Here is a 72,089-nt window from a genome sequence, read left to right on the forward strand (position 1 = left end):
GAGATGACATTGCTGCAGCTTCATATTTCCCAAGGAACATGCCCCCAAAAAAGGTATTAGAATTCAACATTGAGGGAAAAAAAGCTACAGGTGGCATTTTTCTTGAAGTCATTAATGCAACCAGCAGTGTCCACAGTGAAAATGGAGCTAGGAATGCTTCTGTGGGCTACCGAGGTCACCCTGATGACACAGACTGCTGTGGTGAAAATTGTAATACTGGAAGCAAATCTACAGAGAAATAAAAGGAAATTTCAGTCTCTACTGTTGTCTCACAGTCTCTTATTGCCATGATGATTCTTTAATACTATTGAAATTTATAGAGAAGGTGTGGGAGGGGAGGGAGGGGATGAGGAAGGATGGGCCTAAGTCACTTAACCACAGCTCCAGGAATAGGAGGTTTTGCTGTGCAGACGTGATGGATGAATGTTTTGTTTCTGAGGAAAATAGGGAATGTTCAAAACTTTACACAGCCCAGAGCTCAAAGAAGAATTATAACTCAGGCCCTGAATTATCATTTTTTAAGATTGAAAAATATGCAGAGTCAATAATTATGCAGTCAAGTTAATTTTTCCTTGCAGTGTAAGAGGTTGATAATGTTGCCCCTTTTGCTCTTATCATCTATGAAATGGCTGATGGATTTCAACTAAAGCTGCTTAAACAGCACAAAATGTAGAGCATTAACTCTTTATCATGTGAAATTAAATTTATTTAGGCACTAGAATATTGGGGCCTGTACCCACATGCTTGATTGATTTTATTTCCACTGGGATAATTTTTTTTAGCTTGGCAGCAAGGCTATGGCACAGCTATGTGCCCACACAGTGCTTCAGCTCATCTTCCCTCTCCCATTTCAACTTCTTTTGGGCTGCTCCCTCCCTGCCACAACTATTCGTGGGCATTGGAGGGAACTGGAGCAGGGAGCTGAACCAAACTAGAAATACACATTTTTTTTCCCCCCGAAGAATCAGTTCCTCAGGGCACCTAGTAAATGCTGGCAGTGGAAGACAGAAGGCAGCCCCTGGTATGGGAGTGGGGCCAGTTTTAGGAGAGGGCAGGTGCCCATCAGGTGATGTTTCCAGACAGACTTTGCCATTTGAGTGCTGCATTTAACATTTCTCCTAACGGGGAAAAAAAACCCAGAAGTTTTTGGATGCTGAAATATTGGAAGGTGATTATTGTGTGGTCCAAAATATCTCTCTCTCTTGCTCCTCTTTTAATTGGTTACTCATTAGGACTCTGCAAGTTCTAAAAATGGTCCTTAAATGCATAATTCTTCATTATCTGCTGGTCATACTCAACCAGTGCCTTACATCAGAGGAGGAAAGTAATTAACTTTCTACATTAATAATTTCAGGATAAAATACAACAGAAACAGGTGCAAAAATCAACAGGCCTCCAAGAAAGCATTTAAGGGTTGAGCTGGCTACACAAAGTGAGTAAATGATGTCAGTGATGTGACAATACCAGAGAAAGGGTAAAATTCTTGGGTGTATAAATGAGGGAATCACTTATTTCCTGCATAAAGCAATACTTACGGTGGTAAGCAGTCAAACTGCCAGAGCAACTTGGCCAGTCTAAGATAAAGCCTTTTTAGGAAGTATTTTTCAAGAAAGCTTTGGATCTGCAGGAAATAATCCAGAGGCAAGCAGAGAGTTTGAGGAGAGGCCAGGAAAATGCAGAGTAAGGGGAAAGGTCGGTAGGAAAGCAATGGTTTTGCCAAAAGAGAAGATGAAGTGGACACATCACAGAACCACAGGGTCATGGAATGGTTTGGGTTGGAAGAGACATTAAAGATAATCCAGTTCCAACCCCCTGCTGTGGGGAGGGACACCTTCCACCACACCACAGTGACATGACACATCTCGTATTTTAAAAGACCTTTGGAAAGGAAACAGGAATCATTTTGCTGTGTCAGATCGGGCAAAAAGACATTGGCTAAAGGTGCAAGAGGAAAATGATGCATGGGATGTCTGGAAAAATCTTCATGTCAGTAAGAATTGTTAAAATCTTTAATAAATGAAGAGAAGAAAATGCAGAATCTCCATCATTGGATGGGTTTTGAAAAAGATCAGACAATCACCATGGGAATGATGTCTTAGACTGCCTTGGGGCTGGACAATGGCTTAGGTGATGTCTTGAAGTCTTTTCAAGCTGTTTTCCTGTATTTTGTTGGAATTCTACCAGTCACAGATCAGTCCTTGAAGTGCTCTGCCAACAGAGATGTCTTTAGGGGTGGGCTAAGTGAGTAGAATTTGAGAGGAGAAAACAATTTATAATAGTGTTTATAATAGGAAGTGTCATACTTCCTCTTCCCCACCAGGAATTCATCTCCTAGTCAAACTGGCAGAAAAAAAAGCACAATTATTCTACATTTTTTTTTTTAAGTTCAAAAACTTATGAGAGAAAAGACAATTTTTCTGCCCTTTTTTTTTTCCTAGACTACAGATTGAAACTGTCACTACCACTCATGTCTCTGAGATGAACTTCAGTATGAGCTCCTTTGTGCAAATGTTCCAAACATTGTAAAATCACAAAATATTTCTACAGAAGGAATGAGTTGGAATAAGATATAAAAGGGATATTATTTTTATAAATTAATGGAACAATTCCTGGCAAAAAAAAAGGTCTTAGTCAGTGGAAATAGGAATGTTTGCCATGCTCTCAGTAAGGAGCAAACTCATTTGTTCTTGATACACCATAAAGAAAATCACAGATAGTGCTAGAATATTAATAATAAACTAAAGAGACCCACTGAAGCAGTCATTATGTGACTTTATCTTTTCACTGAATAGACTAGGTCTGAGTTTTTTGGTTTTTTTTTTCTAACTGTTCTTTAATAAACTATTGCTATCCTGGCCAGAGACACAAAACTCACTCAGGAAGGAACATTTGTATTTAATTAAGCAGGTGGATAGCAATTTCATTACTTAAATTACAACCCTGTTCTTTTACAAAATCACGTTTATTTCTTTCGAGCCATTGCACTGCCAAATTTTACTTTGGGAAGGGCACTGGTTGTTCTTTTGATTGTATCATTGGCCAAAGGTTAAGATAATCAGTAAATCCCTGAACATTATAATCATGGGAGAGGCTGAGAAAAAATGAGCTGATGACAGACACCACTGAGGCTTTTTTGGTCTTTTTTTCCCCCTGACTAATGACAATACGAGAGTACGATGCATTCAAAAATGGAATTTATTAACCATGGATGCTGGAAATGTCAGGACTCCATGGTTCTGCTTCACACTCATTAACAAATCCAACTCTTTAATGCAAGAACACAGAGTGCAGCTATCTCATGACCTGGAGTAAGCAGCAGTGTGATGAGACCTATAAAGGATGGCTGAATATCTTTCATTTGGCAGTGACTTTTTTTACCTTCCTAAAGGAAAATTGCCTCCTGACACATTGAAGAGGTCCTTGTGGAATTCAATGTGCACCCAGACATCTGGAACAGGATTTAGTTACTTGACCATATGTGGTTATTGATATTTGAGCTGTTCTGGTTCATCCTGCTCGGCTTCCAGCCGGGCAGGAATAGCACAGGTGTTCCCTGAATCCATCAACATGGATATGTTCAATAGCCTGGCATTTCTCAAATGTCTACAGACATCATGTTAGGACAAGGACATTGAGTGCTAGGTCAGAAATTTCTCCCTCTGCACACATAGGTTTAGGTGCTGAAAAAAAAAGGTGTCCAGACCAGTCTGGACCTAGTCCCTGGCTCTGCTGGGCCTGGCTGAGGTGGAATTAATTTTCCACAGAGCAGCTGAGCTCTGTGTTGGTGGCTAGAAGGGGACACAGGAACATTTAGGCTACTGCTGAGCATCAACCTGTTGGAGTGAGACCAGAGGAGGCACCAGGATGATGAGGGATAGAGCAGCTCTGCTGGGAGAATTGGGGTTGTTCAGCCTGAAAAAGAGGAGGATTTGGGTCACCTTGTTGTGGCCTTTCAGTACCTGGAGGGATCCTGCAAGAAGGATGGAGAGAGATGGTTTACAAGAGCTTGGAGTGACAGGACGAGGGGAAATGGCTTCAAACTAAAGAGGGGAGCTTGGTTTAGATTTTAGGAAGAAATTGTTCCCTGTGAGGGTGGGAGGGCCCTGCCATAGGGTGCCCAGAGAAGCTGTGGCTGCCCCTGGATCCCTGGAAGTGTCCAAGGCCAGGCTGGTCAGGGCTTGGAGCACCCTGGGATAGTGGAAGTTGTCCCCGCCTGTGGCAGGGGAGTTGGAATGAGATTAGCTTTAAGCTCTCCTTAACCCAAATCAATCAATCAATCAATCAATCAATCAATCAATCAATTATATGATTTTCCCCAAAATTTTTCTCTCACTACTAGGCAGGGTTTGGGCAGAATCTTGGGAAAGAACACAGTCAGGACAACTGATCCAAACCTCACTTTCAGGATATTCTGAGTTGTAAAGGACCCACAAGAATCATCAAGTCCCACTTTGAAATGAATGGCCCATACAGGGACTGAACTCACAACCTAGCACCTGACCAGAGGGATGCTCCACACCATATCACATGTGCTCAGCAACAAAAGTTAAGAGAAGGGGCTGGGAGGGACATTTGTTGTCACATCATTTGTCTTCCAGAGCACCACCAAGTGTACCAAAGCCCTACTTCCCAGGAAGTGGCTGGACAGCCTCTTCTGACACCAAGTAGAGAATAAATCTTTAGTTTTTCTTTGCTTCTGCATGAGGCCTTTGCTTTATTGAGTGGGCTTTTATTGACCTGTGACATATATCCATTTTATTTCCTTCCCTCCCTTCCCATCCTGCTGAGGAGGGGAGTGATAAAGTGGCTTGGTAGGAACATCACATCCAGACAGGACTGACAAATCACACTAATTTAAAAGTTCTTATGCTGCTTCTAGAATAAATGGACAGAAGAAGGGTCACAATTTGGGTGAGGTCAGAGACCAATCTCTTGCTCAGAGATCTTAATTTCCAGAGACTCAGTAATTATCAGATATCTTCACACAGCACCCATCAGAGTGGGGACTCAGACTGGAAGGAAAAAAAAAAGCCCAATAACAAAGTCAGTGGCACTCAAGTGATGATGGTGCTGTTAATTACGAGTGGCATAAGATGAGTTAAGTCAACTCTTCTCTCTTGGTGGCACATGGGCCACAGATAAGCCTATGCCTGTGGTTATTCTGCAGATGGTTTCACACTCTCACATTCTGGGCCAAAAAGTAAGGGTTCTGGTTGAACTGGTTACAATAGTGATGAGAAAAGTAAGAAACATATTATTATTTTGATTGCACAGTAGTAGCTGAGTAATTACACAATGTGGTGATTCAGGACTGACTAAAGAGAAAAGAGAACCATAATTAACTCCTCTATCTTGCAACACAGACCCTTATTTGAGGAAATGACATAATAACATGGAAGTGCTCTCTCTTTACAAACTTAAGGGCCATGGAAGTAGTTCTCGTCTCAGAAAAATTTTTCATCATCGGGAAAAACTGGAATAAAAGCTTTTGAAGGAAAACGGCAAGGAATATGCACAAAGTATAGATGAGTATAGAAATAGTTCAACTGTGATGATTATGTTGTCAAGTTTGGGTGAAGAATAAATTCTGACTCTTTTCCAACAAGCCACCAAATTCAGTGTCTATTCATACACAGATTTGAACTGCTTTTCTAGAAAGTTCAGGCAATATATTAATTTTGAAGACTACATATTTGAAATCCTGAATCCAACTTCAGGGCTCAGTAGAAAGACAAAAGATGAAAATAATCCAATAATCCAAGCCTCTGTTTCAGCCTTTTCAGCCTCTACAGACAGATCAGGATATCTATGATCTGATTGCCATATTTTATCTAACCCTTAAGTACCTGCATAATTTAGCAGGAGTTTACAAAAACTCAAGGTCTTTCTCTATGAGAAATTGGGTTTTTTCCACAGATTTTCTGTTCTCCCACTTTTAAATGCTATCTTTAAAAATCAGAATTGATCACTGTTCCTGTTGCTTATTCATTAAAGCCCCTGGTTCCCTCCAGGAGTTTGTACCTTCCTGAACTAAAGCCCCATGTAAGGAGAAAAAAAAGAGAGAAGGGAGAGAAGGACAGCTCACCATGATTTTTTCTCATTACCATTTAAACTAAGGCATATCTGTACCTTTTATCCTGATAAGAAATTCCTTATTCAGCTTCCTGGGGTGCAAACAGATTTTGGAAGTTTACTGGACGAACCATGAGATATATTCCCCACGTATTCCACTATATTTGCCATATTTTGGTGGTTTCTTGTAATGGATAAATAGAAGGAAAAGCAAAATGCAGCAGTTGTTTTATTACACAATCCTTCATAAAAACAGGGCAGAACAAAAGGGAAAGACAAAAAAAAAGAAAACAAAAGGGAAAAAAAAGAAAACAAAACTTGAAACAAAAACCAAAAAAGCAGGTTTCTTTTGGATTATCCGTAATTATGAACACCAGTTATACAAGACTCACTCTAACTGCAATAACATCAATAACTAAGTATTTCAGTTAATCTAACACTACAATGGAGATTTAATTCTGCAACAGATGGCTGTTCAGCTACAGAGATCTTCAGTGACAGTGATTCAGATCTTCCCCTTGGCAACCAACTCCACTGCCTGGTTTTCCTTCCAGTTATGAAGATCTTTTTGTAGTTGTGATGTTTTTCCTAATATTTGGTCTAATTCCTCCCTGCTGCCTTGTAAACCCATTTCTCCTGCCCATAATGATGAGAAGGAATAACTGATGCTTGTCTCTTATGTAACATCTATTTTAGCCATCCTCAGTTAATCACAAATCTTCCTTTCCCTCTGGAATCACACACGCCCAGTTCTTTATAGTTTCTTCTGGATCTTGCTTCCCAGCTTCTCCATTCTTACAGCTTTGTCCGAGCTCACTCTGGTCCCTCTGCTTTATTTAGTAGCAGAGTTCCAGTGTTTATATATATATTGTAGCCAAAAAAAAAAAAAAAAAAAAAAAAAAAAAAAAAAAAAAAAAAAAATATATATATATATATATATATATATATATATATATATATATGTATATATATATATAACAAATTTTTAAAAATTCTTTTGAATGCTTCCATGTAAAAGCCAATGTGTCAAAGGTTTTGCTCCCATCCTAAATATGACCAAAAGACCCATGACAATTCTGCCAAAGATTGGCTATAGAGAGTAAGAAACAATTGGAAGAATTTTCCACCTTCTCTGCAGCTCTCCAGTCCCTCCTGCTCACAGAGCTGGACAGTTCTTGTAGAACTATGGGATTTCCATATCAATGAGTTGTCTGAAGGGTTTGACATTTTCATTGTAAAGAAGGTGGCTCTACCCTTATTTTCTCCCAGCTGATCACAAGCCTGCAGGAATTTTTTCATGGAAAGAGTGATAAAGTTCTGGAATGGCTGCCCAGGGAGGTGCCCTGGGTGTGTTTAAAACAAGCCTGGATGTGGCACTGGGTGCCAGGGTTGAGTTGAGTGGTTGGGGCTGGGTTGGACTCGATGATCTTGAAGATATCTTCCAACGTCATGATTCTGTGAATTCTGTGAAGTTAAACTGCAGGGAGCATCTCGGTTTTGTGGTTTTCTGAGCTTTTTTCTTCATAAAGACAAAAGGAGAGGGCTGAGAATAACTGAGCCATATCACTAGAAATGGACAGTGTGACCCACTGACCTCTGAAACAGCAAAAGTCATCGAACTTCCCGTTTGTTCTCTGCTCAGAGCAGGGAAAATGTAGTAATTTCCCTCTCTCATTCCCCTCTTGCTGTGTCAGGACAGCCACTCAACTATGAAATCACCACATCCATGCCAGGGTGGGGAGAGGCTTGTTACAGGAAGAAATCAAACTACTGCAAACAAAGCTGAGTTGTAAACTCAGCCAAGAGTCTTTGTCAGAAGCAGGAAAGCATTTATAAATCTGCTTCACTTCTGGGAAGCTGGTGGTATAGGATGTAGGGAGGGCAGAACTTGTGCAACAGCAATTCTCATCTGGTAGGTTCCTAGAGGATGAGTAAGGAGGCTCAAAAATTTCCTTATTTATCAGATGTTAGAAATGAAGTGCAGAGATCCGTGTGAGTGTGCATTCCTTGTGTAAGAACAATACCAATAAGCAGTGAAATGTATTGTCTTACCCTGATGAGTGCAAAGAAACACCCATTTCCCCCCCATGAACAGTAAGAAAAAAGCAGAAATCTGCTTTCCAAACTGATTCACCATTTCAGCCAATGACCCCATGTTGATCTCACTTCCTGGGAAGTTCCAAGCAGTGAAATCATTCCTGACACCTTGGCCCTGTCCAAGAACTATGTGTGATTTTCACACAAAAGTGACTGCACAATGGGAAGTTTGGATGAGGATAAGAGAGCAAAGTGTCAGGAACATCTTGATTTGTGTGACACTGGACACAAGAATGTCCCAGCTGGAATTTCTGTCTCCAGAACTGCAGCCTTTGATGTTGACAGCAGGCATCTCACCACGGTTATTAGATCACGGCTTGCCTCTGATCACACCCATTAATGTGGGGTTGAAACTCTGAATATCAGCCCAGAAAGAAGTGGTGTCCTGTGGATAAAACATGTAATAGAAATTTCTGTCCAGGTTTAACCCAAGTTAGCAACAGAGCAAAACACAGGCCCTCTCTCTCTTTCCCTTCTTTGGTTGGCTGGGGAGGCCAATTGGAAAAGAAAATAGAAGTCATGGTTCTGATAAGAACAGTTTAATAATGTAAACAAATAAAAAATAATAGTAATGATAATGATAAATATTTAAAATATTAATGATAATTATTATTATAAGAAGCAGACAAAGACAGACACTTAAAACTTTGGGTTTTAAGTGCCATAAAACCCAAAAAAGGCAAGTGATGCACAATGAATTTTCTCACCATCAGTGATTGATGCCAAACCCATGCCCTGGCTGTGATTAGCCCCAGCTTCCCCCAGTTTATGCACTGGGCACGATGTCCCACGGGATGGAACATCTTTGGCCAGCTCAGGTTGGTGTCCTGGCCATGCTCCCCTCCAGATTCTTGTGTAGCTTCTCACTGGCAGAGCATGAGGCACTGAAAAGTCCTTGATTTAGGGTGAGAACAACTGAGCAACAACCAAAACATCCGTGTGGTGTCAACACCATCCCCCTGCTGAATCCAAACCACAGCACTGAACCAGTGACTAAAACAAAAATTAACTCTCCCTGAGCCAAACCCAGGAGATTTTTGAAAATATTTTAGATGAAGGGTTTAATCTTTGATTTTGCTGTTGGATCATTTCTCCCTTTTCAGTACACATAAAATCATATCCACTTAGGTCATGAGGGCTGACTTTTGATTATTTTATTTTTCTTTTTCAGGAAATGTTTTATTTTCTCTGAGTGTTACTATTGTGTGCATTGTCTGTAATCCTATATAAACCTTTTTCCAAAGATTGTGTGACTAATAGGGGTTGGGTTTTTTTCCAAGTTAGTTTTATTCTTGCCATAGAACAAACAGCTTATTCCATTTTCATTTTCAGTGATTTTTTTGTTTTGTTTGGGGGTATTTTTATTGGGGTTTTCAGTTGGTTGGTTGGTTGGTTTGGGGGGTTTTTTGTTAGTTTTTTTTGGGATTTTTATTTTGTTTTGGTTTTGTTGGGTTTTTTGGTTTTTTTTTGTTGGGTTGGGCTGGGTTGGGTTGGGTTAGGTTTTTTTGGAGGGTTTTTTTGTTAGTTTTGGTTTCGTTTTGGTTTTTGTTTGTTTTTGCTGTTATTGTTTTTGGGGGGGATTTTTGTGGGGGTTTTGGTGCTTTTTTTGGTGTGTGGGGGGGTTGGGGTTTTTTGGTGTGGTTTTTTTTGTGTGTTTTTTTTTGTTTGCTTTGTTGTTGTTGTTTTTGGTTGGGTTTGGTTTTGTTTGGGTTTTTTTTTTGTTTGTTTGTTTGGGTTTTTTTTTCCTTTTCTCTTCTGGAATCTCATTTGAGCAGACAGACCCAGCTGTGAGTGCAAGGTAACTCACCCCTCCGTAAGACTCTCACCCACACAGACAGAGCAGGTACAGGCCATCACCACTGCTTGGGTGACAAATTCTGCAGCCTGGAAGTTTCATAAGAACTGTGTCTGAATCTCTCTTCTGTGAATTTGAAAAAGTCACGAGGTCATCCCACTTGACCCGGGCAAAAACACAGATTTCTGGCTAAAGATGAGAGTTTGAGCAGTAATTCTCCAGAAGGTGAAGAGGAACAGTTATGAAGGAAGAGAGGGAGCTATTTATAAAACAATTTTAATTGTGAACCATCAGTGACATCAAAGAAGTATCTGCTAAAGTGAACAAGTGAGTTGAAAACTGTATAAAAAAAACAGCAAAACTACATCAGCAGCATCTTCATCTCCTCTGAAGTACCTCTAAAATTGTGAAGGGGAGACAGTTATTTAAAAAATCCTCAAAAGGTTCCAGGAAGGCAGAAGTACCAGATGACAGTGTTATCAGAGACAGTCAGGCAGTTAAATACTCAAATATGTAGTGGGTTTTTTTGGTTTTGTTTTTTGGGTTTTTGTTTGTTTGTTTGTTTGTTTTGTTTTGTTTGGGTTTTTTTTCCTTTCTATGCTTCCAGCTTGGACAAGAAAATTGGAATGACTCAGGTCAAAGCAAGATTTTATTGTTTCTCCTTTTTATTTCCTTAATAGCTCTCCAGAGAAGAGCTGGTACAACATTCATAGAGTATCATGTTGTGGTTTGTTTATAGTCACCACATCGAACATTTTCTGAGTAATGAAAAGGAAAAAAGGAAAGGATATCTAAGTTAAAAAAAAATAATCATTTTGCACAATGTGGAGAAGAAATAAAAAAATACCAAATCGAGTGGGACACTAGAGGATTCTTTTAACTAATTACACATTAAATTGTTTCATGTAGGCCTTACTAGGTCATTGTCCTGCCTTTTTAAAATATTAAAAATGCACACAGGACTACAATACAGCAAGGACCAGGTTTAAACCCTCAAACTGAAAGAAATAGAAATTAAGCTAGGAATATTGGCCATAACTTCATCTTGTATCATTATATCCATAAAAATAGCAATAAATACTATATGAAGACTGTAACTCAGAGTATTTGCAGTTCACAGGAACTTTGTATGGTAATAAAATGTTGCTTTTGCAGTTTTAATATTAGAATATTGAGACAGAGCTTGCTGCTGGTGATATAGTTGATGTAAAAATACAATTACTTTTCACACACAACCCCTGTTTCATAACAGAGATAGGAAAACACAGGCAATGACATATCACAAGCATTCAGAAATGTGAGAGAATTAGGAGCAGGAGTCCCCAGAAATAATGTTGAGATCTGAGTTCCTAATTCAGTCCAATATCTTCAAAAATCTCACCTTAGAAGAAGAAAAGTAGCGCTTGTGTGTTTGTTTTGTACATCCATATTTAGGTGCATGTTACCATGTGACACCAGAATACTCTGAAGTTCTTCAAATATTCCAGCTTTGGGTCTTGGGGTTTTTTGGTTGTTTGGGTAGGTTTTTTTTGGTTTTTTGGGGTTTTTTTTGGGGTTTTGTTGTTTGGGGTTTTTTTGGGGGTTTTTTGGTGGGTTTTTTTTTGTTTGTTTTTGTTTTGTTTTTTTTTTTTTTTTTTTGGTTGGTTGGGGTTTTTTTTCATTGTTTTGGTTGGTTGGGGTTTTGTTTTCATTGTTTTTCTCTTTTTTGGTTTTGTTTTGGGTTTTTTTTGTTTTGTTTTTTTTTACCAGATTTTTTTGTATACTGCTTCTTTTTTCTTCAGGATAGCAAATATTGCCTAACATGATTTGTCTGAGACATGAATGGATTTGGTGGCTGGACCAGGAGCAAAACCCTTCCTTCACTCTCACCTCCTAGACATTAGCTCATGTTTTTCGAAAGCTGCATGCTGCAACTTCACTGCTATCACGGCCTGCATTATGCTGTAAATTGGGATTACTTGGCTACTGCTGTGCTTAACTGGACCCCTTATCACAGCCCAAAAAATCTCTCGTTGTGCGTTTTCCCAGAACACAACAATATTGGCACAGCCCCAGGCTGGCACGCTGCACCCTGGGCCCTGGCTGGGAAATTAAATCCATAAATACACCCTCATGCACCCTCCAGAAGCACTGCAAATTTATTTGCTATGTAAAAAAAATCCCCACCTTGATGCAGTGTGAAAACATCTGTTCCCACTCTTACTGGTTGTGAGGTCATTGAAGCCTTTCAGACACCAGCATTTTGCAAGTCCCTGTACAAGAGTTGCTTCAAATTTTTAAATAATGTTTAAGAAATCACTATTTTTTTTTTTTCCTTTAGCTGGAGCACATCCCTGGTGTTACCCCTTCTTTTCCCAGTTCCTTTCATTGCTGGCTGTATTTATGGAAGGCAGGCACCCAAGTCCTTGTGAGTAGGGATGGAGAAAACACATTTGGCATCCCAGCCGTGTGAACTTCCTGGCAAATTACTGGGGTCTCACTGTCTCTTCATTCTGCTGGTCTGAAGGATCTATTTTTATTTTTCTTTTAAGAGCAGAGACCTTCAGACTGGTTAGTAACAAGCCCCGTCTCTGGCTGCCAAAGGGACAACACAGAGCCACTTTGTGAAGAAGAGAGAGGGGCCTAACCAAGATTTTCAACACTTGGATGGTGCTGAAAAACATTTTGTCAAGCTGTCAAAGGGTCTGTGCACCCGTTGGAGCCAGCCTTGGGAGACAGAGCAGGGAAATCTCCATCCCCCAAAGTGTCTCTGTCACACTGGGAGGTTGAGAATTGGCTTTTGTCCTTGGTAAGAGCTGGGCAGGGGAGAGACGACTCCTGGGAGGAACCTCTGAGTCCAACACACAGGCCAAAATCGTGGAGGTTTCCCTTGGCAAGCTGCACTGGTCTTATCCCCTCCCAGTATCTCAGGCTGTGTTTTGATTGTCTTCAAAGGGCCTTTCTCTCACTAAATCACAGTGTGTTCTGCTCATCCCTCATTCCCAGCCAGTAAAAAGGACACTAGGCAAGAAGCACCCAAAGGAACTCAATGTATTAACTCCCCGTGGTGCAGGAGGGCTCTGACACAGCTGAGAACCCTGAAGACAATGTGCTTTCCACTGCAGCAGGCCTTGGCTTGGCAAAGCTTTTCCATCAAATCACTTATCTGCGTGGGCAGGAGCATTTCCCTCTCCCACCTCAGCCATTGTCAACCTTTCAGTCACAGCTGTACCCCAGTCTAGCAGCCGTCATTCTTTTGGCCACCCTTCAGATTGTTTTAAGCTGTCTGACAAAGCCTTGAAATGACTTAATCCATGGAGAAAACTCTTGGAGATTACATTTACTGGAATAAATGCTGCTTTTAGATTTCCTGTCTCTCCCTTAGCTCAGAGGAGGAGGTTCCTCAGTGACATAATGCCAGCAAACACAGGCTGGATACTGTACCCACCATATGATTTCTGCCTTTCTGCTGCTCAGATTGCACTGATATCTCTCTGCCAAAGGCTCAGAGGCCTGATCTGACAGATCAGAGGTGTGCTTTTCTTGTTCAACACAAATATTCTTCAGAACTCCATCACTGAAGGATGACACATGTCCTTCACCACAGGAAGAAATGGGATCTTTGCCTTCAGGTAGTTCAGCTTGTGCTATGTCCCTGTTTGTTTATTGGCCTAATATTTATTGCCATTTCAAATTTCAATGAGGTGGCCGGATAAAGGCAAGAAATCAAGCAGAACATCCAGATATTTTCAGCCAGCTGTGAGACAGTAACTTCTACCATAACTTCTAGTATTTTATGGAAATGCCCTTGACACAAATTAAGAAGGAAATCCAGGTCTCTAAAATGCTTTAGGGCATCTTTTTTTAACCTGATATATTTAAGAAAAGTGTCTTTCTTTTGTGGAAAAAAATGTAAAGAAATTCAAGACAAAGAGCGTAATAAAATAAATGGTTCATCATTCACAGTCCAAGTCAAAGCTGTTCATTGGGAATTCTACTGGATATTTTAGCAGAGAAAATGAAAAATTTCACCTCCTCCAAAAAATGGGTACATGGATATGTCAGAAGCCCTGTGAAAAGGGTGGGAGCTGAGCAGCCCAGCACTGTTTGCCTGGTGTGCTGATGGATGAAGAACATCTGCTCTGAAAGCCAATGAGGGAAGATGCTGCAGAACTGAGAGAACAAATTCCTTTTAAGGCAGTGACAAAGGTGTGAAACACATCATCATCATCATCATCATCATCTCTGAAGCCTTGTGCAGGCTGACCTAGAACAGAGACCAGACAGAGCTAAAGTAGGAATTTGTTAGAAGGCCTCCATGGATCCACCTTGGGCAGCACCACAGCCCAGCCTGGGCTGCACCCAAGATGAACCAAAATGGTCCCAAAATGCACGAGCGCTCCCGGGGGCTCTCCCTGGGATCAGTTCTGCTCCATTGGCACCTTGGAGTTCATTGTCCCATTCCAGCTCCAGCCCAGGCAGTCCCATCCTGCTTGTTTTTCTCTCTCCAGCCCACGCTGTTTGTGCTCCTGGGCTGAGGTTTGGATCAATTGTCCTTGGTGCCCAGCTGGAGCAGGAATTGTTTTGTCTCCCTGCTCTGTGCAGAGAGCTCACCATGCCCTGGTATGAAGCCCAGACCCACACACTAAAGCAGCACAGAATCTGAAAAATATAAAAGCTGAAACTTGAGGCATCATCATCATCATCATCATCATCATCATCAGGAACAGGTGCTAAGCAAAGAAAGCTACCAAGACCAGAGAGTTTGCAGATGCCTCATCCCTGAAACTGTTCAAGGCCAGGTGGAATTGGCATCAGAGTAATCTGGTTCAGCAAAACCTTTAAGCTCCTTTTTAACCCAAACCTTCTATGATTCTAAAATTGGGGTTGGCCCAATGACATATTCCAGTGTGAAGCAGAGGAGAAGCAAATGATGTCAGGTCAAGTGTTAATGAAGAATATCTGAAATAAAAGATGGAACCATTATGAGGTGTGTGAAGAAAGGGAGAGATGCAAAACCAATGCAGCATTCTGACAAGGGATGTTCTCTGTAGCACAGCCAGCCCCGTCTCATCTCCAGTCTGCCTGGCTGAAGGAACAAAGCAGGAGAACCTTCCTGAAAGAGTCTGAAAAGAATCAGAGAGCAGCTCCTGCTGCGGCTCATTTTTCAGTCTCCAGTTCGAACACAACAGGGGCTGTTTGTTCCCACAGTGCGGGCCTGACCTTAAAATCGTTCGCGAGCTTTTACAAACTGCAGCCCAGCTGGTTGCACAGCTCCAGCCATCTGCTGCTATTTTTACAACTCCAGGTTGCAGACGGTTTCCTTTAGTTACCACTCCCCTGGGATTGCCTTAAACAGAAGTGCACGGAGCAGCAAGGGCCCTGCTCACATCCCAGGGATCCTGAGGGATTGAAGTGCAGCAGGAAAGGCAGCAGGGATGACCTTGTGCAAATGAGGGTGTTTAAGGGAGCATCCATTCCTATAAAATCTCAGCTCCAGAGGGGTTGGGAGGCTTCAGGCTTCCACAGGTAACTATCAGGAAGAAGCTGGGCTAGCTGAGTGAACTACCAGCTGGATTTTGAGAAAGAAAAATTGAACTTTTATGTCACTGTCACAGATTTTCTTGGCTTTAGGTGGCTGTTGGAGGCCACAGACATGGACAGAGAAAGTTCTATACACACCTTCCCTGCCATTAGCAACTTTTTTTTATATATCCAAATTCAAGGTTTCTTCTAAAGCCTGGGACCCCATAGCCTGTTCTTCCTACTTCCATCTCCATTAGAGCAGATTTTGGCTCCAAGTATCCCACGGAATGTCCCCAGTTCTGTCCCAGTTCTCATGGAAGACAGATTCTGAAAGACTCTGCAGAGCAGCCAAACTGCTTCCACCAGCCTGAAGCAGGGATTAATTAGACAACTGTGCACTAAAATTTTAGTGTTCTGCTGGATTTCTATTTCAGGACTGGCAAATAATTTCTGACTATATCTAGATGTGATTGAGAGGCAGATGAATATAAAATTCTTCTTTCTCACCAGACAAGACTACATTTAAAATCTTCTCCAGTGCTTGTCATTCTGTCAAGGAAATACATTTTATTTTTGATCATTTATATATTTGCCTTTTAGTTGTCAAACTCGGCTGTAAGTTAAAAACCAGAGTGTAAGGATCCATGTCAAGTAGAGCAAATGCTTTTATTTTTGTTGGGTCTTTTATGGTTTTAAAAAAAATATTATCTTCAAAACTACAGATCCTGTCTTGGTGTCCTGGTTGTATAAATCTGTACAGGCATATACAAGGGAGACAGATTTCTAATAGAGTTTATCAGGATCCCATCAATATTGTCAGAGAAGTTTTCAGTTATCCGGTTAAACCTAATTTTATCATCTGAAGAATTTTTATGTGTCACTAAGTGAATTCAGTAGACTTGCACTGACTTTATTGGGCCTTTAGAAAATCATCTCACAAGTGAAGTCCTGCCTTGCCAGCATCTAATTTTGTAAGTCTTGGCTTGCAAGTCAAAATACATCTTCCTGAAATAACAGAATTATGCAGTGTCCTAACATTATTTTAAAAAATAATCTGCTTCAAAACATTAATAGAATGCTGTATGAAGAGATAATGTTTCCCTCTCACATAAAAAACCCTATAATTAAAAAAAAATAATTCCAGAACCCTCGAAGAAATAATAAAAACAGCTGTCAAAATCATGTCTATGAACTTAATATCAGCTGCCACCTGCATCTCCATCAAAACTCATCCAAGAATTGTTTTATATCTTCACTGGGCTAACAAGAGCTGGAGATGTGTGCTGCACACAGACCCATCAGTAACTTTACATAACTCTGGTCCACATCTGTGCTTTCCCGCATGTAAGACTCCATGCACAGTTTTAAACACCTACACCCACTTTTTGTTGAGTCACATGGAAGTCAGATGCCCGTCTGAGGATCCAGCCTGGCACAGTGTGGGATCCCACTGGTTTCCATACCTCAGCTACCACTAAATCTCATACATTGCCAATTAATTAAATCTGCAGACTTTACAGCTCTTCCGTTTCTATTCCATTTCCTTTATTCATGCAAATCATCCAAGTGACTTTACTAAGCAAAGCTCATAAGTCTGGGCACAATTCAGATAATTTATGCTGGTTTATATTTGGAATAAATGCATGGTGGTGAAACACTACAGTTTTTCTGAGGCCATTATTAAAATTTAACAATGAATTCAAAGTTTGAATGGGTTCAGGAAAGAGCTATTATGTATCAAGGAGCCAAAGTCAAGGCTTTTTAACAATATCAGACAAAAGCAGTTAATTGGACAAACAATCCTTTAAGGAAAGAAAGAGGCTATTGTTCATGCAGTGGAAACCACAGCATAATAATTAACCACTCTGGATGTTTTGACAAAAGGTCAGATGCAATAGAAGCATGAAGTGCTTGAACATCCATGTGAGAAGTCCTCATGTGACAAGCCAAGGCACTTGAATAAGGGCAGAAACAGAACTCAAACATGTGAATCTCAAGTGCCCAAATCACTAAAGTGTTCACACAGGGACTGGGTTGTCTTTAAGATCCATCAAAGCCAAAAGTTCAAGTTCTGAGCAGATTCACGACTTCACTCCTGCCAAAGCTTGAGCAGGAGACAGAAATCAGTCATTTCTCCAAGTCCTTAAAAAATAGCCACTCCCAGACTGTACATCACAGGAGGACCCTCTTGTTGGAGCTCAGTTTTGGAAAAGCTCATTTCTGTGCACAGAGACAGGTGACAACTGAGAGTGACACCCTCCTAAAATGTCACCAAGATATATTATTTCAGGATATGTTTATATTACTAAATAAAATTATCAAGTTCTTGTCTGCTAGAGCCAAGGGCAAGCTGGATGATGCAACTTCTAATAAAACAACTAAAATCTACCTCCCCCCCATTCCAACGTGGCTTCATCCAAGCTGAATATGGCAAATCTTGAACATTCTTGAGCATTCTTGAGGTGTTTTCTTTTTTCTTTTCTTTTGGTAGTGAACTACAACTCTCCCATTACTTCCAGTGTTTTCCCTACAAGCCACGGAAATTGAAATGTGAACCTAGAGTCATAAAGCATTTTCTGTGCATTCTCTAGGAAAAGGTTAATTAAAAATGTTGTGAATTTGGCAGCCTCAGAAATGACACAAACAGAAAAAAAAAAAGAGTTCTAGAGACAAAATACCCACCCGTGGCAAATAAATCACAGTCTGTCTGATCAGGTATTCTTAATCAATAATGTTTGTGAGAAAGGCTTATTGAGGCACACTTTGAAGGTGAACAGAAATGGAATTACATGGATTAGCAGGGAATACGTGTAAAATTGGCATATCACAGGTCTTTCGACTTTCAGAGTTTGTAATAGGTGTTTGAGATTCACTCCCTTGCGTGGCATGAGTCTTGACAAAACAGAGCTGAGGGCAGGTCTGTTACAGCCCACATGAAAGCATGAACTGCCTCTCCCTAGTATCACAAAAAAACCATTTCACATTGCCATGGCAACACAAACCACTGTAAAGCCAGATAGGAATATAATTTAGTTCCTCTTTCACTCCTTGAACAATGTTAAATAATATTGAGTAAATCAGATCTGGCTCCAAAACAGAAAACACAGTAACGCTCTTCCCACACAGCACTGATAGGATATAGCATCAGGCAGGCCCATCATTTCTCTCTCTCCCCTTTATTTCATGCCAGGTTCTTCTTAATTCAGTAATAATATGAAATGGTGTAACAAGAAAAAGTTGGAGATCCCCAGAGGAAATCGAGTGTGTGCTGCAGTTTGTTGTTTTTACAGTCACATCTACCTTTTGGACAGCTTGATACCTGCAAGTGTTCCATTTACTTTTCAGGGGAAATAAAATAAATAAAGAAAGAAAAACGATAACTGTTTCCAGCAATTGCACTTAGCAGCCACTTTTAGTCAAGAGTTTCTGTTTGGCTCCCATGCTTCCAGGAAACATTGTTGTGTTTGCTTTCAATGGCCAAGAAAAAATGAATTAATACATGGTCCCCCCAGGGTTTTTTCTAGGAGTAAGGATACACCCTTTAGAGCAAGGAACTGAAGACAAGCTAAAGGGAGAAGAGATTAAATGGGGGGATCAGCTTTAACAGATAATGGTCCCTCTCATGACCTTGAAAATAAAGTGTAAAGGAAAAGATGAGAAAGAGGTAAAAATTTTCTAGAAATGCTACCAAAAATGGGCCAATGTTATACTACACATTTTCCACCAGCTTCTCAATTCCTGCTCTAAGACAAGAATAGAAACAAAACAGAGGAAAAGGCACAATGAGGGCAGTTCATGGCAAACTTTAGGGCATGACAGATCAGGAAGTTCAGGAAATCATGAGCAAGGGAGTGCATTGAGTTTCTGGAGTTCTTTTATTATCCAAACCTATAAACCTGATAACAAAATGATTGAAAAAGGTGAAATCCTCTTGTTCAAACAGGTATGGCTCTGGGACAGCAGGGCACAGAGTTCAGCCAAGGTGAAAGGAGAACAAATCCTTCTGAGTGCTATTAAAATCCACAAACCAGTCACCCCGTGTGCCCTGTGTCACTTCCCCCCATCCATTCTCTGTTCCTGTGTTTATTTTGTGCTCTGCCCTTACCAAATTCTGGACTGTAGAGTAATTTATCACAGAATTACAGGCAGCAGACCTGTAGAGGAACAGGAATGGCCAAGGGCAGGCATCCATGGCTACATGGGAGTGGTCAGGAGTGCAGGTCCCTGGGAAGTTTTACTTTCCAGTAGCAAAGGGGAGCCTTGAAGTCAGCAGGGATTGTACCTTCTCAGGAACAACATTCATAGCCCTGCCTGGCAAATTAATTTCAAAAACCTAAAGTGAAGTGATATCATAGGTGGTTAATGTCTAATGGCTAAATAGCAATTAAGCTGTTTAAGCAGAGTTTCTATTTCATGGTTCAGCTTTGGAAAGTCTATAAAATAATGCTATTTCCCCCAGAAAGAATTCTGGGCTAGTTTAGATAGTATCAGATAACTTATACACAAAAAATGTGGTACTTTCAAGGGCATCAAATTTAAAGGAAACTCAGAACCATTCTTGACACAAATGTTTGCACACAGATGTTGACACAAGCCCAGGCTCTAACAGAACCATAACATCCATATTCCTAAATAATTTATTGTGTGATACTTGGCCCATCCAAACTTCAGCTAGATAAAAGCAGCAAAAATCATTGAAATATGATGAGAAACTCTATATTTGTAATTTTTAAAAACATTAAGTTGTGAATTGTGACTGGTGCAGCTGGTGGATATGGAAGGACAATGGAAGCTTCCTGGAGTGCTGGCTGTCATTATGTTAGGTTTCAATTGCCTTTCTTTCCTTGCACGTGTTAAAAGTCTATGTAGAGTAGAGCAAAATGAAATCTAAAATTAAATTTACAGCGGTTACAATGGGGAGGCAGAACACGCATTTAGTTCTAAAGATAGGTGGGTAAAGTTAGGGCCCAAACCTCCCTAGATTGTCTATAGACTCAGTGGAGCAACAGAGGTTTCTCAGGGACAAATCCAAAGCACCTCAGGCTTTTTGTAAATTGTCTTGTGTTGGAATAAGCAGAGGATGCTTTGTCACCTGTGCAAACCACAGAGTGGGAACACCTGCATGCTCCTGGGATGGCAACCTGCACTCAGAAAAAGCAAATTGGAACAGCTTTGCTTTGCTCAGCTTTGCCCAGGAAAAATTTGGGATATTTGGGCTGGCCCATAGAGGAACTGACACCCATGTTCTGGAACTGGGAATGTTTCCTTGTGCTTTTTGCTTTACAGAGAGTGTGTTTGGGATGCTGTGGGGTACCTGAGGGTGGGACTGAGACTATGGTAGGGGGTTCCTGGATAATCTAGGGAAGCATCCACCCTTTATCATCTTCACTCAGAGGGTGGGGAGGCCCTGGCACAGGTGGCCCTGAGAAGCTGTGGCTGCCCCATCCCTGGAAGTGTCCAAGGCCAATCTGGATGGGGATTGGAGCAACCTGAGGTAGTGGAAGGTGTCCCTAGGTGTTCCTAGGGTTTGGAACTGGGTGACATTTAAGTTCCCTTCCAATCCAAACCATTCCTCTGGCTCTGGTCCAAGGAGTTTTTCCAGATGCCTTCTGTCCTGATGCAGTCACCAGAAACTGATGTCTTGTGAAGGCTGACTTAGAACAGAGGCTGGAAAGAGCTAAAGAATAAATTTGGGATTTATTAAAAGGCCTCAATAGATCTACCTTGGGCAGCACAAGAGCCCAGCCAGGGCTACACCCAAGATGAACCAAAATTGTCACAAAAATGGACAACCAGTCATAAGGTCTCGCTTCTATAGTTCTGCTCCATTTGCACCTTGGAGTTCATTGCCCAATTCCAGCTTTAGCCCAGGCAGTCCCATCCTGCTTGTTTTTCTCTCTTCAGCCTATGTTGTTTCTGTTCTTGAGCCTGAGATTTGTATCATTTGTCCTTGGTGCCCAGCTGGTGCAGGAATTGTTTTGTCTCCCTGCTCTGTGCAGAGAGCTCACCATGCCCTCATATGAAGCTCAGAATTATGCACTAAAGCAGCACAGAATCTGAAAATATAAAAGCTGAAACCTGAGGCATCGCTAGGACTCTATGGCTTTTTCCTGTTAGAATGTGTGAGAAATACAAGGTTTGTGCCCAGGGAATCACCAGGGCCCAGACAGCCCCTGTTAATCCGTGGATCAGGAGCTCTCAGTGCAGACATCCCAGGAGCTCTTTGAACACTCATGTCCCAGGCTTGCTTTGTCAGGGACATTTTGTTGAGTTTCTGGGTGATCACATTTGCCCATTTGACACTTGTTAGCAGTTTCGATATTTGCTGCTTCATGCCTTTAATTCCTTTGCTGGGTATGTTTCAACTATTTTAATGAGATGATGATAAGTTTGAAGGGTGCTTGTCCAGCACAAAGCAAAACCATTTGTGCCAGGAGTGGGAGCACCATTAGCAGCCATGGCCTGAATCCCTGCTCTCAGTTCAGGGTCTAAGTGCTACAAAAGCACTTTAAAATACACTATTAAGCTTCTCCTTCTTTAAGAAGAATGGAGGGGTTTAAGTCTGGAATTCACCTTAAATACTTTTTTTTTCTTAAGAGCCTTACTGTAAATTGTTTAAACATTGTCACTATGAATACAGGGTCTAGTGGAAATAATCCTTGCCCACAGTAGTGGATTGAAATGAGATGATTTTTAAAGTCTCTTCCAACACAAAACTTTCAATGGCTCTGTGATTCTACAAAATACACAAACAAATCACACTTCATTTATTTTGATTTGGGTTTTTTTTTCTGTGTTTTCACTAGTGAAACAATTATTGCATGCCTTTAACCTATTTTATTAATTATTTTAATGATCATAAACTCGAGCAGCTAATATGGTGCAGTCCTATCACAATCCAAATGGAAATAAAGTGGGTTCTGTGAGCAGTTTTTCACAGTTTTGGACTTTGAAGCATAAAAAAATACCCGAGTTCTTTGCAAGGTGTAGACTAAAGAACAAATTGTGAATCCCACATTTTCTGCACCATTAACTCTTAAGTTAACTGAAATTTGTCAAAATAACCTATTTACTGCAGGTGAGTTCTGCAAATGTTCTGGCTCTCTCTCTGGCTCAGAGATTCTGTAAGGCAAAAAAGGGTTAATTTGGAGTCAGTGGAGGTACTGGGATAGCAGCAGATAAAATTGGAAAGATATTCTAGAAAGTGGGTTGATCCTGGTTCTCTGCTTCATTTCTAAGTATAATTTGGAAGAGTTCACTTCCAGTTGAGGGTCTGCTTTGCCTGCCATAAAAACAAAGAACATTCCTTTCCCTAAAGGGAAGCATCAAGTGAAGAATGGAAAAGTAGAAATTGGCACAGTCTTACAAGTGGGCACTTGAAAAAATGGTGCAGAAAATTAAATTGCATTACACAACAAATTAAAAATGAAGAATCGTGAACAGTTCATATGTTAGCACAACTGATTTTGTTTATTTTTAACCCACCCCAAAATCCAATCATGCTCTATGTACATAGGCAATACATGGGATAGCACACCAAATGTAGACAAGAAAGATACAATATATTCTGTTTATTATTGCTGGTGATTTTCATTTTTATTCTTTTTTCATTGTCCATCTGCTCAAACTGATGAAAAGGTCCAACCCATACAGATTCCTATGCCAATCCTATCTCACCTCCCAGTCCCACACTATCTCTCAGAGAGGAGAATCCATCCCATTACCTCTGGGAGGTTTTGCTGAATTCTGGAGTGTGCTGATTTTCCATCAGTTCCTCTGGGCCTCATTTCTTATGGAAAATTGCTTAGTGCAGAACAAGTATATCAGCACGTGTCTGCTTTAACTATATTCTATAGTTAGTAGGTAAGACCAGCTAATGTTTTGAGTTACTCAAGAAATCATAAGTAGCACACACACACAAATTTAAACAGAAAATAATCTTCCATGTCATTTAGAGTGTTAATTTTCTTTCTTGTTTCCAGTGTCATTTATTTTGCTAAGCACTGCTGCAATTCTTTCCACTTGTCTTTATGCTCTTATTTTCTTATAAAACAGTACACTAGGCTTTCTGTATAAAACATATATATAAACATTTGTATATATATATATATATAAAAAAAACCAAAGCAACCACCCCCAAAATTGACTTACAGGTATGTATTTGACCCTCATTAGAAAATATACCGTGTGTTCATCTGTTTGTGGTCCCTGAATGTCACAGCGCTGGCTATTGAAATAGTAAGAGAGAAAGGGGACTTCTTTTCTCCTTGTTTTGCTTTAAATCACATGATGAATTTTACAAGGTGAACAAAAGCAGAGTAGTCACAGGAACCACCAGATCCTGTTTACACACCCTGTTTACACACTGGCACCACGTCGCTCTTGTTGCCATTGTTGCTACCCTCCAATTTGAATTCTAGTTATTACTTCCCAGGAGTTAATATATCTATTTTTTTTTTTTTTTTGGTCACATATATTTACCCCTCACAAGCAGCTGGATGCAGGTTCAGGGACAATGAAACACTAGAAAGTCTGAAAGATTCTGTGACTCTGGAAATTCTTACCCTGCCTAACTTTTATGGCCCTCTTTTTCAAAAATGATCAATCATTTAGGAAATTATGGGTAATTTTGCATAGCAACTAATATTTAGAAACCCTTCCTTCCAAAAGATGCTTTTGGATGCTGATTTAAGACTGTTTTTTTTTTTTTTTCCTATTCATTGCTGGCATTAGATGCCAGCCTTGCATTTTTGTATAAATATTCTTTTTTCAAAGTGTAAGGCCTCTGTTATTGGTATAGATGATTCTCTCTCATCAATAATTATTCTTTCAGGTAACAAACTGGTCATTGGAACTATTTGTAATTATTGAGTGATGTGGTGGGAGAACCCCCCGTGCTAAATACACCTCAAAATTGGGTGGTACAAAGGGAAGGGTTAAATTTCAGCCCAATTCGTTTAGGTTGTGCAAAGGTGACCTAAATAAATTTCACCCCAATTTGTTTAGGTCATGACTTCTCAACCTAAAGACTCTGTAATTGAAAAACCCCAGATATAAAAAATGCTATTAGGATTGGGGGTAAAAAAAAAAAAAAAAACAAAACAAAACATGAAAACTGTATTGAATTAAAAAAAACAAAGTACTGCTTGCTGGTTTACAAAGAGTCTATAACACTGATAAAACCTTCGGAAACCAATGTGCTGCGCTTTTTTTTTTTTACTTTTTTTTCTTCCCTCTCTCCATCTCCCTCTTTATTTTGGCTTCATTTCAACCCGGGAGTTCATATCTTCCCCTTCCAGGTCGTACTCTTCTACTTGGCCACTGGTCCACACCTTCATGCGGTCGGTGAGGTCGCTGGTTCTGGGCGCCAGGATGAAGTCGTAAATCAGGGCAGCACTCGCTCCTCCAATGATTGGGCCAACCCAGAAAATCTGGAATACAAATCCAAGCCATTGCATCAGGTATTTCTGTATTTGCAGCTCCTCTGAGGATTTTCACGGTGAAATTTGCAGCTTGTCTACCTGAATGTTCAATTGACCACGTGGCATAAAACCAGAAATTTGTCACCATGAGTTGATGATAGACCCAGAGGTGAATAACTGTGATTATATTGTCAAGTTGTGATATTTAAAATCAATTACCTACTGCTGAAACATCTCTGCTGCTCCAGATAGAGTTGGCAGGGGAGCATAATTTCTAAAACAACAGGGCATTAGTTTCCGTTCTCCTATTAAATTACAGTGATAGGTGAATTTGAAAGTAATACTTAACAGGACTTGATTAGGGGCTTAATTTGACCCTAGATGTTGCTTAGCTGGTGATATTGCTGTGATTAAACTGGCCTAACCACTTAAGAAAATTAAAATTTAGAAGGAGAGATAATAAAAGGATTTTAGCAGACAAGCTGATTGTGTTAGAAATAATAGAAGATTTTGAAGACTTTGCAGGGCCAAAGCACTATTGAGTCTGGAAACTCTTTCTTTTATTCATCAATATCAGTAGTTGAGCACAAATTATTACCTCTATCTTCTTCTGTCTCTACAAAAGATAATAATTTTCCTACTAGATTCTGAAAATATCAGCTCCTCACTTAGTCACTTCCCTTTAGTGTCCTAATAACAATGCTCAAGTGGTAGACACTGCCAAAATTTCCCCAGGGTCCTCCTTTTATGTTTTGCTCTTTAGATGAAAATGGAATCTCTATCCAAAATTTTCACAACCCCATTGTATTACCACTAAATTTCCACCTGTGCCTATGCAACTGGCTGCCAAAATCATGAGTAGGAGAGTTGGAACAAGCCCCATTTTATATATTCAAGAACACATGCCCATTTACATCTCTATGTCAGACTTCTTTATTGAGCTTTGGTGAAATAAGTAAACTTTTGTGAAGAACCTCATTTAACCACATTTAGACACAAGGAATAATCTAAAATTTATAGTGTTTCCAGAGCACTTATCCTTGAAAACACATAAGGAAACACTCAGCTTTAAGATGCTGAACATCTTATTAGCTCTTAAATATTGCACAATCCATTTCAGTTTATAAACCTGCTTAAGAATCTTTCTAAATTGGATTTTACCAAATTAAGCAGTAGCACTTTACAAACTTAGTTTAAACAATAAATACACAGTACAGGATTCTGTATAATAATGCGTAAACAATTTAAAAGTTTGTAATAAATAAATATAAAGAGGAATTACTAAAGAAAATCTACTGTATTACTTTGAGCACAGAGACTGAATGAGCCTGAGGACTTTTTGTTTGCCTGAGGGTGATCAGGATTTAAAGGAGAATATTCTTTGTTAGATGAAATGGAAATGCCAACTCTCTGACTTGGTCTTAATGATACATGTTGAAATATTTCTGATCTTGTAGGCTGTGTTTTCATGGCCTCTTGTGAGTTAAATAAATTTACTCAACTTACCCAGTGATTTTCAAAGTTGTTGGCAATGAGCGCTGAGCCAAAAGATCTGGCTGGGTTAATTCCACAGCCAGTGTAATCAATCTAGGAGTGGAAAGAGAACCAGAGGTGAGGCACAGATGAAGCTTCCCCATCACTTCCCTGCCTTCACTGGCCCATCCCGGGGTGGGATATGGCAGATGTAACCTCTGAGGGCTAAAACTCACAGCAAGAAGATGGCCCAAGGCAACGGAGAGACCGATGGCCAAAGGTGCCGATCCCGAGACGTCATTCCTTCTGCGGTCTGTGGTGGCCAGGACACAGAGCACCAGCTGGAAGGTGGCAATGATTTCAATTCCCAGCCCTTGGCCTGCATTGATTCCCTCTGAAAGCTGCATGCAGACAAGAAGGAAAATGTTATTTCATAATCCTGCATGACTTCAAGCAGTATAACAAAGTTCTGCAGTATCTATTTCTCAAATAGGAAAATGAAGACCTGCTCATCCATTTCCCTTCTGGTGTTCCTTTTGCTTCACAGGGGGGAAAATAGGAAGAAATAGAAAAAATTGAAGAGAAATTAGTTTTAAAACCCTCCCTGCTGTACTCAAGCCTAGGCATAAGCAACTTTTATTGATCCAGCGTGGTGGAGTGGTTGCTGCTTCAGCCAACATGAACACTCAGCCACTGGGCACAGTGAGAGTGGAATTGATCAATGTGTGAGAAACAAATCAGCCAGAAAGACACCTTCAGCAGAGTTTGCTTTTCAGAAGTGAACTGTGGTGCCTTAGGCCAGTCACTCATTGCTTCAGAGACTTCCACATTCATATTAAGATATTCATATTCCACCTCAACTGTAAATTAATATGCCACAGGAAATACCTTGAGATTTCCATGGAGTTCATGGAGGACTGGTAGATGTGACAGAATACCAAAAGTACACAAAACATCTCAAGATATTAATATTTAGTCAATGTATTTCTAATTTGCACAGATAATGGTGTAGTCAATGATTCACCTGATGAAATGAAGAGGATAATTTGAAAGCTCTTTTTTTTTTTTTTAATAGATCTCATTTGACTACAAAGAGCTTAGATTCCTAACTCACAGCTGAACTACTTTTTGGTGCCTTAGACTCAAACTGAAGATTATTTAACTTCTTTAGGATACATTAAAAACATCCCCAGTTAAGGAATCCCAAGGGGCTGATAGGAGTGCTTCAATTTCCTACTGAAGTGGATTATCTAGAAAAACTGAAGCAGTCAGGGATAAATATTCCAATAGAATTATTAGTCATGAAATCTGCAGAGTTTCTTATAAATGCTGTAGAGCATATGGTGATCCACAGAGATGGACATTACAGAGCAGAAATGCTGTCGTATTTCAGGAGTACTGCTAAAAACTTGTGCCTAACAAGAAACCATGGAGGTAAATCATTTAATGTTATAACCAATTTTGAGTTCTGCTTTTAATTGCTGTATTCAGTGATGTCTTCACTACATCAAGGCAGGTCTGTTACTGAGCTGAATAACTTGATGTAAAGCAGAAATAACTCACTTGCATGGATGGGATGAAACATGAGCTTGGCCACAGGCCAGAGAACTGAGAATGTGACTCAGAGTAGGAAGCAAACTCTGCAAAACTTATATTAATTTGTGCTATCAGTGGGTTATCACATCTGTCAGAGCCCCTGTATTAAAAACTGCTGGGTCATTCGTGGCAAAAAAACATAATTACATGTTATTGTGACCTGTCCAGAACAATGAAACCACAGGAAATCCTGCTATTAATCTGATTTGGTGATATATGGCCTAATCTCCCCAAAGCTAATATTTTAAAAACCTTAAAGATGGTTAACTGAACTATTTCACTTTCCACAGGTGCTGTTCACATTTCTTGTTTCTTGTCTTTAACAAAGCTTAATATCAAATTCCTAAGCAATGAAAAAAAGTAATTTGAGTCTTTCCTCAGAATAAACCTGATTTTTGAATACTGCTGTTCTGAAACACTAATACTGTATTTTTTTAGCTTGTTCTTTAACATGCAGGAGCAATACCCTCTGAGTTGGAAATGGTTTGTCCACAAATAGAAGGGAATTCTGATTGATAGGATGAGTATTTTGATTCCTTCAGCATCCACAGAGTAGAAACTGAAATCCATTAATGAAACCTTCATCATTATTAGGACTTACACATGAGAAGTGTGAGTCTGACATAAATACATCCATGTAAGATGCACTGAAAATTGCAAGATCCTGAAATTCATGTTTGATATCTCTGAATTTATATTTTATTGCTTTTGTAAATTTTTAAAAGAAACGCTTTATTTTGTTTCACTGTAGAAAGAGTAGGATTTTTGTCTCTCAACAAATTAGGCTTCCTGTGAGTTTCCTTGTATCAAAACCAGTTAAAGAATCTGGACTATATACTCTCTGGAAAATCTTATCTTACATTTGGAAGGCCAAATGGCCAAACCTAAAAGCCAGGTGACTGATGTGCACATGCCCAAAAGCAGATAAAAAACCAAATCCTTTTCTATCATAATGCAACCCCAGAGAACCCAGAGCTGAGGTCTGACTCATCAAAGTTAGCTTTTGACAAAGCCTTGACATTTTAAAAGATTAAACACTGTCCAGCCATTGGGCTTTCCCTTCCCTCGAAGGGCTTCTATAAAAGACAATAAGAGCAAAATGATTCTTTAAAAACCTGTGATAATCCTTATCTTCGAGAGGTGGAAATCGTATTCTTCATTTCCCTCCAGGAAAAACACATTCTACAGCTGACGTGACTTGAGGTCATTCTCCCTGCTAATCAACACTTATTGATGGGCTGTGTGGAATCAAAGAAAACCTGGAAATATCATAGGAAACCTTTTGCTTTCCTCCAGCCGGGTAATTTTACACAGCCTGCCAGGAACATTAAGATTCTACTGTGAGAGCAAGGACTCTGGGCCGTGCTCCAAAATGGGACAAACCCAGGCAAACCTTGGATGTCCTGCTTTGCTGGGGTCTGTGGATCTGCAGTGTGCTAGGGTAGGATAACAGAGTATTTATTTTCCTCCTTATCAAGGGTAAATTATCACTGAAGCAGCAGCCTGGGCCATTCATGGTACACCAGTGTTCACCATCCCAAGCACACCCCAGAAAAGCTTTAGAAATTGAATAGGAAGGTACATTCCCTTCTGTCAAGTTAAAATATACATGTACATGTGCATGCTTATATTTATAAATATAATTATTTATTTATCAATATTATTTATATTTATGTTTATATTATCCTCATACACAGAGGATTTGCAAGTCTTACCCAGATAACCTTTTGCACCTTTTGAATCTGCTGGTTTAAGCTCTTGACAGAACAAGGGAGGCACAACCAACATGAGTTTGTCATCCTTTGCCTGTATTTTCTGTATGCTATTCAGGTTTTTAAGGAAATCTTGAACTTTTGTAGAATATTTTGTAGAATACCAGACTCCAGAAGCTGAAGGGCTTCTAAAGCTTAATCTGAATTTCATAGGAAGCAGTACCATACATTAGAGACCTGACTAAAAATCAACAGCTGTTCTTAACATCTGCCATTCTGCTACTAAGAATATCCAAAATACAAGGTGACCAATATCTCTGTCCTAAATAGATAAAATAATGCTTTGAAACAGCCACTTCTAGTGCAGTATTGGGGTGAAGAGGACCCTTTCCAGTGATCTGAACCCACACTGCAATGCCTTTTTCCCTGTACTGGTACCTCTTACCAGTGGCCACAGGGATGTGGGTGACACTGCATCTGTCCTTGATGTATCTGCTGGGAAATCTTTAACATCTCTTTGTGGTCCACTAATGCTCATTAAGTAACAGAAAAAAATGTCAGAGGGCAGAGAACAGCACAGCAACTCCCTGAGCTTTTCAGGCTTCAGACCTGGGACATTTGAGGAGTGGATTCAATGCTTTAAGGAACCAAATATGCTCCAAGGGTTAAATGAAACACACAAGCCCATATTCATCTCCAAGAGAGTCTACACAGACTTCTTTTCCTTTTTTGTTCACATGAAAAATCCCACTAAACTTCATTTCTAACATCAGTGTTTCAACAGAAGAAGCACCAGGAAGACACATAAGAAATGGGCTGAATCATTGGTAAGGTGTGAGAGTTGTCTGTGGACACATTTATCTGATCAGCTGAATCAATCTTGGCTGCATCAGCTTGCAGTGAGGAATTCTCCCTCGAACTCACAGCTCCCAGACAAGAAGCAGAACATGCAGACACCCCAAGGGAGGTGCATCCTCCTGTGAGCAGAATTGCACCATTTCCAGCCTTAACAATCCCATGATTAATAATTTATTCCCCTCAGTTCACTGTGAATCTGAACAAGGTAATGGAATGAAAATCTACCGTAATTCAGTAAACGTACAGAAGTCACAGCTTATTCAGAAAACTCCTGAGATGCAACTGTTTGGAAATTAAGGAAGCACTGAAGGCACAGTGGACCAAGAGACACTCAAATGAGTAGTATTAAACCCCTCAAAACATGAATATCTAGACATGAACATGAGAGCAATTAGTTGAGAGGAGCACCTGCTTTATGTCTTAGGAAATGGGCAGTGGCCACATCGCTTCCAGCTCTCCATAACATCACACAGGAGATGAGAACTACAAAATTTGTTTCCCAGAAGTGCCCTTAACTGCCATGTTTAGCTGACTGACTCCCACAGCAATAATTTGGGCAAATTAATGGTATGTTTTCTTTCCTTTTGATTTTGATTTTTTTTTAATTTATTTTTTTTTAGGACAGGATATTTATAAGTTGTCCGCCTTCGGAAGAGAAACGGGGACAGGAAATTAAACCGGCCCAAGGTAAACCCCACTGTGTACTTCTCTAGTGGCTTCATATTTTTCTCATTACCAGTGAAAGTATATCAAGTTCAAACCTGCTTCCCGTTACATGGATAAGACACTTTGTTATGCAAGGTGGCTCCACCACAAGGGGCTGAGCTCCATCTCATCCAGCAAACCCTTAGCCCAGGACTGGAGCTTCCAGGGCCCAGCTTCCTTTCATATAACAGGGATTAGTTTCTCATTGCTCCAGGAAAGAAATAAAACAGAGGCCTCTCATATTGCAGAAGTCTATTTTTGAGCAGGGGAATGTCAGCTTTCCCCATTCTTATGAAACACCAGAGCAAGCCCTGCCTGCTGGTGTGGTTTTGAGGGAGAAAATTTAAGCCATAGCATTTTTAATGGCTGGGACTTCTCTTCCTTGCATATCCTCACCATCCTACCTAAATTATTACCTTTTGTCTGCTTTGGCAGACATTTTTCTTAAAATTAGCATTTTATTCAAGTAAATTCTTGCTGTCTTACAGCATTTTCTTCTTATAGCTTAAAATTTCCCTTCTTTGGCTTTCCTTCTTTTACTGAATAAAGAAAACTCTTCACAATAGTTTATATGGTTCATTGTCTCTTCATCCCCCCATCTTTTGAAAAATTAATCATTCTTTTATATGCCAACTAGCTATCATTTAAGTATTTGGCTGGAAAAGTTCTTTAATGAGATGTTCTACAAATGTAATCTCAGAAATTCATCTCCCTGCTTCCCTCCAAACCACATCCCACTGTCTTGCCTGTCATTTTGTTTGACTTTTCTCACTCCCTCAGCTCCAACTCTGTCATGAAAAGTACTTGATGATTTCCATATTGATAACATACCTTTATTCTCCTGGAAGTCTATCCCACATCTCCACAGCTATAAACCATCCCTTGAGTGATAGTCAGAATTGATTCAGAGACTTCTTCCCTGGGTGTTTAACTACAGTTATTCACTTCTACTCTTGCTACTTAACAGTATAACTCTGAAATGGATGTTTCTATACCCATTAATTGAGTATTAGGGATTCAGGAAGTACAAAAGTTTAATTTCTGTAGTAAGCAGAGACAGGCAAAGATCTTAAGAGTTACACTTAAAATTATACGACAGGAGGACTCAGAAGCTGCTTATAAATTAGCTTTGGATTGTATCCTGCATCAACAATGGAAGCATTCAGCAGAACCTGGGGACAAAACATATTGTCCTCTGCTAGATTATCCTTCCTATAAATACAGCCTTAAGAGCTCTAAAGGGGACTCATTCAATTCCCAAAGCAGAAATCATATTTTCCGTTCCTTAGGCAGCAGACACCCTCCAGGAACGAGGCTAAGCTCCCTCCTCCCACCCTCTGCAGGCCTAGGAGAAATTATCCAGGGCTTTGTGTTTTAGTGCCATGGAGAGAAAGAGGGGAGAATGATTATTATATTAAACCAGAGCACATAAAATTTGTATCTCAGACCAAGACAGGCAGTAAAACTCAGTTCCTCTACAGGACTTTCATTTAGGACAGCTGGTCAGAAACAGACAATTTTTTTTATTTGCGCTTTTACTTTTTGATGTGTCTCTGGGAAAGTTGCTTGGGAGAAACTTTTTTTTTTTTTGGTTAAATGTTGCTGCTGAGAAATAAACAACTTCTATTCAGAGGATGAGGAATTGTGAGGTTTTGCATTTTTTTTTCTTTACCCAGCCAAAAATAGTTACCCAAGAAAATAGTTAATTTTCTGTAATAGTTGAAGCACTCATTTATACCACAGAGCTGTTTATTATCTTCTCTATTACCAGTCCAGAAGGAGATAGTATTTCAGTGGGGAATTTTGGGCATATCTGAATTTTGAGCCAAATAGGATCATCCTTTCTATGTTGTTACTGTAATAACACAAATATCACAGTATGGTTGTTGGCAATTTCACCAAGTAATATTCATTTTATATTTATAGACAAACTCCAGCAAATCTGAGAAGCTCTCAAATATTTATGAGTCATAAATAAGCATTGAGGACCTGGCATTTCCATGGGGTTAAAAACCAGCTCTGAGCCTGTGCAATGCGTTTCAGGAACTGGGGGGACAATTCCAGCTCCTTCATTTCTCCACCTAGTTCATCAAGCAAGTCCTAACAAAGGAACAAAAAGGGGCCAAACCTGACCTTACCCATTCCAAACATGGTCATCAATGCCCTCAGGAGGAGTTGTGTGTGTAAATGTGTGAGGAAACGTGCTACACTTCTGCTCTGAAAGCCTTCATTGACTCTGCTTGGCACGGAATTAGCATCGAGAGCCTGGAAAATCTGAGTTTTCTGTGACACCTCCCAGTGGTTCCTAGAGAGGGGATGCACAGGACGTGTCCAGGGAAGCACACAGAGATTTTCTTTACTCCTTTCCAGTCCATGAGTTGTGTCTTGCAGAGCTCTCAGGCCACATTTTCGCCCTCCTGCTGTTTATAGTTTCCTCCAGGATGCCTGTCAGGCTCTGTATATTTGATTTAACGGGTTGACTTTATGCCTCATCCTCAGATCTCCTCTGTTCAATGAAGCTGCAGCAGGCAAACACCAGCTCCAGCTCTGGATGCCAGGAAGATCAGCATTTTCCCATCAATTACACATTAATAAATACTCAGGGCTCAGAATGTTCCCAGCCAGGTCAGAAAAACCTCCAGGAGACAATTGTGGAACCAGGTAAAGACCCCTCTGTTATTGAATTCTCTCGATTAAGCTGGAGAATGAACAAATAAGCAAAAATGTACTACTGCCCTAAAGAAAACAGGCAATTTCCTCTGGAGACAAACAGGAAATTTTTCAGGGGCTATCTGTTCTTCCTTTAGTACTTGTGATGTGGTTTGGTATACTTGTTTTAAAAATGCTCCACTTAAAAATATCTATACAGACATGATAGTTTTTAGTATTCTCTGATTAAAGAAATTTTATTCTCAGCTCCCTGAAGGTTTACATTAATTGCTAAAACCCACAAACCCTGCTGCAAAAACCTTGTTTTTTTTTTTTCCTTACCGTTGCACCATTTTAACCAGATTTAATCCATAATATTAATTCCCTTGGTGTGGACATTTCCATTTGTCCTCAGGCTGTGGTCCTGTGGTCCTTGCTATGTCAGATCTATCTAACCCACACCTATTAATAGATTTTTTTTTTTTTAACTTTCCAATGAATTTAAATTAAAATTTGAAATTTGGGGTTATCTCATCTGAAGAATCTTTGTGTCCATCTGTCTCTGGTGTGTGATTGTGTTTGGGGGTGTGCAAACACATAACACACAGAACACCCAGATATATTTGGTGTAATCAGAGAACTCTGTGGAAAGGAAACCAATTTTAATGGTTTATTGACCACTCTGGAAGTCTGGTGGCAAAATGGATTTAACTTAAATCCTACTTAGTTTGACAGTTGATCTAACAGAGAAAAAAAATCATTCTCTGAAAATCTCACTCCACTTGTATTACAATATTAACTAATTACCAAATTAATAATGTTTTTAGATCTATGGCAACTCATTGTTTTAAACATCCCTGTGCACCCTTTTTAAGAATTTCTACCATTTCTAAGTAGAAATAAATGAAGATAACGTTTAGTTTGAAGCTTGCAGAGCATTTTCCAAATTCTCATCATTGGATCCACTGGCACAAAACCCACTTTGGTCTCCTCTGTTCTAGCACAAAAGGACAGGGCTGCAGGAGGATGAGTACCAAGGGCCTCTCCTTTCCTCCCAGAAAAAGCTGTGCTGCTGCATCCCTCCGTGCTCCCTGCCAAAATCCCAGGATACGGCTCTACTCTCAGAGAGGCGTTAAGCAAATCTTCATGGAAATGGAAATCAGATAAAAAGCTCTGAGATCTGAGATAAGGATTACAGCCATAACCCCAAATTCTCTGGGGGATGGGTGATAACCATCAGGTTTACATCTCAGCCCAGATGTTTCTGCTGTCACTGTGTGAACTCATTAAAAAGAGGCCAAGACCGTGGCCAGTTTTGAGCAGGTGCCTTTCCTGTGTCCCACCTGCCCTGCCTGGGGCCTCTCAGTACAATGCTGGCAAGCCTTAAAAGCCCTCTGCTGCAAAAACTGACAGTGAACAATGAGCTATTGTTGTGACAGGCTTTGTTAAGACATAAAATCCCAGATCAATGTCATGTACCGGAACCATTTTGCTCATTTTAGAAAGGCAACAGCTTTTGGCCTCTTGTGAATGTTTGTGTCCTCAAGCATGCAGACATCCCAGCAGAGACAAAGTTGGCAGGAGAAGCCTAACCTGTATCAATAATAGGCAGGGCAGAGGGCAGAGACAGGGAGAATGAAGCTCCTCACTCTCCTAGACTTCAGAAAGGCACAAAATATTATTTGCATTGAAAAAAAAAAAGGCACCCAAGGATTTTTCAATAAGCATTAAAGGTCAGGATCTCAGTTGCATGTCTCGTCCATCCAGCAGCACCTCTGGAGCTGCAATTTTCCACAGTGACTCAGAGGAAAAGCAGCATCACTTACTCAGTTGTCCCCTCACACTGTCAAGCTCTCAGTTTATTTTGGATGTTCTTCCAACTCGAGCCGGCTTTGTTTAATTGGAGGTTGGAGAACGGGCTTGGAGGGCGCGGGCACGAGGAGACAGGGAAATCACAAGGCAAACACTGAGTCATCCAGGGCAACCAGGCAAGTCCTGCTCCCCATGGTGAGAAGGCCACTGGTGTGGACCAAACGTGAGGAGTGTGGTGATTCCCGTGGGGAATCCCCTCTGAGACAAGTTTCTAAAAGATGGGAAGCATCCAATGGGGAATATCAGTAGAAACACTTCAGTGCTGACCCACAAACACCAGTAAAAGGTGTGGCAGGTCTCAACTACACAAAAGGGACTTCCCAGTGCTGGTGCAACATTCTGTTTGCATTGGAAGTGCAAATTGGGAATTTGTTAGGAGAAAGCTCACCAGCATGGATGCCCTTAGAGATAAGATCATGTGCAGATGATAAGGATCCACGTATCTTATCACATCCTGTGCTCCACTCTCCTGGAGAAAAAAGATTGTTCATCTTCCCCAAGTAGCAGAATAAGACTGGAGCATGTAGACAATAAAGGAAAAAAAACCCTAAAAATCTCCAGCATTGAGGTTCCAAGTTGCTCTGATGCTGCTGGATCACAATCCAGCTGAGGGGAGCAGCAGCAGGGGGGCTGTGCTCGTGCAGAGCTGACCTCAATGGGGCACATCCTGGGAGTAGTCATGGAAAGAAGATTCCTTCCCACCCCTGGAAGTGTCCAAGGCGAGGTTGGATGGGGCTTGGATCAACCTGGTCTCCTGGAAGGTGTCCCTGCCCATGGCAGGGGGTTGGATCTTTAAGGCCTCTTCCAACCCAACCTGTTCCACAATTCTGTGGTTCTGTGGTGTGCCTTTGGTGAGGCTGGAAGGTCAAAGCAGCAGATCCTGGCCTGGTATGAGGAATCAAAGACAGCAAAGGACACCTTTTTCCCTGCCCTTGAGGAACCTAGAGCTGGACGTGGGGTGTTTATCCCCAAAGGACACGGCACCCTTGTGTGCACCAGCTCTGCCATGGCTGATCCTGGTTTGGGGAGCCCCAGGCAGCAGCAGAGACACAGCCAGTCACAGCAGAAATTCAAAGGGTGTTCCAGCAACACGTAACTCTCCATGCTCCATGAATAGTATCCATATGAATATTCACCTGTCTTAAAATGACCTCTGAATCCACTGACCCCAGATCTCCTCTGGCTTTTCCAGAGAGCTCCTTAGTTACACAAACAACATTTATCAGTCCACTGGGTGTTTTCTAAACCCAAGCCCTCCTATTTGTTATTCTTGGTTGTTTTTCTTTTCCCTTTATCTGCCCGAGCAACGTTACCTTCAGGTCTGTTTTTCTTGCCTACAATTTTTGATCCACTTATAACTTTTAAAATAATATCTTTCATCATAAACTCAAATGAAGAGTTTTCAAATAGTTTCCAAATTATAGCCCCAAGAGTTAGGGGACACATTTCCTGGCACTCTCATCACTATTTCAAAATACAGAAAACTACGAAATTGTGAAAACTGTGGAATGGTGTCTGCATTTGTCACAAAATACTATTTATATATACCTATATATTTAGCTCAGGTTATTTTATAGATAGATAGATAGATAGATAGATAGATAGATAGATAGATAGAGAAACAGACACAAAAAAATAACAAGTTACAGAAATTTTCTGACCATGTTTTTAAAAGTTTGCTAAAAGTTCTCCAGATAAACATTGTTTAACAGCAAATATTGTGTTACTTTACAGCACAGAAGTCTCTTCTCTCCCCTCTTTCCTACTTGAGCTCTTTGTTGGTCATTAACTGCCTGTGCTGAGTAGTTTGTTCCATTATCCAAACTCCAGATCTGTCCTCACCAGACAATAGCCAGCTCTGCTGGCAGATGAGTGCATTTTGGATCTCACATTCTCTATTCTTGCAGCTTTACCTAATGGAAATTCGTAATGTGTAGTAGTCCAACTTCCAAAAAAAAGATACAAGATGATGTAAGGAAAAATATTTAAATTTTTAGAAGGGCAAACACACTACATACTCCTCTTCCAGCTTCTCCAATTCTCAAAGTTTTACTTTGGAACCCACACCACTACTAAAATATATTGTAAGTTAAGTGTCTTAAAAGGATTTAGTAATCTAAATACATCTCTGAGTGCTGTCCAAAATGTCTTACGTGGGACTAGCCAAAGTAACTAAAAATATGTCTGTTGACTTAAGCAAAGTTTGGATCAAAATGCTATTGTGTGACTGGTTTGCTTGTCTTAGTGTAAACCAGACCTTAATACTGAACACGTTAAAGGAACATCCTGCATTTTCATCCTTCCTTCTTTCTCCTCAGCCTTGCACTGTCCATGTCTGGGTTTTGTGCTTCATTTGGTTGCATTTCCTTTCTTCCCTTTGTGCAATGAGAAAGACACAGATTTATCCCACTTAATTTTGGATTCTTAGCAGAGGCTTCCAAGCCTGGAGCTTCAGCATGGCAAAGAGCAGCTGGGTGTCTCTGGGAGCAACTCAACAGATCTGAAGGTTGAAGTGCCTCTCTTTGTCTCTCATTCTCTGTGGATCAGAGAGAAGACAGTGGAAAGGGGTTCTCAGCTTGGTCCCTCAGTGCAGGACCTGCAGCCAGGCAGGAGAAATCCAAGGTCAGGCATGCAATCCCACCCAGGATCCACTGGGAACACTGGATGGACACTCACTCCATTACACTGCCCCCACCACATTTTTCCTGTAAAAAACACCTCTCCAAGAGCACAGCAGGGTCAGAACAGAGGACAAAGCCACACACATCCAGACCCTCTTCCCAACCATGCCAAACAAGCAGCACTCTCTTCCTTTCTATTTTTTTTCTGAGCAGGGAATCCACACCTCGTTACCCCCAAGAACGGCCAGAAGACAGAGCAGCTGGCAGGGATGCCAGCTCTGAGCCTCCCCTTCTTGTCCTCAGGTTAAAAATCATAACAATAAAAGAAGCTCTATGGTTTCTCCTTGCCGGATCATTGTTGAAGGAGGCACCTCTAGTGCTGTGGTTTCAGGATATGCCCCATTGAGGTGGACTCTGCATGAGCACAGCCCCTCTGCTCCTGCTCCCCCATACTTTGGGCTCAAACCCAGTTCCCTCTCAGCCCTCCCCTCCCCAGGCACTCCAGGCTTGTCACTGGGAAATTATTTCCTTCCTTTCCCCTTTCCCCTTTCCTTTCCCTTACCTTTCCTTTCCTTCCCTTTCCTTCCCTTTCCTTCCCTTTCCTTCCCTTTCCTTCCCTTTCCTTTCCTTTCCTTTCCTTTCCTTTCCTTTCCTTTCCTTTCCTTTCCTTTCCTTTCCTTTCCTTTCCTTTCCTTTCCTTTCCTTTCCTTTCCTTTCCTTTCCTTTCCTTTCCTTTCCTTTCCTTTCCTTTCCTTTCCTTTCCTTTCCTTTCCTTTCCTTTCCATCTTTCTCTCACAAGGCAGAACAGCTGCTGCCCTCACTATCCCCAGGGGCATCTCCCCACTGCTCCTCCAGCCAAAACATTTATAAGTGGACGTGAAAAGAAAAAGAAAGAAAATTCTGAATATTTCCCAATGACAAGCAGTGAGACCAGAGCTTTTAGCAAATATATTCTGTGTTATTCCATTGCACAAAAATTGCTGCTCAATTTGTAAAATTTATATGATGGAGATTAATCCTTGCCTGGTTTTGCTTTTGTAGCTTGAGGAGTTACTGACTGAAGAGCAAGAAGAGCTTCACCCCCCTTCACAAATGGCCAGGTTTAGTGCTTTGGTTAGAGGAAGGAACCAGTCATCAGGATTTTATGGAAGCAAAAGGGAAAAACCAAGCTTAAGTGCTACCAAAACCAGACCTCCCGTGTTTAATGGCAGTTGGACCTCTCGAGGAAACCACTTGGGCGGACACCCTGTCCCATGTGGTTGAGCTGTTCCCTCTGTCAGTGGTTTCAGAGGAAAAGATCATGTATCATTCTCGCAGCCAGAGCCTTCTGGAATCAATAAAATTATTTGCTCTTCTTCCCCAAAATGTTTTGAGTTAACCCATCAAAATTTCCAAAGCGCTGGCAGGATGGAATAGCTGCAGGCACCAGGAGAGAGGGAGGTGAGCAGCCAACTCACAGAGAAACACAAGGGTGGATGATACTGAGCTGCCCAGGAATCACCTTAATATCAGTTTTTATTCTGTTTTGAAAACTTGACTCATGTTCTCAATTAACTGCAATGTCAAATTACAATATGTAAAGCCATATTGCTCTTTTGCCTAAGTTATTTCAGAAGAGATGTTGCATTTGCAGCTTTATGTCCCAAATACCCCTATGAATGCAAATGGGCAGAAGATTTCAAATTAGCTCAATTTACAAACTGCAGTCAGGAATATTCTGAAAGAAAGGGGCCAAGGAAAATATGTGAAATACTTGTTCTTAAGAGATCAGGTCAAGTAAGTGACCAGGAGGAATTTCCATTTATAGCACTGTGTGTCCTGCGGTGGCTGTAGCACTGCCTCTGACAGTGGGATGATTTCAAGTTTAAAAGTGTATTTACCTTTTTTTTTTTTCTCCTATTATCCTGCAACAACAACAGCAAAATGACATTTTAAGGAGGAGTTGTGGCCAGGCAGTTTTTAGGCAGAATGATGTGAGCATCTGGCTGGGAGAGAGCTGGAACCTGCACCCCAGTTACCTGTAGCTGCCTCACATTTTCCTCCAGTTTACACATGACAATTCAGGATTTGTCCAATTTTTTCCCAGAAATGCACAGAAAGGCCAGCTGGGATTCTGACAAGCAGGATCTGAGCACTCTGCCTAATGCAACAGGTACCGCCCACACCTTTGGGGATGGGATTTCTCTTGCTGCACACCTCTCTGCTCCCAAGAGTTTTCACTGCAGCCGTTACCAGTATACACAAACCATTAATTAAGTACTGAAAGTGAACCACACTCACAGAAGCCAAAACAACACTGGTGTATGCACATTAATCAACATGTCACCTTAGAGACCCTCAGAACCATGAAAGGTCATAAAGCTGTCAGTCAATTCAGTGTTAAATTGGCATCAAAAACCACCTTGCAGCAACTTGGATGTACAAAACTGAACATAAGCACAACTGATCACGACCAGAATGTCCTAAAGCTCCAACATGAGGGTGGGGAGGAAGGACCATCCCTGTGACATCCTGGTTATCAGCCAGGACTGGTTTCTCTCCTACAATAAACAGTCGGGCTCTCCGAGGTCACCAACACCAGCAGAACCCCCACATCTTTAGCAGATGACAGCTGCTACATTTCTACTCTAAAATAAAAAGAAAATAAAGGAGGAATTCAAAGTTTCTACTTACAGCATTAAGCCCCAGGGAGTTTCCTGGGAGAGAGGAGGTGACTCCGGAGAGAATGGCTGTGGCCACCACTGCCCCCAGGCACTGGGCGAGGATGTACATGAGCGCCTTGAAGATGCTGATCTGGCAGCTGAGCAGCAGCCCCAGGGTGACAGCGGGGTTCAGGTGCGCCCCGCTGATGTGGCCCACGCTCTGCGCCATGGTAGCGATGGATAACCCAAAAGCCAGGGAAACCTTCACGTTGTCCTGGGACCTCGTTGATGTTTTGTTGGCCACCACGGGGAAGTTGAAGCCCAGAGCCGAGCCAATGCTGATAAAAATGAAAAGGCTCATGGCCAAGAACTCGGCCACCACTGCCCTCCAGAATATTTTCTTTCTGAATTCACTAGCCATCTTTCCTCTTTCTCTCTCTCTCTCTCTCCCCTCCTCACTTTCCCTTCTCCCTCTCTCCCTTCCTTTGCCTGATATTTTCCCTTTGAGGTCTGAAGAGAAATCTGGAGGAAAAATACAGTCCTTGGATTATTTATAGGGCTTTGGGTGGTCTGTAGGAGGGAAGGGGTGTTGCACAAAAGGAGGAAAGAACATCTACATAGATGCTGACTGCTAGATTGATGTAAGACACTGTTTGCCTGCCAAAGTTTTTTTCTTCCTTTTTTTTTTTTTTTTTTTTTTTTTCTTTTCCCCTCCCTTAACAGCGTTCGATCTCTGCCGCCGTTTTTAAGAGGCTTTTTAAAATTCTTGGAAAAATCTTTAGGAGAGCCTTAGGAATTTCAGCCTCACTTCTTTAACTCCTGTGTCATCTTTCAGCGCGTGGATCGGAATGAAAGCTTTGATGGGATTTCTGTCTGGAGCTGAAACAGAAAGCAAAGTTATCAGTGCAGGCGGGTAAGTTGTTCACGCTCGGCTTCAGCGGCAGCAGATAACAGCTGAAAGTAGTAAATAAGACTGACAGCTAAATCCACACTCCAGAGGCTTCAGTAGCTCTGTTTATTTTGAAAAAAAAGGTAGAAATGTCCCTTCTGCCGGCTTTGTGGACTCGGAGATGTTTTGGATGCCAAGTCTGGCGGCTGTACGGACACTTGGATTTACACAGCTCACACGAGCTGGTGTTCACTCATGAGGGATCATTTTTAATCTCTGTGTAAATCTGCCATAAAACTGTGGTAAGCTGGAAGCTTTCAATGCATGTAATTTGGATGCCGATGATGATTTTTTGTAATTTATTTTTTTGAATTTATGTCATTTCTTCACTTTTCTGCTTCCAAGCACAGAGGCGTCTCAGGTTTTCCCCATCCTTCCCCTTCTGAGTGGCAGGAAAAAAGCCAATTTGGGGGCTTCCTAGCCCAGGTCCTGCAGGGAAAGGCATCTCTCACCACCCTGCTGAAGGTCAGCTCAGCTGTCCTGGCTGTCTCCAGGGAGACTCTGCTGCCGCTGAGCCACAGGACTGGCCAGACAGAGGGGACAGAGGGGACAGCAAGGGAGAAGGGAAATTACATGCTTGGTTTTGCAGACAAAATGAACCTCCCGGCAGTGCCAGAGCCTCTCGGAGCAAAAGGTCTCAGTGCTTGGCTTTACCTCCGTGGGGCTCGGACACACGGCTCAAATTAACCCCTGAGCTCTCGGATCCCTGCCCGCTCCGCAGCTGCGAGTGTCTCCAGCTGGAAATCCCGGGATCTGACTTCAAACCAAGGAAAATCTATTCCAGAGGCAGGAAGTTATTCCCCAGGCACAACTCTTGAAGGATGGGTGTTTAAAAGCAGCCTACTTTTTTTCCTCTTCTTTCTTTAATGTACTGGTAACATCTTCTGAATTGTACATAAATTAATTCAAGGCTTTTTCATTTGGACAATATGGCAGTAAGAAGGAAAAAATCAAATACACACCTGGATGGTATTAGACAGCCAATAAGGATTTTTTTAAAATATATTTGGTTTTCAAAAGATGATTCAGTGACAAAGCTGAAAACAGTTTAAATAAAAGCCCAGATGTCTGCAGCTTGACATACCCAAGTTCTTATTCTTTCTAGGCATCAGATGTTCTTGATTTTTCACATAGAAAATTTTATTTCCTTTTTGTTTTATGATACACTTACACAACAGGACCGTACCAGTGAAAAGGGAAAAAGTAAAAAATGGGTCTTCAATGAGGAACAATGTGACAGACAAATCAAAAATCAAATTTAGCCAAATAGTGGGACATAGTGGAATTTTAATGTAAGATACAGTTGATTGTGGTTTTATCCTATCAGTGGAACTTTTTATTTACTGCAAACATTATCTGAAACAAAGATCTCCAGTGATCACCTTCCCTGGCCCTTCCAAGAGGCTGCCCAAGACCCAGGCAGGACATGCATCACACACCTCAGGGAACTGAGACAGCAGAGCTCTGTGAATAGTTTGCAAGAGTTTCCATGTGTCCAATATTGGCCTCCATGGGATGGAGCTGCCCAAATAGTCACCAGCGTCCACAGGAAACTCCCTCTTTACTCACCTCTTCCTACAGTTAGGAAATGGATGACCAAGCCACCTCTGTATCAGTACTGATAAGGTGAGGAAGAACCCCTCTAAGGAAAACTTTCAGAAGGTGGGAAAATAGACTGGGGAAGTATTGCAAAATGCTCCCCTGGTTTCTGCAGTTTCCTCTCAGTGTCCCTGACTCACCTGTGCCACAGACAGGACCCCAGGAAAGCCAGAACTCCATGTGAACAACACTAACATTAAATATACCTCAAGAGGAGAAGGTTGGGCACCACCTTGCTGTTGAACCTGCTGGTCACCTCACGTTTGCATTTTCATCCTGGGACTCTCCATTTGTCTTTTCATAAATGTTACCAACCTCTTTTGTTATATTTTGGAACTTGGTGCCACAGTGATTCAACAAAATAGTTATTCAGACAGAAAAAAAAAAAATCTGAAATAAATTAAAGAGAACAACAGGGAGTACACACAAATAAAAGAAACAGACTTTTCCTGTACATAGAAGAACCACCAAGTGAGGAAACAGAAAGGCATGGCAACAAAAGAACAAATATTCTGCACAAATAGAGGGAATTGTGGAAAAATTAAATTACACAATGGTGTGAGTGTAATAAGGAAAAAGGGGAGAGAAAATGTGAGTAGAGGAACCATACATCAGTTGGACTTCTTCAGAAATGTCCACCACAACACAAATCTAACTGGTGCCCAACACACTACGTCACCTTTCCAAAAAACATGCTCCATCCCATGTTACTCAGGCTGATGGCAAAGACCCCAGTGCTTAGTAAAGTGAACAAAGAACACTCAGACCACAAAACCACCAGAAGCCCCAAAAAAGGGTCAAAATCCAATTTCCTGCATTCCAGATAAGCTGGGGTTTGTGCAGATAGCTTTTCTGGGCATGGTTTTAGCTTATCCACCACAATTGAAGGTGAAGTTTGGATTTTTCTAGAAATAGAGGTGATTGCCAAATTTATGTCAGTGTTTGAGACAGGCGATTAAGAACAGATCTGTTTGGAACAAGAAGAAAAAAGGAACTTTTTATCTAAGGGGTGTTTCTTCACAGACAACTTAGACCAGAGTATTCCCAACCTCTCTTTGATTTTGTTGCACTAGAGACAGCTTAACAAAAAATCAAGCTCACAGGAATGGGTTTTTCATTGCCAAGATCTCAGGGCTGACTCCTTTTTTGCATGAAATAAATCAGATTTTGGAGGGCTATAGCACAAATGTCCCTTAACGTTTCATTCAGAAAACAAATGTACTTGTTGAAGTTGTAGGCTTTGTTCTGTGATCCCACCCATCAGATTGCTCAGGATCTCTGCTTTTTTAACAAGAAACAAATGTCAGTGACTTCAAATTTAGTCTTGGCTAACAAGAAATCTCTGGGAATTTCCCTCTTAGGTGAAGGAACAGTCAAAGTCGAAGGGCAGAAGGAATGAACGTAAGTCCAGCAGTCAAATGATTGAAAGAACCAGGGGAAGTTCAGCAAAATACAATTACTCCTCTCTTGTGAAGAATTCATTTTTCTGTGACCTTGCCAGACAAGCCTTTTAGCAGGCAAGCAGCAGTTCAAGAAAAGCTTTTTTACCTCCAGCTTCAGAGACAACAGACATTTCCACTTCTGCCCATGGACCTTTCATCCCTCTGAGCCATCACCACTCTCACCAGCACAGAGGACAGCAAAGCCATGGAGCAAGGAAGAGCCAGGGGATCCATGTATCCTGCCTAAAACATCTCAGAAATGGGAAGGGTTTGAGGGTTCTAAACATCTATGATGGGTAGAATGAAAACATACAGAAAGCTGTAGTTCACAGGTGGAGTTTCCTGTAAGAATAACAATTACAAACTTCAACAGATTTGCAGTGACGCTCAGGAGCTGCTTTCTGGGCTCAATCCACTTTCTGGTTAGAAGCAGAACCTCTCCATGCTGCTGATGTAAAAACTACAGGGTGGAAATTGAGACAAGGTAGAGATGCTTGCAAATTTCTCTGCAGCAGCTGACTGATCACAACCAACACCTGTCAGTGCGAGCAAACTGGGAGGGGCTTCAGACTGAATCTCTGACTTAATGCTCCTAAATGTGGGGAAGATGGAATATTTCACACACTTCCCCCTCTCCAGGGAATTCACTACCAACCAGCCTCAGCACCCACACATGCTCCATATGCCAGATGATGAAAATTCTCTTCTGAGCTGCTCAGCTGGACTTGTTCCCTGTGTGATAAGCCAATTTGGTTTTGATTTAGTCTCAACCCTGGCTGTCAGGGGTGTCAGAGACACGAGGGAGGAGGGAGGGAGTGTGTACAGGTGCCACTTAAAGGGGGCAGCCAGGAGTGGAGGAAGCCTCATCCCTGAGGAGGCTTAGCCTGGCAACCCCTCACATGAGGCAGTCACTGTGGAGGGGCTTCTCCAAGCAGGTAATGAAAAGAAAGGCTGGAACTGGGCCAATGGTCCCCACTGTCACTGAGGCTCGCTGCTGTTTGTTGGGTATTGTAAATGCAGGTGAACCCAGTGGGAAGAAATGATGATGTCTGACTCCAGTTCAGAAGGAGGTTTATTTATTTATTTATTATAACTATACTACAATACATTATATACTATTTAAAGGAGATACTAAAACTACAGACCTATTTTTTCTAACTACCATATCTAACTCACTCACAACTTGTGACCCTCTCTGAGAGTCCAGCCACAGGTGGATTGGATTTGCCATCAGGCTCCAACAATCCTCACCAGAATCCAACCAAGCAATCACCCCAGGTAAACAATTCTCCAAACACATTCCACATGGGAAAAACTAGGAGCAGAAATAGAAATTGTTTTCTCTTTCTTTCCTCTGTGCTGCTCTACAAAAAATCCTGAAAGGAAGAAGAAGGTCCCTGTGACAGTTGTTCCATTCCTTTGCCCTGACCCCAGCCTGCCTTCTGGTTCTCCTGACTTTGCTGACTCTTGCTTGCCCTCGTGCCTGTCCTTACCTCCCTGTATCCCTGACCAATGCCCTGCTGTAGCAGCGTGGGGTTTGCTGCTACCTACATCTTATTTCCCAATAAGCATCTCCTGTGGAAAAGCCTCTTGAAGAAGCATTCAGGCAAAACAGTCAAGTCCATACACACCACACTCACCACGGCCAGCTCAGCCAAGAGAGGCAGAAGGGCCTTTTATATGGTCAGTTCCAGCGAGGCTTATTTCAGCATGCCAAAGGGGAACAGGAGACTAAAGACAAAGACCATGTGCTGTGCACAAGCTTAAATATAGGAGGTCACAGGGGTGGTACAAAGGGCAGGGCAAAGAGCAGCAACCTGTAGGGGGGATGAGGGATGAATAATTGGGGTGGGCAGGGTCAATTGGCCAATGGGGAAAGCAATCTAATGTAGATTGCCAATAGTGCTGCTGACCACCATGAGGAAGTCCTTTCTGTCCACCCAGGTGGGGAAAGTCTCTCTGGTAAGTCTCTCCAAGGCAAGGCTCTGGGGGTTTCCCTGAGGGGGGAAGATTCAGAGGACTCCACACCCTGCCACTTCTCCCTCAGGTCCTTGCCTGGGCTGCATTCCAGCCTCCCTGACCCAGCCCACCACTGCCATCCTCACCACGACTCTGTCCAGGGTGCTGGACCTCCTGTCCGAGCGCTGCTGACCGCGTGCGTGGCCATCACCGCAGGTGCCGAGCTCGTGAGCCATGCAGGTCACCTGGACACCAACAGTTCTTCCCTGATCTCCTGCTGGGAGCACCCTTTTTTCCTCTCTGTCTTCTCTCTCTCTCCTTGCGGGAATGCAACCAGCCTTGAAGTGGTTTAGCCTCAGTTCCACATACAGGAGGCATCAACCTGAGGCCACGGGATGTGGGATGCTGAAACAGAGATATCTGGTCAGGTCATGGAGGGAAGAGTGTGGTCATGGGAGTTGGTATGTTAATGGAATTATTCTAGAATATTTTCTGGTTCATGTTCTCAGTTGGTTCGTGACCTGTCACACATAAGGTCATGTTCCGAGTTTGTGTTGTGATTGGACCCCTGCCCTCTGAATACCCCTGTAAATTGTTATGTATGCCACACCCCTCATCTATGGATCTTGGCCCTCAGATGATGCAGTTTCTGTGTTTGTTATTTTGCAATTAAAGTTCTTTTTTTTTTTTTTCAGGCAATTCCATTGTTCCCATCCCTCTATTTTTGCCACGCTTTCCCCAGCTGGACCGGACTTGGGCAGAGAGCCAGACTGTGACATCTCCTCTCCCCTGTTCCTTTTCATTCCCTTTCCTTCTTTTCTGTCTTTTCTAGCCCTCTTTGTTTGGGTGACTCCTTTTCCTTCTTGTTTCTGTTACTAATGAGCAGTTCTCAGATACAGCTCTGGCTTAATTTCATCCCTAGTTTGGCTTAATTTCATCCCCAACCATCCATTTTTAAGAGAACTCTTTCTGGAGCTCCCCGCAGTGGAATGCCATGCCCTGTATGGAAAACTCAGAGCCTGCAATGCCCCCATGGAGCTGGACACTGAAATCCCTTTTTGGAGCTGGACTTGGATTCTTACAAACTCCTCTAGGGGGGATCAGCAGTTATTTATCCACTACATGAATCAGCTGCTCTTTGGGGAGGCAAGATGGGCTGTCACCCTCTAACAAGCAAAAGTCCAAGGCAAAAAGTTCTCATGAATTTTCAATTAGGTACTTCATGATTCAGTTTAAACAAAGCAGGTTCTGAAGACTGATCAAGTTTTTTCATTTCTTATACACAAAAAGTGTCTGTACATTCCTCCATGTTCACCTAGATAGCATAATCATCTTTTGATGGATTTTTAATAGTTTTTCATTACACATTGAGCCTCCTTGCTACAGCAATTCCCTCTTTCTGATCCTCATTTTCTTTTTTTTTTTTGTTTTTGCCCTCTAGACCATAATAAAACAATATAAAAGCTTAACAGTGAATATAAAATGGAAAAATCCAGGTTTGTACAATCAAATTAAAAGAAATTCAATATCAACAGAGGCTGATACTGACATCACTGACCATTTTAACCTAGATTGACAGAAAAGATTATATAAGAATTGTTTTCTATTATAGGAGATTTTGAAGGTATGTGAGGAGAAAATCACTCATGAATGTCCTCAGACAGTTTGCTTCCAATTTCAAGTTGTTATCTCCTCTGAGAACAGAACTGGGCTTCCCAAAAACATCTATAATGCAGTGAGACATTTGTCAGCACAGCAGAGTTTTTCATCACAAAAACAACAAAGCCACATGGGTGGCATTTGTCCCCAGTTGTAGGTGTCTACCATGAAAATGGGTCCCGGTGTCGAGGTGACCCCGAGAGTGTAAAAGTCCTCATTTCCCAGCCCACACAGCCAAAGAAGTCTGGATGCGTTGAGTCGGCTTCTCAAGGTTGTTTATTTTCCCTTATCTATAACATTCTTTCTCTGACCTGATGAGATCTGTCTAGCAAGTCCACCATGGTATTCTGTCTGCCCTCAAGGGAGGCATTTACATTTTATACTAAACCTATGTGTGCTATATTTACAATATTGTGCCAATACCTGTAATTTATGTTAGACAGGGTGTCTCTACCTGAAACCAATAGAAAAGTGTCACCATCACACCAAGACATAGAGGACAAGAAGGAGAAGTAGGCCAGGACATGCCCAAATCCCTCCATCTTGTCCCCTTGAACCCCATTCTAAGAAGTCCCAAAATTCTACTTTTTCACCCTGTGTTAATTCAACTATCACACTACTCAAATTCCTCATACAGAGTTGGCAGTTTTTTCCACGGGCTAAAATCAAAGCTATAGATGTTTTTGACTTCATGCCAGGGTCTCTGAGGCCCCTGCCAGGGTCTGGAGACAGTCAGGGCAGCCAGAGGGATGTCCTGGACTCCCACATACATTTAACCAACCTTTTGGGCTGCCTGGGCTGCCCAGCTCCAGAGTCAGCATTTACCCTTCTCTGGAAATCCTGATTCTCTGGCCATCAGAGCTGCACAGCTGCCCGTGACAGGACAGCCATTACCCTTTTTTTGACACTTCTGGGATGTGAAATAAATAAAGATTACTATCTTCCAACCCAGACAACTGCTAAACCAGCCTGCATCAGGAAGCAGAGTTTTTTATCCTTTTGATTTCCTTGTGCTACCAAGTTTGACAGCAGCATCTCTCCAGAGGATGCAGCATTGTGGACCACAAAGTCCTTACCACTGCCGGTTCTCTGCAACACTGAAACTGAAATACTGAACGTTTTCACTGGAGTACCAGGGAAAACAAACACAAAAGTTGTCTCTCATCAGGAACATCTTTTGACAGAAGGAAAAATTCAGACTTCTTCCAGACCGGGCATTTTTCTCCCCAAGCTCATGCTGGAGAGAGAAGCCACATATTCTTCTGATAGCAGCAGCAAACTTCCAGCAGCATAGATATATTAATAATTATCCTTATATCACTAATAGATATTAACCAAACAAACATCAATACACTCTGACAGAAAGCCATTCTTGTGAGAAAGGGGGTATGAAACCTTACCATAAAATAGAAGAAAATCTTATGTCTTTCTCCAAACAAACATTCTCAAATACATTTTATTTTAACCCAGCTCTCTTGTGAAATATTTTGTTTCTCAATCTCAGAAAATGCCACCACATTGAGGGTTGAACTCCAAATATTATTCATTTTTCTAAGTGTACATATTTAGCAACAATTGTCCTTTTGAATTTCCTGTGCCCAGTGCATCACAGGGAGGTTGACAAATTTTTTTTTTCCTTTTTTTTTTTGCCTCACACATTGTGTTACATAAAATAATAATTCTGCCAAGAATACGAGGCATGACACATCAGTGATTGTGCTAATGGAAGCCTTGGTAGCTCATCACAAACACAGGAGATGAATAAACCATTGTTATTGCTATAGGAGTATTTTCAATGCAGATCAGAGTTTGCATGGTTCTTTAAAGCACAGTCCAAGCTGCTGCTACCCTAAGCTCCATGAGAGCAATGCTGATGATCTGGTTGTTTCCAAGGGGTTTCTTTTTGTGATTTCCATGAGTTTTGTCACCAGATTTGATCACTGTGTGTGCTCTGTGCTCTGTTTCCCCACGGCTCCACTGCTCAGGCTCACAGCTTGTCTTTGGCACAGTCCGAGGTGCTGATTCAACATCAGAGACTTCTTCAGAATAATGAATTTCTTCTAACTGCCAAGTGTTATAGGGCACTGGATGTTGAACTGATAGGGAAAATAAAAGGGAGACCTCGAGGTGAAACCCGTGACCTGTTCCCCAAGCAGAAAAAAGCCTTGAGGTGAACTTTGTTAGGTCTATCACACAGCCACAGCCTGGGAAGTGTCTGCTGCAATTGTCAAATCTGTGAGATCACATTGCAGCAGCAAACTAATTCAGCATTTGATACAGGCTGCAGAAATGAGGCAATCAAAGTCATCATAGGCAGAGCACTTGTATCTCTTACAGAAAGCTGTGCCAGAAACGTGTAGTAAATGGATCATCCTTGAGAGCTCCTGAGTCTTTCCTGCATTTCCAGTTACACTTAATTCCCCTGAGAGCAACTCCTCTGAGCTGTCTCAAAGACCTTCTTAGGAAGGGGATTCCTGCTCTCCTTTATATGTTTGGTTCCAGTGTTTACAACGAAATTTTCCAAATCTTCTTTGTAGTAAAAGCTAAACAACATGGATACTGGAAAATATTTATTCCCTTCCTCTCAAAAAATTTGGAAGATTTTTAAACGTTCTCCATATTATTTTTTATAGACTGATGAACTCATTTTCTTGCAAACTTTCCTCTTTTGGTTCTCTTGTGTTCTGTTAATGGAGTTTTTTTATCTGATGTTTTATGATTATAATACAGTGAATTTTCACTATAGAGAACCTCTTTTGTACTTCAGACCAGTTTTGTAATCCTCAAGGTTCATCTTAATTCTAACTTTGTGCCTCCAGAATATGACTGCCCCTTTTAACTCAATAATGCTTGTGACTTTTACTCCTGCTCACTGCTCCATCACTCCAATCACACCAATGGGAAATACCACACCAGAACAAGATCCCAGCAAAGTCCCTACCTCCATCACTTCTTCAGGTTTGGTCATGAATGATTGGTAATTATCTCTTAGCTGTATTTTTCCAGCTTACTGCAAATTCATAATCCTGGCTGGTTTCATTCTCCTTTGCTTACAGGAGCAGAAAACTCAAAACTTGGCTAAGACCAAATGATAACTATAGAAAATAACTTAAAAAAAGAAAAAATTGTTAGAAATAGTAGCATTCACCCCATCTAACTTAAGACTCTTCCTATTTTGTTAGTTTTACTTGTTTCCCTTGCAGTCAGTGGAAAGAAACAGACAGTTTTGGCACATGACTCTGTTTATAAATTCACTTTGGATGCTCAGAGACACCATCGACCACATTGCCCAGATCTTTGCCTCAAAGTGAACTCTGATGCACAAAACTACAATGCTTGTTTGTGACACAAATTATTAGCAAGACCTACTCCATTTCTTCAGGAACAAGTGGGGAATGTATTAATTATTCCTTCTCTTAAAACTTGGAATGGATTAATTATTCCTTGCAGAAGTAATTCTAAATCAATTATAAATTCACACAAATGATGTGTATATTTATAGGAAGGACCATTTTCCTTCCTTGCACAAAAGCATCAATGGGCAGCACCATGGAGTTTGCCAAAAAACAGAGATGCACAACTTAAAAAAAAATAACAGAAAAAAAGTCTATAAATTATACTGTGTCCCAGCTTTCTGTAAGAGAATCAAAGCTGAGATCCAGTAAGCTTTAAAACTTTTGGCCTTTTCAAAGTCATCTCTCAGTTTTGTGGTTGTGTGACTGTTCTCATCTGAGCAGTAGCAAATGGTCCCTATTAAATTCCATCCTATTTTTCCATCCCTTCCTGATGTCATAAGGAAATAAGACTCCAGTGTTAAGTGTTTATGGATTTGTTCTCTGTCAGGGTGAGGTAGCACCTCCCTGAGTGTGTTCACACTGATGCTGCAGCAGGGCATAAACCAGTGATGCTGCCATAAATGAATTAGTGTAGAGGTTTCTGTGGAGGTTTAAGACCTGTTTGTGCCATCCCTGCACTGCAGTCCCCATCCCATGGGTAGACTGGGGTCAGGGTCTGTGTCCAGGGGAAACTCAAAAGTGCCCACAAGGCAGCAACTTAAAATAAACCCTTTGGCTGGGACAGAAATAGATTTTGGACATGCACATGGTGTGGTAATGTGTCTCAGCCAGATGGGAAGAAACTTTCCTTTAACAAATGGGAAAAGACAGTCAGAGAGGAGCCCATGATGGCTAAAGTGGCACGGAGAGAGCTGGGTCACACCCTCAATTTGTGCATTCATTCCCTGCAGCCACTGAAGGCTGGGATAATTACACCCCCCACCAGGGTTTGAAGAGCTCTCAGTAATTCCAGACTCAGTATTTATATTCTGCTCTAGAAATGTGTGTGTGTTTTTATATGACACAGTTTTCCAAGCTTTTTCTTCCAGTGGGGCTGTCAGGATATCTGTGAGTAGCTCAAATGCTTTGTCTGTGCTCATTGCTGTTAACAGCACAGACCATCATTAAGGATTGCACTGATCTGTCCAACTCCCAGAAAAAAGAATTAAAATCAAAAAGAAAAACGTTGCCACTTGCCATAAGATTGGTTCGAAAGAAAGAAGGGATTCTGGGAAACAAGGCTCACAGGGCAAAGCCTAAGGACAATCAAGTTGGCATAGGAATTTGAACTCTGAATACGAGTGAAGAGGAAGAATGGCTTCAGTTGGCTGCTTTTGAGAGACTTGCAAGAGTTTGTGGGCTTTAGAACTCATCCCTGCTCTGCATTCCCACTTTATCCCACGGATTATGTGGTAGGAGGACTTGTGTGTCTTCAGGAAGGGTGGAAAAAATGGAAGGCAGGATGGCACTCAATGGTAAAGACCTTCTAAACAAGGAAGAAAGAGGAAAAACCAGTCAGTTGCCTGGTTTGACTCAAACAGCAGTCATTTCCCTCCCACAGCTCTCACCCCAACAAGATTTCTCCCAAAATGTGGGATAGTGTATCCACCAGCTCCAGGGCAAGGAGAAAAGGTCAGAAATCGTGTCAGCATTCATTTCCCATCCCTGTAAGAGAGGAAGAGTTCACTCACATGACAGCTGGATCACAAAAACATGGAATTAGATGAATGGATTATTTTCTTCAATTGCAGTGGCCCTGCATGTCTTTTTTTGCCTTTGCAGGGCAGAAGAGGAGATGGGAATCTCCTCCCCAGACCCTTCAGCTGGCCTGAAAGTGAGGGGAGAATCCCCTTAATCTGATGGCATGCAGCAGAACTCCCAAGGGGGAGGACTTCAGCTCCCAAGGGATTTCCAAGGCAAACCTTTAGAGTTTTGCCCCCTAAACTGCTCCAACCTGTGGGCGAATGAGACATCTATGATGAAAAAATGAACAATGAACGGGGATTTTGGAATTTGCACTGGGAAAGATACGGGTCCTGGAAGGATGTGTCTCTGCTCAGCTGGAGAGCAACAGTGGCTCAAGAGCGTTCCATAAATTAGGTCTGTCCCAGCAGTTAATTCACTTTTCCATAATGACTGAATCACTGGAGGTGGGAGGAAAAGAAGAGTGAGTCTGGATGATTTTCCCTGGTCTGGAAGAAAAGAAAAATAGGTTTGAGCAAGGACATTTACAGCCTGAATGTAAGGAGCACCTATGGGGGCTTCAGCTGTCCTGGAATTCAGAGCCTCCCAAACTTCTTGAGGCACAGCTGGACTCCTTAAAATCAGGGACAGCTGCCACAGCCACAGAGGAGTGACATTTCTATTAGCAAAGAAGATGAAGACCTGGATTAGGGTGTAATCCTGTTTCCTTTGATTACCCATCACCATTGGTCCAGACTAACTAATACTTAGGAGTGGAAAGCTAATAAGTGAACAAATTATTATTGCAAAGATTGGCTCAGCTGTTTATGTTTCAGATGAGAATTATGCTTGGATCATGGTGGAAGGGAAAATGTCAGTTTATCTGAGAGAGGGAAGCTCAAGGGAAATAAAAAAAGGAACAGCTGGACATTGTTCTCTGCACATACAGGAGTTTTGGCTGACATTCTTGCACAAATTGTCTGAGATTTGAACATTAACTCAGCTCAGCTGCTTTCAAATTCAGGGACTGGCCCTCTGGGAATACCAAACCACTCCAAACTGCAGTCCTTGTAGTGCCACAGAGGTGAAAGACCAGCCATGGCTTGGGTCTCCATCACTCTGAAATCAGGTAGAGGTCATCAGATTGTTACAAATTTTGACTTTCATGGCCAAGGAATTGCAATGGCTGAAAAGAGCATTCCCCCTCTCCCAGCAGACAGGACCGGGACTATGATTTGAGTTATTTCAAATAATAGTTTTACCAAAAACTATTTAACGAGTTTAACCCCCAGTCTTTTTAACACTCTCTCTGTGCAATGTGAGTCATCTGAAATGGGACTGAGATTAGGAGTAAATATGTGCATTGAGTAAAATTACACCAATTAAATGCAGGTTTATTTCCGATTTTCCAGTGGTTTGGCAGTTTGAAATATTTTGTTAACATTTGATATCTCCTAGTCCTAAAAAGCAGCGATGTCAGGGCTATATTGTGGCCACAGAAAGAAGTAAGGTGGGTGGTTTGAATATCTCCTGCCATGTGGATATTCAATACCATGCAAGATTTGGATGGAAACTTCTGATGTCTCATCCTACCCCAAAATACAATCTAATTCAAATTCTTCAAGGTGTTACTGTGGCAGTGTTTGTTTTCATTTTCTATTTTAACTTGCTGGAAAGCCACATATAAAGCATGCTAGAACATTTCCCAGCCTTCTCAAAGAGATGGGGATGGCAGTTCCAGGTAGAGCCATTAAGGTGGTGAACCAGCAGTTGTTTTCATGGGATGACGTTGTTCCTTGGCCTTTCTTGATGAGAAATTTAAGCCTCTTAGGCTTCCTAGTGAAAGATTTGCTTTCCTGCCCTGGATTGTGTTTGCAGATCTCCTTTGAACTCTCTCCACTGTTTAGATGACTTTCCTGAAATGTCTCCAGAGCTGGACCCATCATTTAACAAGTTTTAAATGGAGCAGTTTATAGAGGCAAGGTCACTTCCCACCTCCTACTGAATGTTCTCCATGTACATCCAAAAGTTCCACTGGTTTGTATTTTGCAATAGTTGCCATTGAGAAAGTTATCAGTGCCTCATTTGCCACTTGCCAGATAAATTTATCTCCTCCCACACACAGAACTTGCAGTCTTGTCTACCAGACATTTTAGCCTCAGTTTGACTTTATTAAAACAACTTTGATTGGACTGTGGCTAATTAATCATTTATTTCCTATTGATTATTTTCTAACTTGTCTTTCTTGTAGTACCAGAAAACTGAACTCACAGAGGAATTATATTTTCACTGGATGGTTCCTAATCATTAGACAGCACTGAAGCAACATTAACTTTAGTTTTTCTTCTCTTCGGTGCTTTCTTGAAGCCCTGAGAACTTGAAAGATCTCAGGAACTCTTGATAGCATAAAATTATTGGCTGACAGGACAAACCACTTCCAAAAGGGTCTCTTCTGCTGACCACACAATGTTACCTATTCTTGATGAAGAGCCATTAATTTTCTCACCAGGAGAACAGACAATTGTGCTGCTCTTGGCTCACTGAAAAACATTCTGTCCAGTCCTTCTAAGTTTTAAAATATAATCCTTATTGTTTCAGAACAAGACTAACCTGACTTTTTGGTTCATCCACTTCACACAGTTCTGGAAGCCTTTTCAATTCTGTCCAATATCTACTGAGATTAAACTAAACAATTTCTCAGTTCCCTGTGTCCATGCCTGTAACTTTTTCTGTGGAGGGTTCCTGCAGGCTACTATTGTATTTATTGCTTTGAGTTTTGAAGATGCACTTTATTTTTTCTATCTCTGAGGTTCCCAATGTTTGTATGCTCCCTGTCTGCCCTTATCTCTTGACCCTTTTGCACTCAGGTGCAATCTTCAGCCACAATGGGAAAACTGAAGGAACTCCACCTCAGCCCTTCATACCCTTGGCAAGGTGGCCAGCAGTTCATGGGCAACTGGATTCTTTGGTTCCTGAAGGATTATCAACACAAAGAGAAATACTTATAATTCACACAAGACTTCCCAAAGTTTTCTTTGCAAATCTTTATGCCAGAAGCTATAGTTACAAACAAAATTTAAATAACAAACAATGGTGAAATTACTTCTGTGACCTGCTGCTCTTTGTCTGCATGGTCTGGAGAGTGGGCGAGGACTGCCTGGGGCTCAAGGCTCACACTTCTGTCCTTCCACATGCCCAGCAAAACTCCAAAACTCTGCAGTTACTGTTTTCACTCATGCTAAGGACAGGAATCAGAGTTCTTGAGGGGCTGGGGCTCAAGGTCTCGCAGTGTAGCTGAGGCTCAGATTTTGTTCTTCTAAAGGCTCATTTGAATTGACTTTTCCGGAATAAACACTTCAAGTCACTCATTATAACCATACAATCTGTGAAAGAAGGGGACAATAAGCCCTAATGCAGAGTCCTAAATGATAAAGGTATTTTGTAGGAATTTTTGCTTGCACAGGGGTGGGTGGTACTGAATTGTCCAGTGAGCACATACATTGCCAGTATCCAAAAGTCTTGATATCTTTGGCAGGATCACATAAATAATGTTTCTCCTAGAATAACATGTTCTTGAACGGTTTCTCCAGTGTATTCTCTGCACATATGCTTCCTATTAGTTGCAGACAGGGAACTCTTACCCAAGAGCACTTGTATATCCAATTTACAGAGGTGAAAAGGAGAAAACTGAGAGGTTTCTGACACCATCTTAGAGTTTGGTTTGAAAACTTTCTATCTGTCCCATGTTTCTTTACACCCATTCATGTGTTAAAGGGCATGAAGTCGGGTCAAGACGTTGGATGCTTCAGCAATGTTTCCCTTCATTGTGATCTCCATGATAATTCTGCAGGTTAGGGGTGAAGCAGAATATTAAACACAATTAGCATTGTAATAATGTTACAAAATAAAATAAAATAAAGAGTATCTCTGGGAGCTGAGGCTGAGAGAATTGGTGTTGTTCAGCCTGAAGAAATGAAAGGATGATATTTTTGTGTCTAAAAGGTACTGAGAGATGGAAATGCACCATGTCCCAGCACAGCATCCAAGATAGGTGATGCAAACCATTTCCAGGAAGTACCAACTTCTCCCTAAAGAGCTGCTCCTTCATCTTCAGATGGCATCCTTAGCTTTACATCAAGCTCAGTGCACATTTTTCCTGTACTGTTTCTCTTCCAGGGAGAGGATGGAATGTAACTCATCCATAAGGAATCACTAAATCCCTTTGGAAACCCCTTTGACACACACAAAGGCTCATGCCAGCACTTTCCACTCTGACAAACATGCAGGACTCACACAATCTCACTCCAAGCCTGGAAACATAATGAATGTGTGTCAGAATGACTCACAGCATATTTTACCTCATAATTCCCCTTCTGCCTCTCAACCCTACCTCACTTCCAGCTCCTGCCCCTGTGCAGGTGGCACACAGACCTGTCCACTCAGGGATGTCACCCTGCTCAGTGTGGATTCTTCTTTTCACCTGCCTTTGAGGAACTAGAGATGAGCTTCAAAATTGCAGTTTTCAAGGTTTCTGTGTTACTGGGAAAGACTTTCATGTCCTGAGTCATCCCACCTTATTCCACATAATATTTTATTTAATATTACTTTTCCTGTCCATCCACTGAAGGGCAGATCTCATTTGGGCTCTTATCATCTCTTCTGTTTTTTCTCAGATGTTAAGCTACAGATCCTTGCCTTGTTATCTTGGTTACCTTGCCTTGGGAACATCCAAGTCCAAAATCTTCCATCTGTCTTAACTGGGAGTTATTGATCTGTTGTCTTCCTCCCCTGATCCTTCATCTCACTCCTTTCCTATCATATTGGAAAACCTTGCTTGTTTTCAATCTCAGGGACTTTCATTATCTTCTTTTCAATCAGTATTTACAAGCTGATGTCATCAGGCAGTGAAGACAAACTTCTTCAAATATTTGTTCAATTTTCTTGTGGTCTTATCTTAGACTTTTTCCAAAGTTATGTTTTACACACCAAAAAAATTTGTTTTTTTTTAATGTTCTGAACAATTTTACTGATCAACACTCTGCTTGTTCACAGAATGCCACAGAGTGGTTGATGCTGGAAGGGACCTCTGGAGGGGATCTGGTTCATCCATACTCCATGAGGGATGATGGCTCAAATCTCTGTGACAATAAGATCAACAAGACAAATGTCAGTATTTTCTTTGGCTACACATTTCAAAGGGTCAGTAAATTCCAGAAGCCCAGGTAATTTGTTTTCTCACAGCCTCACTCCATGTGATGCATCCTCAGATTCCACACGAGACAATACTTAGGTAAAACCTAACAGTGCAGTATTATGATTGAAATATGGTATTCTCCATGGTATTTTTTTTTTCTGAAGTATTTTATTTTCCTGTTTTTGGAAGTTCTATAATTTCTCTTCCAAGAGCAGCTAGGAAATGATAAAATGTTCACATTTTAAACTAAGCAATCCATAAATTCTGCCAAAAGAAACAAACCTACATGCTGAAAAACTCATTACCTGTGTGAAAGTGTAAGATCTTGTTAGGAACACCATGATTTATAGCTTCATTTTTTTATTTATTAATGATGATTTCTGGTGTCATCAGCTCAAAAAATCAGAAGTCTCAGTGTTCACATCTACATGTAAACTAAGTGCCTATGATCCTTGTATGCTGAGATCTGGAATTTAATTCAGTTACCTTAATCTAGGTATCAAGGCACTGTATTTTTGTGTCAAGGGGAATTTATTTCATTTGGGATTCCATTTCCCATCTGATAATCAGCTGCTGATCCATAAATTTGCAGATCCTGCATAATTCCCACTTTTTCCATAGAGGTTTACTTCAGATGGCATTAGACCCCATCTTTAGACAACTGAATCAAGGGGTAAAACTGCTGGAGCTTAGGGAGTTTTGAAGACTGCATTGAGGAAAACGCAGTTGAATTATTCTCTAGACTCCACTGATTACATCCACAGATTGCAGTGGGAAATGGGACAAAATTCCATATAAACACCTAAATAAATGTCTTAATTTCTCAGGTGAAACCTATCACATATTTCTAGACAACCTGGTTCCAATTTCATGGTCTCCAACCCATTACATTCCTTGACAACTCAGAGTTTCAAGTAACAGCTGGAAAAAAACACATGTAGAAGAAAAATACCAAATATTTTGAGGGTTGTTGTTCATACTTGTTTTAAACAGAAGGTTTGGAAATCTTCCAAGGAAAGTGAAATCAGTATATATTAGGATTTATTCAATAGCCAAACGCTGTGGACAATTCCAATTATGTACAAAACTGAAGAGTCATATGGAAAGGTCCAGTTTATTTATCGTTCCAAGAAACTTCTCCAAAATAATTCATGGATTCGAACACGGAAAATGGAAATACATTCAGTTCAAACCATTATGGGTGTATTTTAATTGCAGTGTTTATGTATCGATTGTCTTTCAGTTGTAACATTTATATATCAACTGTACATTTGTTAATTTTTATACTCCTTTTTATTAGAGTATTTTTATATTTCTGTCACCAGCTTGAATTTAGATCTCTTCGTTATTTACTACCCTTGGAAAACTGGTCTAGGATCTGACAGATCTCACGACTGTAAAGCTGTTTATTGCATTAAAGTTAAAATATTTTTTTTTTTTCTTACACATTGTTTTATTCTCCTGGTGATGTTCACAGAATCCTAGAATGGTTTGGGTTGGAAAGGACATTAAAGATCATCCACTTCCAACTCCTCTGCATTAATAGCACTGGGTCACCTTTTCTCTGTTGCACTTACCTGTCTCATTATTTCATTATTCTTAGGCCCCTTCACCATTCTGCATTAGGTTATCTATAAAACCTTTTTCTTTATCAATTTTAGCCTTTTCACAGCCTTTGCTGTTTCTCTGGATTAATTCTTGTCTCCATGTAGAAGTTTTACATCGAGAATACTGTAGTTCACAACAATTTTTTTCCAGCCATGACATGGTAGATTTAACTATTAAACACTCAAAACCATCTTTCTGTGGGTTGCCTGCCTGTATTTTAGGATTATGATGTTTTCTGCACACTTAGCAACTTTCATAATTGGACAAACATGATAACCCTTAGTGCCTAAGGCCTGCCTTGCATCATCTTTAAATCCAGCTCTCTTCTGTCAGGAGCTGCATCTATTCTGAAGAGAAATGAGGGGTTCTGCATAACCTTTTCCATCATGGACCTACAGTGCCATTTGGCAAAGCAATATGCCAGCTATTCATGAGAACAAAAACACAGTGAACTCAAAATATCCACTTCCCCTCCCCCCCTTCTTACCACAGGTTAAAATTAGAATAAAATAATCGGCTAGATATAAACTTGGTGAACTTACAGTTTCCAGCTGCATTTTTCCTTCACCACCTGAAAAATGTGATGTTTAACTGTCCTGGACCTACTTCTGAACCTTTTTACCACTTATGTGAATAAGCAAGAATCCTGTGGACTCTGAGAACTTACAGAATGCGGAGATAACAATTAGGGACCCTTCCATGATATTATTTACCAGCACAAATTTTCCCAGAACAATAAATGGAAATGTGCCAGCAGAAGAAAACAATGGTGGTGCACTGTGAAGGAATAATGGGGAAAAAGCATTTTTGGTGGTGAAAAGAGCTGGGGTTGTGAGACAGCCCTTCTCATGGGACATCTGTGATGCTGTAACAAGTTCTCTAGAAATCAGAATAATAATGAATGGGGCATTACACAGCAGTTTATTCCAAGGGATTGTCAGCTTCACCCTGCCTGTGGTCAGAAGATTTTGGCCCTGGGCCTTTGATTCAAGCCTAAAATTGCTCTCCAACAATGCTCCTTCCCAGGGCAGCTCTGCCACAGACTGAAATTGCAGATTCATGCCTGGTTTTTCTGCCACTGACCAAAACAGACTATGGTCTACAGCATAACCTGTATTCACAGAGGTTAAATTACATATACAATTTCTTCAGAGCAACAACACACAATGAAAAATATACCATGGTCTTTCCTTGCTATGTGGCAAATCCGCATTAGGACAGCAGATCTCTTGCGCAGGGGCGCAAGAAAACAGGCTTAAAAAGAAAACCTTTGATTTTCATGGGCCACACAATTTTTATTTTTTAAATTATTACCAGGAGTGGTACAGGGTGAAAAACATTCTAATTATCTGCACTTCTTGCAAACCATCTTTAAAATTTAAGTTACAGCAAAATAGTCTTGGTAGCAACTTCCATGACAGCAATGCACAGAAATAAAATATGAGATAAGAGACAAAACAGAATCCTAGAAGAAGAGAAACAGAAATTAATCAGTGATCCATGGCCTTGTGTATGATAGAGAGTGAAAGCAGATTGCTAGCATTGTTTTGAAGGTTTCAAATAAAGAGAAAATAGCTTATTTCAGGCTGGGGTTTAACTGGTATTTGGAAGACTTCCAGTAGTCACAGAGTGATTATGCTTTAAAATAAAATACAAATGCTTAACAAACTATTGATGGTTTGTGCAGCCAAGGAAAAGAGGTGGGGAGGGGCTGGCAGAGGCACGTTCCTGACTCTCATCTGGATGGGAAGTTAGAGTGCACCAGTCCTTGGCTGGTGTCAAGGACTTCTTATAAAAACAAACCTGGGGGGGCCCACGGAGCTCTCAGAGCCTTTCCTGGGTGATCCAAAAGTTCTGGCTCAGTGTCCACAGCTCTGCACACACTCTGTTTCTGCAGAAGCATTCAGAAATTCTGTTTGTGTTTTGAGCATGGTAAGTTGCTAATGTATTAGGCAGATATTCTTTAATGGGTAAGAATTCCAATGCTGTTTTCTAGGATTTATAAATACACTTATTCCATAGAGAGACTAGAAGCCTCAAAAGTCCTTAAAAAGAAAATCACTCATTGCAATTTAAAACAATTTGTAAAAGAAAGACACAAAGGTAGGATGATGCAGATATTGATCTTGGCTCAGTTATCAGTGCCAAGAGACAGATGGCACTCACTGACTCATGGTAATAATCACAGAAATCAGCTTTTAATACACTGATTGTCAACATGCAGAGAAAAACATGATCAGTAACCTTTTGCTATTTTCTATTCTTTTCACCCAGTGCTGATGGAAAATAAAGATCATTGGGGCTGGGCTATACACCAGTGTTCACCTGAGCATGACCACATGTGATGACAGAAAATATATTTTTAATGTTTTGTTTCAAATCTTTCTCCATTCCCCTCCATATTCAGGAGTGACTCTGAGACTACAGAGCCCTGCTAAAATCAAGTGCCTGTGAAAGTACCCACAGCACTTTCCAGAGCGTGTGCTGTTCAAGGGAATAATATGTGACTCACACCACATAGGCTCAGCTTCTCTACAAATTCAGTGGGGAAACTAAGGCCAAGATATCAGTAAAAATGTACCTGGATGCTTTCCAAAAGTTCAGGTGAGAAACCACAGAACTCCAGCATCCCAGCCTGTAACAACCAGGTTCTCAGCTTCAGTGCTTCAGCAAAGAAGTTTGATGGGTTTAAATCCTTTTCTGGTGTTTCTGTAAAGCAATCTACCTAACTTTCCCAGAGAAAAATCTGTGGATACAGCCACACCATGTTAGAGATGATGGATGGTAGAAACCTTATGACATGAATGATTTTCTGCAGGGGACACACCCCAGGGCCTGGACTTGTTCAGTTTTCTTGCACAAACACGGGCAGTTTTAATCACCTGGATCCACAAGGTGTGTGTCTTAGGTTAGCAGATGTATCTGGGTTGTGAATTCTATCACCATCTGTCAGAGCTGGGGCAGTTCTCTCCTGTTCACTGGGCACTTTTCTTTACCTCTCCCAGAGCCAATCCTCCCTCCAGGAGATCTCTGCTGTCCATGGCCACTGAGTGTCCCTACATGGCTGAGAAAATTCCATCATCCCATGTGGAGATGGTGCACACAGGGGAGGAGCCAAGAATTCCTACCTGGATACAATCTGACCTGGGAACAGCACAGCAGCCTTTGCCCCCTGCATTCCCAGGGGAGCAGCTTCCTTCCCCCTGCATTCCCAGAGGAGCAGTTTTCTTCCCCACTGCATTCCCAGAGGAGCCCAGGCCCATCTCCCCCAGCCCTGGAGCTCCAGAGGAAAACTCCCCCCTTGTGCAGGATCCTGCTCCAGCAGAAGCACAGCTGGCACTGCAGGAGGGCTGAGCCACCCTGGGATGGGGCTGTGCCACCTCCCTGACCCACAGGCTGCCAGGGCCTGCTCTGACTCTGCCAGTGGTGTTTTGTATTACTGCATCTTTATTTTATTTTTGTTTTCTTCCCTAATAAAGGACTGTTATTCCTCCTCCCATATCTTTGCCTGAGAGCCCCTTTATTTCAAATTTATAATCATTTGGAGGGACAGTGTTTACATTTTTCATTTCAAGGGAGGGTCCTGCTCTCCTTAGTAGACACCTGTCTTTCCAAACCAAGACAGTGGCATAAGGTGGTGGGATCAGCAGCTGGAACTCTTCTGTGGACTTTCAGCAGGACTGCTTTCTGTTCTCCTGGGCAGGCATTAGGACATGGAATATTTCCCATTCAACAAAATGCGCCACAGGACGTTTGTAAGATACGCTTGTATTCTATTTGCCATCTGTTGGAGGTTGGGCAGGTTTGTTATCTCTTCCAAGAACAATGGTTTGCTCCGAAGAGGTAATGGTTTGTTAATGGGCCATTGACTGACTCACTGCAGGGCTGGTAACGTAACACCATCCCATTGTGAGATGTTCCACCCAGAGGGGGAAGCCAAGCACTCTTTTATGGGATAAAGGGGTACCTTTTGGGAGACAGAGCTGCTCTCTCTTTGCGGGATTTCCTGGAGAAGCAGCTCCTTTGGCAGGACTCCCGAGAGAAGCGGCCGGAGCGCGGTGAGGCGGCGGCGGCGGAGCTCGGAGGCAGCCCCAGCGCAGAGGAAGACCGGCCCCACTGCCACCAGATCTTCAGAGGAAAACTATACCCTTCTAAAGATCACCACTGCAGCCGTAATTCATCAGCCACTGCAAGAGGAGCAGCTATCATTTCAACTAGACTGCTATTAATACCCCGAATCCTCAGAGTGCCAGGTTGTGGACTTTATCACTAGTTTTGTTTGTACCAATTGCATTTGCCTTTTTTAAAATTGTTATTTAATTTCTCCTAGTAAAGAATTGTTACTCCCATTCCCATATCTTTGCCTGGGAGCCTTTTAATTTAAAAATCCTGGTAATTCGGGGGGAGGGGGTTTACCTTCTCCATTGCACAGGAGGCTTTTGCCCTCCTTCACAGACTCCTGTCTTGTCAAACCAAGACACACAGCAAAAAGATCAAGCTGGCATCAGCAGCAAAAGAAATTATGGATGAACATATTCAGGGCAGACATTTGATTTGGAGGATTCCTGTTACTCCTGCAATAGAGGGCAGATTACACAGCTCCTGCCTCAAAGTCTTGTTCCTAAACTATTCCAGGGGAGAAGCTCTGCCCCACTGCACTGTAATAATCTCTCCTCCTTCCTAGCAGGCTGCTGTGGTTTTCCATTTCCTCTAGCTGGCTTGGCTGCAGGGCTTTTGCATTTTTTCTTTTCCTTTTATGTAACATGACTATCAGGTAGTAAAGATCAAGTGGTTGAATGTCTGGCTGATGCAGCACCTGGGTTTAATAACTCACAGTGTGGGGCATTAGAGGGAGATGGGCAAAGGGGGGGGGGGGGGTGGTAGGATGGGCATGAAAGATGATTTCCAGATTCTTTCTCTTCCTATTGTGTCCAGAGTTCAAAAGCAACAACTGCCAGACTCTGCAAAATGCAGACAAAGTTTCTCTACTTTTCTCTATTTTTGACTTTTCCGTCACTGGACACTGGACCAATAAAGCAGTAGTAGTTTACAAGCAGTGTACTAGCTGTAGTTACTAGTAAACGATAGAAATATAGTCAGGAAGAACTATAAAAATTCCCATGATGGCAGGAATTGGTTTATATAGTATAGGAGGTAGGAATAAAGGAATCTGGAGGCTTTTCTGACCATGAAAGCCAACAAAGTCTAATGCAGCTTGAAATCCCTCAGGCACACCAAACAAAGCACCCGAAGAGGAACAGCTGGATTAAATTTGACTTAAAAGTCACCATAATTGGCACTGGCCAGTAGTCTCCAGTACAGGGATGAGTAGAGTGATTTTCCAATGGCATAAATTATAGCCTGGTTTGAGTTCTGAATCCACTATTTCAAATTCATGGGCTGATTGAGAAATTTGCTCTGATCTTGCTGAATGTAATGAATTGGGCAATGAAGGAGTAGCCTTAGATGTGCATCCCCATAAATCAGACTGAGATAACCAGAGTTTTATTGAACACACAGCAGCCTCTTCATTTGCTGAGAGCCACAGCCTGATTTCAAAAGCTTTCCTCTGCTGAAATCTTCCATATCCTGTCCTTAATCTCTTAAACCATCTCAACCCTGGAGCACAAATATTAGAGAAAAACAGGGAGATACATTTTCATTCCATGTGCTTCCTCTGCATGGATGTGAATGACATTCACAATCTCTTCACTGGCCCATGTGGTTTTGCCAGCATCTGTTTCTTGGAATTGAAGTGTGTTGCATGACCTCTTCCATAATTAAATTCAATTCACTGCTGTTAAAAAGAATCCATATCATATTCTGACTTCAATAAATGCATAAATCTCCAGCTCACAGTCACCTCTTCCTCTCTTTCCTCTGTTTCTCCCATTACGAAGATGTTTCCAAACTTCAGTGCAAGCATGGCCAGGAACATTTAATTTCAAATATATATATATATATATATATATATATATATATATATATATATATATATATATATATATATATATTACTCTTCAGATAATTCTCATTATTCCTGTGCCATGATTTACCTTAAAGAATTCTTTTTCACTCCTCCATCTTTCTGCAAAGTTACTACAACAAAAACAGCCAAAGCCTTTCTCAATCAATAAAAACTTGCTTTTAGCCAATTATTTATATTTTCCTTTTTGCAGCCAAGATGAGCAAACAGACATAGAACAATGACAGCAAGAAGACCTCTATACATGAAAAATTTTTAAAAAATTATTAAGGTGAGCTTTGGCTCAAATGAAATTGTATCTCTGCTAAAGTTCATCCTGTCTCTTAAGATACAAATTTAAACTGTCTAAATTTTCTAGAAGTCTCACAGTTACCAAGGATTCCAGCACTGGACTCAAGCAGCCAGCCTGGTTTTTCAGGCTAATCCAGACTACTTCCAGATGGAGCACCCTTTGGTATTGTGTGAAGAGCCTGATAAAGTCCTCATGCAGTTTGAATGGCACTTTATGTAAAATAAAATCACATTTTGGGGTAAAAAAAAAATACAATTCTTTCTTTGGTTAATATTCTTCTCAGGAAGCATTTTCTTTCTTTTTTCCTGCTGCTGCCCATACCCCTGCTCACACTAGGTGGGCACCATGTCCTGCCAACCCTTCTTTGCTGGAAGATTCAAAAAGTGTTTCTCTTGTTTTTTAAGGACCTGAATTAAATTTTTACCAATGTCTTTTCTGGCCCCTAACTAAGAAAATCAGGTAACCAGTTTCAGACCAAAGATGAAGACTGAGATGAAGAATTCAATTTATTTCCATGTATGTAATGTGAGCAACTCGTGGAGCAGATTCTTCTGACGTGTTTAGGTTTTGGGACCTGCACAGTCCAGGCAGGATAAAGAGGAAGATGGTGACCCATTAAGGTTAAAATATCCCTGGTTAAAATATCCCTGGTTAAAATATCCCAATTTACATGGCATCTTAAGCTGCTGCCTTCAGACATGTCTCTTCCTTGGCTTTCAGGCACAGAACACAATTTTTGATGTGCTCTGGGCATTGTCATTAGATGTTGACCAAGGCTGTCCAGCACTTTGTTTCTCCTAGAGACTTTCAGCTGCTCACTCAAGTGTCCGCCACTAAACAGAGAGAAGCAGAATATTAGAGGCAAGATTAAGTCCCCCCATTTCCCAGCACTGAATTAAACAAAACCTTCCTCCACCCACACATTGCTGTCTCAGCTTAACAACAAAAACAACCTGCCAATCTCTCCCCACACAGAAACCTTTAGAGTTTTCATCAAAAGTAAAGGAAAGATACCGCAAAATTTCTCAAGCCCACCAGGCAAAAATAGCTGTAATTCCTTTCAAATGATCTGCTGTTATTTTCTTTGAAATCACTGCATGAATCAGATGAGAAGCGAGGGAGCGGGGTATTTCCTGTACCAAAAACATGCCACAAATAAAGACAAGAAAGTTTTGCTCCTCTCTAGAGCATCACTTGTTGGCCAGAATGGTCAATGTTTCTGAGCAAAAACTTTTTTTTTACCTCTCAGAGAGTCAGGGAGGTGAAAAAAAAAAAAAAAAAGAAGTAAAAATAGGAGCCTTTGAATGCCATTGCAGGTATAGGGGAGATTAATTTGGGGAAGGCCACCACCAAAAAAAGGGAAAAAAAAAAAAAGAAAATAAAAGAAGAAGGACCACTGTAAATAGGGACAAGAAAAGAGAAAAGACAGGAAAATAAAAAAGTGAGATTGACTCTTGATGAAGCTGAGAAAAAGAAAAGCAAGCAAAATATTTGCACTTACAAGGAATGAAGAGAGCTAACAATGAATATTCAGAGTCTGATGGAAATAATATGGCAAAGCAAAAAACTGAATTTAGGTATTCCCAGACCTGCAGCCATGGGGCTGTGCTGACTTCCTAGAAGCAAGGTGGAAAAAATAATGAATATTAACAAAAGGCTCATGAGAGTCAGTAGTTTATCCAAGTGTAGAATAGGAAGGGCTCTGAGGTATCATATGATTTAATGATGTGTTAAAAGAACAGAATCAGGAACTTACTTGAATTATATATATAGTAATAATATATCACATATATATTTTTATATATATACCCCTAGGAAGAGCAAATATAGGACCAATTATCAAGGTGGAGGAGAAACTTTCCTAGCAAGATCTATTGTATAATAACTCCCCTGAGGAAATGACGAGCACAAAGTTTCTTGAAATACTAAACATGAGTTTTTTTCAAACCAACAAGTGTGCACAGAACATAAAACCTGTGCTGGCAAGGAATTTGAACATTTAATAGACCTCTCCTGTGGGAAACATAGTAAAGGTAAGAAGACTTGCAGAAAGCTGTGAAAACAGGCCTCAGAAATGCATCTCTGGCTTGTGAAGATCTTTGGGGATTGAAGGAGCCACAGAGATGTTGACAATGCTTTGCAGTAGTTTGCTCTCAGCCCAAAGGGAGGAAACAGCTGGAGAGTTCCTAGAGCAGCTCATGCAATTTCCCAAACCAGATCACTCCAATCATCCTGTCACCCTGGAACGTGATGGAGCCAAGCATGGGAGCAGCTAATGCCATGGAACATCTGCTCTGCTCTAAAGACACTTGCCCTGCCGTCAACAAGGACATTCTAATAATTTCTTTATTATTCTGATTACTTATTAATTCCATGAGGAAAATTCAGAAAAACAAGGAGGAAGATAATCAAAACTTATGAGGCAGAGGAACAACATTTTTTCTTATTTTCCAACTTCTTTCCAGTGCATGCCTGCTGACCCACCTATCTCCAGACCCACCTATCTCCAGACCAGAGAGCCAAGGGCAGGGTCTTTGCCCAAGAAAACAAACTTGTGTACCCTCTGCACGTGGGTTTTGCCTATGAATCACCTCCTGGTGTCATTCCAGATATTTTCTGTGCGTGTATTAAAACCAAGAGTGGGATGGATATGAGATGAAAGATGCCTTGATAGAAGAAACTCTAATTTCATATGGAATTGCTTCGGGATTTATGGATCTGCGAAAACCATGCAGATGTGTTCCTGAGCATTAACTTATCACTGAATGGGCAATGTTTCAACATAATTTATATTTCAGTCTTGGGATTTCCCTGACAGCCTCCTGCAAATCATTCCTGCCCGTTAATGTCCTGTCAGATTTAATGGTTCTGGCTTCTCTGGCAGTTTTATCCTAATGTGAAATAAATGCCTTCCTGATGCTTCGCTCTGTGTTGCTGATGATGTGATAGATCAACATTTTTATTTATGTTTGTCTTTTGGCCTTCAGAGGATAATCAAAGCTGGCCATTGAAGGCCATGAAATGGATCCTGTTGGCTTCTCTGGAAGTCAGACCAGGTGGGAATGCAATGGTTGCTGATGTAGATATGGAGTGGATCAGCCCCAAAGCAGGGGAATAAATCTCAAAGGAAACCACTCCTTCTTGCTAACTAGAGACAGACGAGTTACTTGAGAGACAAAATATTTTTGCCAGAGGAAGTAGAAAGAAGGGAAAATCCTGAAGCTCTTGGGATATCGCAGGACCAGTTGCATTATGAACACACCAGAGGAAGGAAAGTTTTCCTCACTAAAACTTCTTTCACTTTATGCAACCCAATATCCAGGTTTCACAGTGCACACAGCCCCCGCAACCAGCTCTGGTGTATCATCCATGAGGATTTACAGCATCTCTTTACACAGCCCTTGCAAGATATAATATCTTGAGTTATTTTGCTTCAGAGACACTGGGTCCAAGGCAATGCCAGCAGGACAAATGGTCCTCCCTGGGACATTGTCATCTTTCCAAAGACTAATATTTTTCTTCAAGTTTTGCATTTTCTGACCTGCAAATCCCCAAGTCGTGGTCCCCCAGGACTGATTATTATGGGAAGAGGATTGCAGTTATGTGATTTGTCCCCTGGACTGAAAGAGAGGCTTCACAAACACATCCCTCTCCTTTGGATAAATGTATGGATCCCAAACTGCTGACTTTTGTGTCCAACTTTGGTTTTTAAAATGAGGTGACAGGAACATCTCCCTCCCTACAATGTCTATTCCCTGAATTATGGAGCCTACAGAGGGATGCACATAGTTCTGGAAACATGATAACTGAAAACTAAGACACTCCAAGGCACATATTCCCCATGATAAGACTTGATTTTTACTTATTTTGTTGATTTTTCTGTGCGTGCTTAATGTGACCAAAAATATCCTCAGAACAAGTCAATACAAGAAAACAGGGTGGCCCGAAATAACAAAATATGAGGTGGAGAAGAAACTCCTGTCTCTAATACAGCAAATATTTCAGAAAACATCATTTTTCACTCCACTGTTTCCTCCTCTGATTTTTTAATCTCCATTTTTTTTCCACAGAATAAGCCAGACCAAAAAAAAAAAAAAATTCCAACCAACAAAAACACCATCCCAAAACCCAAAACGTTCTCAAAAGGTCAGAGTGATTAATAATATTTCATACTGCAGGTTGCAGAGTCACTGCATTCTTTTTCAACAACTCCAAAACCACATGAGAAAGTTTGAAAATACCTTTGAAGATAGCAGGGAATAAGTCCACTTACAGAGGGCCTCACGCTCCTACTTAGGCAATACTCAGCCTATAAAATCTAATAATTGGTAACAGCTTCCATTATTAACAGCAAATCCCCTATAGGTAAATTATCCCTTAATCTGCCATTACCACTGTCAACATTTAATTAATCTGCTTAAAGGCCTGGTCCTGCCTCAGTGGGGAAAAGGAATTTTTTACTATTTATTTAGAGCTAAATCATAACCCAATTGCCATTTTTAGACACTTGAACACTCTCTGACTTTCCAGATGTGCAGCACCATTCTTTCCAGCAGCAGCAGTTGGTTTCTAGACAGATTTTGAAGCCTAATTTCAGGGCTGACAGAGTTTTCTTGGAGTATAAGTATTGTTTAAATACCAGGCACTTCCGTAGTCCTCAGTCATCATTATTTGTCTTCATTCTGTAAATGAATATTCCTGAATTAATTAATTAATTAATTAATCCTAGGGCATGATGGAGGGATAAACTACTCGTGTTTCACATGCAGTTCATGCATGTGAGAAATTTCAGGTTTACAAGCTGTGCTTTCACTTCTTTTCCAATTCAACCCAGCTCCTGGAAGACACATTTTTTTCCAGGAACCAGTTTGGTATGAAACTTCTTCAACCCCGAATATGAAATGCTCTCACAGTGTGTGCTCCTGTGCTGGCCCATGGAATCTTCTAATATAAAGACACCACTGCATGAGGAGTTACTGTTTTCTGATAAAAATAGTAAGGGTTTTTTTGGTGGTATCAGCAGTGGTGGTATCACTTTCAGCAATCACTGTAGCAGAGTGAAGTAATTTAAGCCCATTAGGTCTCAGATTCTTACAAATCCTTTCTCAAACCAATTTCTGAATTCAAATAATTTGTTTCAACAACACCATAAAGTTATTACATTTCTGGAATACTCCAGCATGCAGAAACAGTGAAAATAAAAACAAAATTCCATTAAAAAAATAATAATACACATACATTTGCAAAGTCCTCTCTTTTGGCCAATGCCCACACCCAGAACAATCTGGAGTTCATCCTGCATCCATTTGTTTAATCAACTAAAGAACAATTAAGCATTTCTGGACATTCCTGCAATTGCCTTCT

The 72,089-nt window shown here is 41.1% G+C and overlaps 1 protein-coding gene and 1 long non-coding RNA gene across 4 annotated transcripts; one reads left to right on the forward strand and one right to left on the reverse strand.

Annotated features, from left to right (window-relative positions):
* Positions 1-22,916: 22,916 nt before the first annotated feature.
* AQP1 (aquaporin 1 (Colton blood group)) lies at positions 22,917-41,669 on the reverse strand. The gene is made up of 4 exons (XM_021541858.4): positions 41,051-41,669; positions 26,601-26,765; positions 26,398-26,478; positions 22,917-24,900 (listed from the first exon to the last, which is right to left on the reverse strand). Exons 1-4 carry the CDS (start codon positions 41,438-41,440, stop codon positions 24,721-24,723), a joined length of 816 nt encoding a protein of 271 aa, XP_021397533.1. The 5' UTR covers positions 41,441-41,669; the 3' UTR covers positions 22,917-24,720.
* A 13-nt stretch (positions 41,670-41,682) lies between these two features.
* On the forward strand, positions 41,683-59,561 carry LOC146768094 (uncharacterized). Of its 3 annotated transcripts, XR_014950403.1 has the most exons (4): positions 41,683-41,932; positions 44,929-46,287; positions 46,913-46,971; positions 47,664-59,561. It is a non-coding gene; the product is annotated as an uncharacterized LOC146768094 (long non-coding RNA). The 3 variants fall into 3 exon arrangements; XR_014950401.1 differs by having other exon boundaries at positions 41,685-41,932; positions 46,913-59,561; XR_014950402.1 differs by lacking the exon at positions 46,913-46,971 and having other exon boundaries at positions 41,686-41,932.
* The last annotated feature ends 12,528 nt before the right edge of the window (positions 59,562-72,089 follow it).

Source organism: Lonchura striata, chromosome 2 (assembly GCF_050655825.1).
Source record: "Lonchura striata isolate lonStrDom1 chromosome 2, ASM5065582v1, whole genome shotgun sequence".
NCBI classification, from domain to species: domain Eukaryota; kingdom Metazoa; phylum Chordata; class Aves; order Passeriformes; family Estrildidae; genus Lonchura; species Lonchura striata.

What these genes read in the sequence shown, in the direction of transcription:
- AQP1 (XM_021541858.4), bottom strand. Translation starts at nt 41,440, where the DNA reads ATGGCTAGTGAATTCAGAAAGAAAATATTCTGGAGGGCAGTGGTGGCC. An exon ending in ACTCCCTGGGGCTTAATGCT is followed by an intron (nt 26,766 to 41,050) that starts GTAAGTAGAAAC and finishes GTCTGCATGCAG; the next exon opens with CTTTCAGAGGGAATCAATGC. An exon ending in ACAACTTTGAAAATCACTGG is followed by an intron (nt 24,901 to 26,397) that starts GTAAGTTGAGTA and finishes TTTGTATTCCAG; the next exon opens with ATTTTCTGGGTTGGCCCAAT.